At 55.0% G+C, this 68,419-nt stretch overlaps 3 protein-coding genes across 5 annotated transcripts; 1 reads left to right on the plus strand and 2 right to left on the minus strand.

Moving 5' to 3' along the window:
• The first annotated feature begins 8,251 nt into the window (after nt 1–8,251).
• Nucleotides 8,252–9,478, plus strand: GPR62 (G protein-coupled receptor 62). Its single transcript, XM_024205670.1, has one exon. The coding sequence runs from the start codon at nt 8,252–8,254 to the stop codon at nt 9,476–9,478; it is 1,227 nt and encodes a 408-aa protein (XP_024061438.1).
• Nucleotides 9,479–20,825: 11,347 nt separating this feature from the next.
• Nucleotides 20,826–53,935, minus strand: PCBP4 (poly(rC) binding protein 4). 2 transcript variants are annotated; one of them, XM_024205685.2, is made up of 13 exons: nt 53,839–53,935; nt 35,258–35,426; nt 33,526–33,549; nt 33,166–33,198; nt 30,732–30,848; nt 30,143–30,274; nt 28,814–28,942; nt 28,074–28,148; nt 27,635–27,679; nt 26,681–26,756; nt 25,937–25,989; nt 24,478–24,647; nt 20,826–23,076 (listed from the first exon to the last, which is right to left on the minus strand). In XM_024205685.2, the coding sequence occupies exons 2-13, from the start codon at nt 35,366–35,368 to the stop codon at nt 22,761–22,763; spliced, it is 1,281 nt and encodes a 426-aa protein (XP_024061453.1). In that variant the 5' UTR covers nt 35,369–35,426; nt 53,839–53,935; the 3' UTR covers nt 20,826–22,760. The 2 variants fall into 2 exon arrangements, with proteins under 2 accessions (XP_024061453.1, XP_024061454.1); XM_024205686.2 differs by lacking the exon at nt 27,635–27,679.
• Nucleotides 53,936–61,153: 7,218 nt separating this feature from the next.
• Nucleotides 61,154–65,897, minus strand: ABHD14B (abhydrolase domain containing 14B). 2 transcript variants are annotated; one of them, XM_024205675.2, is made up of 5 exons: nt 65,818–65,897; nt 64,572–64,808; nt 63,643–63,884; nt 62,004–62,099; nt 61,154–61,756 (listed from the first exon to the last, which is right to left on the minus strand). In XM_024205675.2, the coding sequence occupies exons 2-5, from the start codon at nt 64,777–64,779 to the stop codon at nt 61,574–61,576; spliced, it is 729 nt and encodes a 242-aa protein (XP_024061443.1). In that variant the 5' UTR covers nt 64,780–64,808; nt 65,818–65,897; the 3' UTR covers nt 61,154–61,573. The 2 variants fall into 2 exon arrangements, with proteins under 2 accessions (XP_024061443.1, XP_024061444.1); XM_024205676.2 differs by lacking the exon at nt 62,004–62,099.
• Nucleotides 65,898–68,419: the final 2,522 nt, after the last annotated feature.

A 68,419-nucleotide genomic window follows, 5' to 3' on the forward strand; every position in this document is an offset into this window, starting at 1 on the left:
TTCTCTGGTCTCTCCCACGGACGGAAAGGCAGGAACAGGGAGGAGGCCGGGCTGGGGGGCGGGGGCGTTAGAAACACTGGTGCTGGGAGAAGTGTGAGGGGGGGAAATGGGGCATGGGATCAGCGGGTGCTGAGAGGAACAGGAGGAGGAATTAGAGGCCAGAAATAAGAGCAGGGAAGTGGGGCGGGGCTGACACACTCATCGCAAATCTGAGTCCGGGTCTGAGGGGTTAATTTGTGCAAAGTAAACTAAAGAGACATATTTCCTTATCTAATCTGGCTACTTATATGGCTGCCATCACCATAGTATCCTGCACCGAGGCAGTAATTACTAGGCGAGAGAACAATAACGATCTATCTCGCTCTTCCTCGCTGGCCTGGTGGGGAAGGAGCTGGATTGGCTCAGAGCTCTGGGCGTCTGCGGGAAGATCTGACTGAGGGGAAGCCACGGGCTCATCTTCACTGCAAGTAACTCGAGTTGTTCCTTGAGGGTTGTTCCACAGCAAGTGCCATCCACACCCATGAACCTGGAACTCCGCTGGGATGGGATGTAGCTCGTGTTAGCCCCACTCGCAATCGCTCTGGGCATGGCTGCTCTCGCTCGAGCCAGGCTAACTCGAGAGGGCGTAGCTAACCCGGGTTAACTCTGCAGTGCTAGCATGGCCTCTGTCTCCGCTGTGCATTGAGTTCCGAGCCCAGGCCCAGTCTGATCTCGTACACAGGCAATTTCCAGAGTCTAGGGCCAGCCCCCAGGAAAGCTCCATCTGCACTGATGAGCTTCCCCTGGGTGGTGGAAGGTGGCTGGCCTGGCAGGTCCTGGAGGGTAAGGCCTGTCTCAGCCAGCCGGGGCCAGGCCCATCAAGGGCTTTGAACTACATACACAGGCTGTGAAGTGGACTCTGCTCAGTGGGAAGCTGTTGCAGAGGAGGGTGCTGGGGCTATGCAGTCAGGCTGCTGCACTTTGGGGGTGTATCTATCCCTGGGTCTAACCAGCTGCAGTAGCCCAGCCTCGGGCTCGCAGATGCCTGAAGTTCAGGGTCAGGGCTGAAGTCGCCAGGGTGGGGCTCAGCATGGGGGATTTGCCACTGTGGGTATCTGAGCACCCAAGAGCACTGAGGAGCCCCAGGATGAAATCTGGGCCCCTTGAAGTCAATAACAAACCTCCCTTTGAGCTGGGAGAGCCAGGATTTCACCCAGGCTCTGACGGCCTTGCCAGCCTCCAGCAGCTGCCCTGGCTGGAGGGGGTGTTCCAGCGTGAGGAGTTCTGTTCCAGGGAGACCTGTAGAGAGAGTCTGGGGCATCTGTACTTCACACACTTCTCCAGTGCCTCCCCTGGCCTGCCTGGAGCTGCTCTCACATCCTCCCCTGGCCTGCCCCTCTGGCTCTCCAGGGCTGGGTGGCTTCTGGGGGAAGCAGAGCTGGGGAGATACCAGAGGCTCTACCCTGCCCCAGCAAAGTGTAGGCGTGAGGGGCCTGCCATGATGTTTGCATAGTGCATTCCTGCTGCATTGTGTCTCTGCACAATCACACCTGTGGGTGCAAGGCTGTGTCTCTGTGCAGTTTCCCCTAGCAGCAAAGGGGCAGGTCCCCACTGACCGATCCACGCTCAGTCCAGTTTTTGTGCTCAGGATGTAGATGAGCACAGAAGCCAGCTCTGCTCTGCCAGTACCCCTCAATTCTGACCCTTTCCCTATTGGCCCCCCTGTAATTCTTTAATGAGAGCAAGTCCCTTTGGAGCAGTGGAATGAGATCATAATGCTAATTGCAGCTGGGCCCTAATTCAGATATAAGGACCCCCCCCCCCCCCCCCGCCCTCTCTTGTCAACATCAGTGCAGCGTATAAGGCTGCTGGCTGTTCTTTTGCTACAAGTGGTTTCTTGGGCCTGCTGCCATCAGTCGCTTTGTTCCCTCAATAGCGTGATAGCGCTTGACAATGGGAGCAAAAATCTAGTAAGCCGCACCACCCGCCACCTCCTTGTTCAGCTCGCCAGCAAATCCAATCTTGGCCTCCAGCTCCTCCAGGGCCATAAAATCCAGAGGTAAAACTCCCTGAGAATAATGGGTTCCCTTAAAAAAAAATCTTGTAAACAAGCTAATGGCTGCAATGTAAACTCGTACATAAGGAACCTCTCCCCAGCTCCCAGCGGTGTGGGGCTAAATGTGCCTTTTCCTCCATCATGGGCCCTGAGTCATGGGGGAGGAGGAACAGGTCTTGCTTCAACCATTAAAGCCTCTACTCTGTAGAGAAGGGCTGATCCTTCCGGATGGCTCTGGAAGTCATTTTTATTTAGACGTAATTGGGCCAGATCTTCAGCTGGTGGAAAAGGTGTAGTCTGAAGTCAGGGCATGGAGCTCCAGCAATCCGCAGCAACTGAGGATCTGGCCTGGTTATTCAGCTGATCCCAGGCTTCCTGCAGCTTCCCCCCACCCCCTTCATGGAAACTGCGATCTCTGTTCTGGACAGCAACTGTCCCCTCTTGCCACCACCATGAACGAGGACTGAACCTGGGACCTTCACCTAAAACACAAGCCTCTCCCACTCAAGCTGGGGTAGTAATTGTTAGCTGTGCGGCTGGTTGTTGGCTTGGCTGAGGGAATAGGAATAAGAATGGTTAAGATGGGGCAGGCAAAATGTCTCCAGCTGAAGCCCCCCTTCCCCCACATGAGCGAGGCTGCAGCTTTCACAGCCATCTTCTCCCCCTTCGACGTTCATCCGCGCTGGCCATGGGTTCTGCAAACCCAAATTGCTGTGTTACAAGAGAGGGAAGTGACTTGCTCAAGGTCATGTAATAGATCAGTGGCAGAACTGAGGCTCGACTCTCCCCCCCCCCCCCCCCCCGAGTCCTGCTGCACTAGTCACTAGCCACTCTTCCCCTTTTCCCACGACCCGTTAATAGCCATTGACATCTTTCTCCCTGTCTGGGCCAAGAGTTTCCAAAGTGACCCGTGATTCTGGGCACCTCTGGTTTTGGGGGCCCACCTGGAGACACCTGAAGGGGGCATGATTTTCAGAAGGTGGGTGCTCAGCACTTAGAGTCAGGCCCCTTGACGGCATCTCAAGCCAGGCCCCTAAAATCACTGGCCACGTAGGAAAACCTTGGCCCTGATCTGCACGTTGTGTGTACCCCATTCCTCTAGGGGGGCAGGACAGACAGATTAGCAAGTTCCCACCGCCTGCATGGGTCTCCCTGGGCTGGTCCCCTCAGTGGCAGAGCTTGTCCTATGATCTGACTGGGGAGGCCGTCTCTGGATGGCAGGGGTCCTGGGCCACATGCCCTGACTGGGTCAGGGAGCAGGGAACCCCTGGGCTGCTAGGCCCTGCCTAGCCAGAGTAGAAAGAGGGCTCCCCAACCCGGACACCTGGGACCCTCTGCCCAGGCTGGGATTAGAGGAGACCTGCTTGGATGCCTGGAACTCTCAAAATAACATAGCGCCCCCTACAGCTGGAATGAGGCATCTGGGCAGAATGCTCTAAGCTGGGGGACAGCAGGATTGTACTATCTGCAGCCAGAGCCCGGCTTCTCATCCCTTCCTGAGCCTCCATCCCCACAGCCCTAGACACCAGCCCCTCTCCACCTTGTCCCCAAGTGATGCATGGCCTGGCTGCTTGCAAGAGCTGGCCCTGATCCTCTCCCCTGCAGGGGCAGTGCCCCGGAGGTGAGGCCTTTGCTTTGCCCCCCATCCTGGCAGTGCAGTGAGGGGGCAGTCCGGGCCCAGGTGTGGTGCTGAAAGCTGAGGCTGCTTAGGACCCAGTAGAATTCTCTGTATGAATGACTGTGCTTTAAAAGGCCAGGCAAAGACCAGATGTGACAGCCTGTGCCATCCGCAGCACAGAGCGGCAGCAGTAGCCTCCCGGCACCCATCCAGAGTGGGGAGAGAGGGGACTGCTGCCAGGCAAATGTGCCCCCTGCTTCCCCAGAGGATGCTGTGAGGTCCTCCATCATCCCAGCTTCAGGGGCTGGGACAGTGGACACCCCCCCTCCCCACACACACACACTGGCACGGGGAGCCAGAGGGACTCTGATGCCATAAGCCAAGCAGGCGTGTGGAGGTGAGACACCGGCCGCCTTGCTTCGGGAGGGCTTTGCTCATTCATGTCCCCACCAGGAGTGGGGTCCGCTGTAGCATGGGACTGTGAAGCCCACCCTGATCCCAGGGGCAGGGAGAGAGCTGAAGCCATCACAGCGCATATCCGATCAGAGGGGTAAAAGTTGCTCACCTGATAGAGCCGAGATGAGGACCCCACTGGCCAGCGGGAGAAGCCAGCCTGGGTGCCAGCCTCCCAAGAGTCTCCAGGTGCATTCGAGTCTGGTGAGTTACCCACCTCCTGCCAGGAGAAGGGGGGGAAGGGGATTCATTCTCTTACTAAATGACAATGGCAGGGTGGGGCCCGATCTTGCCAGGCCCTTGGCACCCCCCGATCAAGGGATCTGGCTCTTCTTTGTAGACAGTTTTACATAATTTGTGTCCCAAATGCGCTCTGGGATTAGGAGCAGATTACCGGAGGGGCTGGTGGAGAGATCTGGAGGCAAACGAGGTGCATTTACCACTGGGATTTGGAAAGGGGGCCACTGAGCAGGCACGGACATGGGCTTTGCCTTAGGCCAGAGCTAGATGTGAAACTAGCTAGTAATGTTGGTTGGAGGGGTATTTTAGACATGTCTAGCCTGGCGAGAGCCCTAGTGTAGACACTGTTATACCAGCAAAACAATTGCTTTGGCCGGTATAGGCTACTTCATCCGGGGAACTGGTCTAAGCACTCTTGTTGTGGAAAGCTGCGTCTCCGCTGGGAGGGCTAGGTCTGTAGCTGGAGCCGTGTAGCTATACCCACAAACCCTTTCCAGTGTAGACTAGGCCCTTCAGAGTGAGACAGACTGCTCTTGCACCACTGTTTTGTGAGGGGAAGCTAGGTGCTCTCCTCTGGAGCTTTTCATCCAGAGATCTCAAAGCCCTTTTTAAGGACAGTAAAGGCTCAAATTCCCCACGTTACTGATGGGGAAACTGAGTCACAGAGTGACTTAGAATCATAGAAATGTAGGGCTGGAAGACACCTTGAGAGCTCATCAAGTCCAGCCCCCTAGTCAGTGGCAGTGCTGGGAATAGATCTCCTAAGGGCCAGGCAGGTTCCCTGTCCACTGGACTAGGTTGTGCCCAGGAGTGGTCATGGGGGGCATGGAAGGAGAGCAGAGAGAAAGGGATCTAATACTGAGCATGCTGTTTATAGAGCAGGGGGGTGGATTTTGAATGGCCCGGGCTTTGGCTGTGGTCACCCCCATTCTGTATTCTCTCTGCAGGGTGCATGGCGGGAGGGTCCTGCTGCCCAGCCTAGGGGAGCTGCTGGAGAATGCTCCCAGCAAGCCAGTTCTGAGCTGTGACCGGAGGATTGGCAGCAGCTCCTAAGCATCGCGCTGCTCCAGTCCAGAACCAGAACCTGCCACGTGCCTGGCTGGACCCAAGCCAAACAGCTGGCTTCGAAGGCCAGCCACCAGCTGCTCCCAAATGAGCTCTGGGTTAGCAATGGTTAATGGGGGCCAATGGGTGAAGGAGACTCTGTGCTCAAAGGCAGAAACTCCATCACCAGCCCAAGGGGAAGCTCCCTGAATCACTGATTTACCCGCCTCTCCATGGGCTGCATTTGCGTGTTTGTCCTTCCCCGGTTCCTGCAGCGAGGCCAGCGTTCAACACAGCCCTTCTGGGCCCCTCTGTCCCAGAGAGCTGGGCTGCCCTTAGCCCTGTTTTCAGTGCCCTGCCATGGCCCTCCAGTCCTGCAGCTTCGTGGAGCCCCCTGGAGCCCCCACACCAAATTCCTTGCCAGGCTCTGGCCCTGCTGGGCGCTGCCTCTGCTGCCGGAGCCCACAGGAGAGACACCACTCAGTGTGGGTGTGGGACTCAGATGGGCAACATCCGGACAACAGGGGCTTGATCTGCCCCCAGGCTCATGCTGGTGGAGAGTTTGCCAGCAGAGGAGGGGTCCCACAGGCAAGTGCTTCTGCGGGCACTGGCACCGTCCCTAACAAGGGGATGCTGTGGGAAGTGAGGCGCCAGGGGCTGCCACTCCCTTGGCTGGGCTCGGCTCGTGTGAGTAAACAAGGGGGGTCGCTCAGCAGGGCTGTCAGTGCAGCAGCTCCCCCAGCACTGAGTTTGCCCAGGGGGGAGGAGGCCCTGCTGCCTTTGCTCCAGTCCCCCCCCCGCCAGTGAAAGAGGGGTTCTTTGCTTTGCACAAAGGGCCGGCTCCCCCAGCGCTAGATGACCATTCGGGCCCAGGGAGCTGAGGGAGGAGCCAGGGCTTCCAAGCAGCCTGCTGCACACGACTGGTGGAGGGGGACAGAGTGCAGGGCCAAGGTCATGACCCGGCCTATCCAGTTTGGAGCCATCTGTGCCCCCTGGGGTAGAAGGAGCAGCCCATGGATTTTCCCCAGTTGTCTCCTACCCGCTGCTCATGGTACCAACTCCCCCCAAAGCCCGAGGAGTCATGGGCCCAAATGTCTAGCTGCCCTAGAAACAGAGCCATCCTATTCGGCACTGGCCAGTCACCACAAGCTTGGGGTTGTTAGAAGAAATCAAAACTGTGTGTGGGAAGAAACTACCAAATACAGGTATCAGAGGGGTAGCCGTGTTAGTCTGAATCTGTAAAAAGCAACAGAGGGTCCTGTGGCACCTTTAAGACTAACAGAAGTATTGGAGGCAGGCTTCCGTCTGATGAAGTGGGCATTCACCCACGAAAGCTTATGCTCCAATACTTCCGTTAGTCTTAAAGGTGCCACAGGACCCTCTGTTGCTTTTTATCAAATACAGCAGCATTAAAGCTGGAACAAGGCTGTGGGGAGAGCCATGCCCTGAATTCACCACCATAGGAGCATTGCAATTGTCAGATGAGATCCAAGCCATCTAGCTCAGTGTCCTGTCTCTACTAGAGGAAGGTGCAGGAAACCACCTCAGCCCGTGTATGACTGGCTTAAACCCTGAAGTATGAGGTTTAATAGCTGTGCAAAATGTATATTCTCATATCTGTGATATCTCTGGATCTGGTTATCCATGTAAGTGTCCAATCCCTTTTTTAGTATTGCTAAACTAGTGAAGCCCCCATGACTTCCTGTGGCAATGAGTTCCACTGGCTAATTGAATGCTGTGTGGAAAAGATTGATTGGTCCATTGATTGGTTTCGAATTTCCCACTTTTCAGTTTCATTGAACATTGCCTGGTTCTTGTGTAATGAGGCAGAGAGGACAGAAGCTCCCGATCTTCCTTCTCCATTCCAGTCATTATTTTATAGACATTTATCTTATCCCCTCTTATTTGTCTCCTTTCACTTCCAATGGAAAACCAGAGAAATGTCTCTGGGAATTGGGGCTTGTGGTCGAGGTCCCTGTTCCAATCCAGGTTGAGCGTTTACTGATGAGGAGCCTGAAGCAATGTTTAATTAGGCCCTAGCGGTGATACAATACTCGGTATGTGACTCAGATGTTGTGTGGTGGGTGGCAAAGGACCCAACATGGTCGCCTCTGAACACAATAGGCTGTGGCCCCATGTTATGACTGCCTGGCCGTCTGTGTAGGAGAAGCAGCTGGTTCCAGGACAGTTCTTAATGGACAGGTACCCACAGCACAAAGCAACGGGCACAATTTGCCCCCTCAATGGCAATCTCAGTGGAGAAGCCATGGGTAGGGATGGAGCCTGCTTTGTTCTCAAACTCCCTCCAGCTCCAGATTGAGGTGCTCGCTGCGGTGGGGGTTACCCATACCTGCACAGGACTGATCTGCTCCTGCTAGTGGCTGCTGGTTTCTGGCAGCCAGACATCCTCTCTGCCCTCCTTGCTGGTAGACAACCAGCCTGGAGCTCTGCACTGGGGCAGGAGAAGAGAGGGCTGTTGTAGCACTGAGAAGGCTCTCCTAGCTTGGCTTGTGATTCCTCCCCAAGCCTCACCCTGTAGCATGTCACCTCTAGCATCTCGCCTGTCTCTGTTGGCTTGAAAAACAGGAGTTGCCAAGTTGCTCCTAACCTTAGGACCCCGCACAAGCAGAAAGGTGAGGTGCTCGTGTCATCCCCAGGGTCATTCAGGGTTAGAGTCACTTGCAAGTGAGCAATGAGAATGTCTTGCAACGCTTCTCAATTTTGCTCCCCTCCCTTCTCCCCACAGGGAAGAAGATCCACCCGGGAAGAAGATGGGGGTGGTGACATTTCCTGCTAGGAGACACTGGCAACTTGTTCCTGCTTCCCAGGTGCTGGAGTTCTCAGAGTAGCCCTGAGGCACAATGGCAAACAGAACTGGGCTTAATGCTACTCAGGGGCTAGACACTTCCTCTCTACCAGAGGTGTTCCAATTCCAGGAGGCCGTTGGCCTTTTCTTCATGGTCCTGCTGAACCTCGTAGCCCTGGTTGCCAATGTGGCAGTGATGGTGGTCATCCTCAAGACCCCTCTGCTGAGGAAGTTCATCTTTGTCTGCCACCTCTGCTTGGTGGATCTGTTGTCCGCCATCTTCCTGATGCCGCTGGGGATCATTTCCAGTTCCTCTTGCTTCAACAGGGTGATCTACAGCATCGCAGAGTGCCAGACCTTAATCTTCTTGAACATCTGCTTCATCAGCGCCTCCATCCTCACCATCTCAGTCATCAGCGTGGAGAGATATTACTACATTGTTCACCCCATGCGGTACGAGGTCAAGATGACCGTTGGGCTGGCAGTCACAGTGGTGGTCTTCATCTGGATTAAGTCGATCCTGGTCACAATCTTGGCATTGGTGGGGTGGCCTCAAGACAACGGGGCCACAAGTGCCAGTAAGTGCACTGTGTCCTGGAGCCCTGGGGCCCACAAGAAGGTCTTTGTTATTGTTTTTAGCACCCTCTGCTTCTTCCTGCCTACCCTGGTCATCTTTGCTGTCTACTGCAGCATCTACAAAGTGGCCCGGATTGCCTCCTTGCAGCACGTGCCTGTCCCCTCTTGGACCGCTGCCCCGCGGCAGCGATCGGAGTCTATTAACAGCCAAGTCACTATTATTACTACCAGAAACCTGCCTCCCAGGCTGTCCCCAGAGCGGATGTTTGGAGGGGGAAAAGCTGCCATGACCGTGGTCCTCATTGTGGGTCAATTCTTGTGCTGCTGGTTGCCATTCTTCTCCTTCCATTTATACTGCTCCATTAACTCTGTCAGCCCGGGCAGAGGCCACGGGGAGACAGTCGTCACCTGGCTCGCCTACTCCTCCTTTGCTATCAACCCTTTTTTCTATGGGTTACTGAACCGCCAGATACGGGAAGAGCTGTCTAGGCTGGGGCGGAGCTGCCTCAACAGACCCTTGAGCCAGGAGCTCTGTCTCTCCAGCCCGGAGGGTTCCATACAGGAGAACTTCCTTCAGTTCCTGCAGAGGACCAGCTGCACGCTGGAGACCCGATCCAGCTATGTCAACTCTAGCCCCAGGAACACTTTGGACCAGACCATGATGGGCTTCAGAATTCCAGGCCAAATCCCAGAAGAAACCAACTGAGAAAGCACAGTTGGCTGGGGTCAACTTCATTTCCTTGTTCTCCATATCCTGGCCTCTGCTAGGAGAAGGCTTGAAGCAGGGTTTCAGCTAATCCGAAGGACTGACCAACCCTTTTTTGACCTGGCGGGAGGGTCGGGGTTATGGCTTTGGAAGAACTTGCCTTCAGCCAGAGTAAATCCAGTGAAAGGCTATTTCCGTGGCTTTACAATATTGGGCCAGCCTGGTTTCATGGGTAGGAGACAAAGAGGGAGAAAGCAAGAAGGCAGGGAGCTGGAAAAGGACAAAGGCGCTCACTAGAGCTAATTTTCTTCCTCTCCCAGCATTTTCCCTGACACTGACATGTCACGAGCACCAAACTCCAGCATCTGAGCCGTCAGGGAGGTTCTGCTTTTGCCTAGTCTTCTAGATTAATAGACCTTTCGATGGAGGTCCAGGGAGATCAAGTGACATGCCAGAGGTCATGTAGTGCATCAGTGCCTCAGTTGTGGGGGATGGAGGTAGGAGGACCTCAGGCCCCTTCTGTTTCTGCATCCTTTGCTCAGACCACTAGGCAGCACTGCCTCCCTCTGGTTTAGGGCTCAGCCATCCCAGGAGTGAGGGCTGGCTGAGCAGCAGTAAATTACCCTAGCTGTGAGGGACGGGCAGGGAGTCACTCATGATCGGGTCCTTTTAAGAAAGGGTTTGGGTTACTTCTCTGGACTCACCCTTATGCCAGCTCATGGGATCAGAGAACAGGCTATTGATAAGGAAACCAGACTGCAGGGTTTATCGACCCACTGAGGTATTTAGATAGCAGCCCCTCATTCTGCGGGAGCAGAGCTTTGCTCTGCAGCGATCACTCCCAAGCTATTGACCTCTGGGAAGGCAGGTGAAACTGACATGCAAAGCTGTGACAGGAGCCAAGTGACAGCAGCGGGTGGTAGGTGCCGGCCCGCCTTAAGGCTCCTGCAACGCCAGACGGCCTAATCCAAAGCGAAGGCAGCTCCTTCAGTGGCTGGCTGTGACAAATGCAGGTTGGCAGGGAGAGATGAAGAGAGCAAGGAGTTATTCCAGGGCATGCGGGCCAAATTAATCCATGGGGCAACACTGCTGATTTCAAGGACGGCAAAGGACCTAGCACACTTTAGGTGCTATAGAAACAATAGCAGGTGGTGATAACAATGGCAGTAATACCATGACTCCCCTGATTTCAATCACGTTACACACCAGCAGTTCATTGAGCTCCCTGTCTCAGGTGGGGACGTTGCACTTCAGGAGACCCTTCATGTGTTTCTCTGCAGAGACAGCCAGCAGTAAATGTGAAGGGCCAGATTCCCAAAGATATTTAGGCTCTTAACTTCGGTTGAAACCAATGGGATTTAGGAGCCTAAATACCCTTTGAGGCTCTGGGCCTAAAGTGTTCTTGACTGGATATTTTCCCCACCCCGGCTGGCTCCAGAGGCATTTGTAATTATTTTTTAATCGACCGCTAATGTCTTTTCAACAGATGTATTTTAACAACTGTCTATTAATAGAGGCAAAGGAAGTGCCAGGCTCAGAAGCTTTGTTTGTTTTGAAGAAGAGGCAGAGTCCCCTTTTCCTCTCCTCCTGGCACAGTGTGGGAAGGTGCCTCTTCCTTTAAAAGTCTCAGTGCAAACCTGTGGAGAATACTTGGTGGGGAGAATAGCTTCTGGTGGCTAGACACGGGGAATTGATGGCAGAAATGACTCACCAGGAGGCTCTAACATAAGGCCCAAACTCAGTTATGTGATTATGGGGGGAGGGATAGCTCAGTGGTTTGAGCATTGGCCTGCTAAACCCAGGGTTGTGAGTGAGGGGGCCACTTGGGGATCTGGGGCAAAATCAGTACTTGGTCCTGCTAGTGAAGGCAGGGGGCTGGACTTGATGACCTTTCAGGGTCCCTTCCAGTTCTATGAGATAGGTATATCTCCATATATTTTTTATTTTATTTTTACAGCTTTGTCTTGCTTGGAAATGGGAGACTCTAGGAAATAGAGCCGGGAAATGCCCATTATGGCATGTTGGTGTCAGTTACCCCTTGCTTAGTTATCAGATGTTCTAGGCCTGGTTCCCCCGTGTTATGAGTGCAAAGTCATTGTAAAGTGCCACCAGATCACGACGATACTGTCAGGGTTCCTTCCCCACTCTGAACTCTGGGGTACAGATGTGGGGACCCACATGAAAGACCCCCTAAGCTTATTTTTACCAGTTTAGGTTAAAACTTTTCCAAGGCACAAGTTCCACCTTGTCCTTGATTGCTGCCACCACCAAGTGATTTAAACAAACATTCAGGGAGGGCCACTTGGAGCCCTACCTCCCCCATAATATCCCTCCAAGCCCCCTTTCCTGTGTAGGCTTGAGAGTAATATCCTAACCAACTGGTTACAAAGTGAGCACAGATTAACCCCCCTGGGTCTTTAGGACACTGAAAAACAATCAGGTTCTTAAAAGAAGTTTATTTAAAAAAAAAGAAAAAAGAATCACCTCTGTAAAATCAGGATGGAAGATAACCTTACAGGGTAACAAAAAGATTCCAAACACAGAGGATTTCCCCTCTAGGCAAAACTTTAAAGTTACAAAAACAGGGATAAACCTCCCTCTTATCACAGGGAAAATTCACAAGCTAAAACAAAAGATAATCTAATGCATTTCTTTGCTATTACTTACTATTTCTGCAATACTAGATGCTTAGTCCAGATATGGCTTAGGGAGATGTATTTGCCCTGCCCTGGTTCCTTTGCTGACTCCCAGAGAACAAAACAAACACAAAAACCTTCCCCCACAGATTTGAAAGCATCTTCTCCCCTTATTGGTCCTTTTGGTCAGGTGCCAATCAGGTTATCTGAGCTTCTTAACCCTTTACAGGTAAAAGAGGAATTAACCCTTTACAAGGTAAAGAGGGATTTTATGCTACCCTTAGCTGTATGTTTATGACAGATACATTGACAGAAGCCCCTCTCCCCACCAAACCCATTTAAAAGTGTCCACGGGGGCGGGGGGGTTTGCACCAGTTTAACTGGCTTTAGCTAAACCACTGCCAGCTTTGAGTGTGGATAAGGCCTACGGATTGTAAAGTGCTTTAAGAACATGGATTAATGAGCCTCCCATGAAGTTGGTTAGTAGCACTGTGCTCCTCTTACCGAGGCTGAGGCCCTTGCACCACCAAGCCTATCAGGTCCCACCTTTCCCAGAGCATCTCAGACATCTCACAGCATCTCAGACACCCCCCAGTGGGGGGGCTGCCTTTCCCCCCAACTCTCACCCAGCAGGAGGCATCAGTTAGATCTGATCAGCAAAGCGCCTGTTAAACTGGCCCCGTGGCACTGCACAGCTGCGTTGAGTCATAGCCGCTGTGTTTACTGACACAAAGCCCGGAGCGCAAGAGGGAGGCTGATCTGCCTTGTGCATCCTTCGGGCAGTTGCCAGTGAAGCTCTCATTCCAGGAGCTTTCTGAGTAACGAGATGTATCAAACCAGGCAGGAAGGACAAGGCTTTGATTTCCAGGGAGCAGCTTGAACTGCCAGGGATGGGGTTAAAATAAAACCTTGCGAATGGAGCCGATTTGCTTATGGATGGGGAAAAAGCTCCAAACCACTCGGGCCGGGGGAAGGAATTCTAGGGGGAGTGGGTGGCTAATGCCCCCTTGGCAATCCCAGCCTCCCTGTGTTTTACAGAGTCCCTTTATTATTATTTCTCTTACCCTGACAACACAGGAGAGGGATGACTCATCCCCCTGCGTCATTCAGCCCTTTCTGTGATCACACCAGCCAGGCTGCAGCACTGGGCTGAAAGAAGCCAGCAGTCTTTCCATGCCTTTGACCTAGTACAGACGAGCAAAAGTTATCTTCACTTTCCTTTTGCAGCCCCCTGTGCTCTCTCCAAGCACTCCAGCCAGCTCCTTCTTCCCCTTCCATTTAGTGTCAGCGCAGTTGGCGTTTCTTGGTACAACATGGGAAAACGTGAAGGCGAGCCAGGTGCACACTTTCCTAGACAAGCACAACAGAAAGCATCCCCATGCTGACACCAAGCCTAGGGTCACAGTGCAAGGCTCCCTTATCTGGATCATTGTGGGAAAGCAGCTCTGTCTTCTCCCCACTTGGGGGAAATGCCGCTCATGCCTCAGCTCCACAGTGTCTGTGCAGTGTGTAGCCCCCACCCTTCAGCTACTGGTGTGGAGAGAGAGAAGCCTTTACACAAAATGCACATTTCCTTGTGGCCCATGTACAATTGCTGACAATCAGTGAATGACCTGCTCAGTTTCTGCCAATTCCTGCTTCTTTCTTCCTGTGATCTGACAATGTCCATTTCCAGCAGACCCTTTCCCAACCAGATTTTTCCCCCATGAAGTGTTGCGGTTCTACCCAGCATGTCTTGGGCCCATTGGCCTGGCCACTGTAAGGCTAATGACTGTACAGAACGCCTCTACAGGTAGGGTTTCATTACCATGCACATGGATTTAAGCCCTTTCCATACGACATAGCCCAAGACAAAGAACTACATCCCACTCTCCTTGTTATATGTTTGTAGAGTGGCCAGCACAACGGGGTCCTGGCCACTAGCTGCTGCTGTACTATAAATAATCACACACTAAGAATATGCAAAAAGAGCCCTGAGGTTGCAAAGTCAAGCACTCAGAAGCGAGGACACGCTAGAATGAAGCTTGGCTGTGCAACCTTAATGCAGCTCACTTGTGTGTATGTGTGATGCTACCATCGTCAATTCTATGCACACATGCTCCGAATTCCACTACCTCAGTCACTGCCCAGGATGGCTGGTGCTCGTTGAGTGAGCCGCACTTTGCTGTTTTGTTTGATCCTTGTTGAAAGTACGGCCCTCAGGTCGTATTTGCGGCATGCTGTTCAGACCCTGCGCTGGAGACAGAATTATTAATAGGCATATGGCTTTCCTAGGGCGCTGTCGCCGGGTGCCTGGCCTTTTAAGGGGAGAGGGGCCCAGCCCCACTAGTGAAACACACGGTTTGCCTCCCCAGGTGGAAAAAAATAGACAAAGTCCCAGGACAGGTAGGTCATTGGCTAAATCAGGCCTTCTGGGGTGCAGCGAGAAGACTGAAACCTGGAGAAAGCAAGAGCAAGCCGGGAAAAGGGAGGCTCCACGCCCGAAGCCGCCTTGCTAAAAAGACAAAGGAGCCCGGGAGGGGGTGAGGAGAGATCTCAGGGAGCAGGGACTGGGCTCAGCTTTCCACGGGGCATGGGAGACGTTTTATCTATACGCTGGAAGGGGTGGACTTTTTCTTTATGACTGAGCTGGAGGCTCAGGTCCCCGCAGCAACCAAACCAGGTTGGGAGTTCAGGAAACCCAATTTGAGCGAGGAAGAGCTGAGGCAGCGGCTAGCCTGAAAGCCGGACTGGGCAGGCGGCATTGCTACGGATGTTCATTGCCCTGGACCTGCATGCTTCTCACGCTTTTCCCCCCGGCCCCCTCCTGCTTCCCACTCTTCCCCCATGGCCTGGGCTAGGGCAGGACAGCCTGCGGCTGGGGACTCAGGGTGGCTGGGGGCAGTCACCCACCCGGCACTCTGGGGCCGGGGGTGCTGGGGCCGTGCTGCCTGCCTGGTGCTCTGGGGCTGGGGGTGCTCATGAGGGCTGGGGCACGGGAGGGGTGGCTGCGCAGGGGGGGGCTAGCCTCCCCTAATCGGCGGTTCACGCACTGCCCATGCTTTGCTTCATTCACGGCACACCTTCTGCAACAAACGCAGCTGAAGTTCTACAGACAGTGGCTGGCTGCCATACGCTACCCTGATTCATCCTCAGAATGGATCCATCCTGGGCACCGAATGAGGCAGTGTTTTGGGGAAAAACAGTACAGACTCGTGTCATTAAAGCCTGTCAGACAGTACACGCCCAAGGGGGCCAAATTGAGGTTGGATGGGCAGGCTTCATTCAGCATCCACTCCATTACCCCGGCAGCGTGTATATCCATAGTAACTCCCCTGCCTTACTCTGAGTTTACACCAGTGTAGCAGAGATCGGCGGCTGGCCCACTTAGTGTAATTGCTCAGGGAGCTGGAGGGCCCTGCAATTGCTAGCTAATTACCCAGCAGGCAGGATATTTACTAAACGCAGTCTGCATGGCTACCATGGCAGGAAAGAGGAGTTTCCATATGCTCCAGGAGGTAGCCCTACATCGGGACCCTCCTCAGCTTCACAGCCACACCTGCTATGGCATTTACATGGGATCTGCTTTCAGCCTCTAAGAGAGAATGGCTTCCAAAATCTATCTGGCTTCCTGCAGCCTTGGTTACTACTGCAGGGTGACCTCTGCATGCTCCCAGTCCCAGATTCCCCCTCCCGCCCCCAAAGCATACGTTCTGCCCTCTCCTGGACAGTCCATAGCCCCTCTAAGGGGATCAATATAGAATAGTCTGCTGCCTTCAGCAGAGTTACCCAAACACTTTACAACGTTGGCTTAGTTTTAATTAAAGAATAAAACAAGTTTATTAACCTCAAAGAGAGAGATTTTACGTGAGTACAAGTAAGGAGGCTTTAAAGGCAGAAACGGTCACAAGACAAATAAAGCTCAAACACTCTCTAAACTTGACAAACTGGACTCAGTTCAAGGTGAAGTCCCTTGCCATGTGTTTTCTGAACCAAGCACTCAGGCCAGGCTCTGCTTCCAAAGTCCATAGGCTCTTTCTTTTGTCTTCCTAGGTGGCAAAGAGAACTGCCTAGGGAGAGAGAACCTGGGGTGTTTTTGCCCTTCATGCGTCTGACGAAGTGGGTATTCACCCACGAAAGCTTATGCTCTAATACATCTGTTAATCTATAAGGTGCCACAGGACTCTTTGTCGCTTTTTGCCCTTCACTGTTACTCTTCAGTCCCCTTTGAAATTCATTTTCCCAAGAGTTACCCCTAGATAATGTTCATAGCCGCTGTGAGGACAGAGACAAGGCAGCTCGTGCGGAAAGCGGGTTCATGCTGTTTGCTAAGATGCAACTCTGTTTGTTCCTGCCGCCCTCCCTTGCCAAGGAATGGCTATGTGATGGCCCATCAGCTTTGATGACACCTGGCTAGAGGCGTCAGCTTTGTCCTTTGTCTTTGAGAAACAGGCTTGTCTAGCAAACACATGATTTCAGCGTACGTTTGTAACTTTACATGTAATGTCGCTACACACATTTCACCATGATATCACTGACCAGTAAGTTGTTGTTTTCAAATGATGCCTCACCTGGCGTATTTTGTACAAAGATTATTACAGTTGTGTGGCGGGTGTGAATACAGGGCTGTATTCTGGCTCCCCCACCTGCCACCAGTGGTCAGTGTACAGGTTTGATGCAAGGAGCATTTTCGGTGAGTCTCTTTAATAAGAGAGAGCTGACGAGCCGCGCGGTTCTTGTAACCACCATTCTCTCCCTCTGGTTGCAGCCTTCATCCTGGTTCCAGCTCCCGCTGGGGTCGCTGCCTTCAGAGCAGGAGGTGGGCCCTGCACAGCGTGGCAATGCTGCATGCCGGGATGGGGTGAGCGCCCGGGCAAACACCGTGGCTTCTGAAATCTGGCATGGGTTGGAACTGCTCAGTGAGGGGGTGCACAAGGGCGACTGTGCTGGGGAGTGAACTGGGGCCCTCCAGAGCCAAAAGCATCAGTGACAGGGCCCTACCAGACTCCTAGCCGCTGCGGCTTGGCCCAGAGGAAGCCTAGAACACACCCGGCCCAGTGGGGGGAAGGCCTGGAGGCAGGGCTGGCTTTAGGCCGATTCCCCTAAGAGAGCCCCGAGCACTCACCCCGGCGGTGGTCGTCTTCGGGGGCCCCGCTCCCCTGGCCAGAGCACCGGCCGGAGCACAGCAAGCCCTGCGGCCCCGCTCTCCCGGCTGGAGCTCCGACCGGAGCACGGCAGCCCCGTGGCCCTGCAACCCCGGCCGGAGCGCGGCAAGCCCCGCGGCCCTCCCTCCTCCAGCCGGCAATCCGAAGTGCCGCCCCAGGAATCGGGCCCCGCACTTGCTAAAGCCGGCCCTGCCTGGAGGGAGCTGCACTGCAGTGATTGAGACCCCCCCTCTCCCCTGAGGATGAAGGACTTCTCCCCTCATCTGAGGCTCCTGGGGTCGTCCCCCCACAATCCCCCGCCCTAACCTGCCCCAGCCCTGCCACCAGTTCTGGAAGGGGGAAGCAAGCTGCTCCACATGCTGGCAGTCAGACCCCGCCCCAGGCCCTGTTGTAACTAGGTGCCCCAGGCAGGAAGCAGAGCCGTTTCCCTGGCTGCACTCCTCAAACACGGGGCTGCCTGGCGGCCAGGCGAGGAGCCAGGCGCACCCCCCTAGCGTGCTGCACATGCTCCTGATAAGGCAGCTGCGTTCTCCCTCTTATCTGCTGGCTCGCTCGCCCCCCCACCCCCATCACACACAGGCATCTGCACAGTCCCAGCGCCTGGCCGTGCGCCAGCCCCCACCACCCAGGGAGGTTGAGCCCAGGCAATCACAGAGGGTGACCAGGAAGAGAACCTGTTCCCAAGAGGGTTGGGGCAGTAGGAACAGCCCCCTCCCCTTAGAGAGTGTGCAGTGTGTGTGTGTGGGGGGGGGGGGGGGGGGAGAGATGATGACCATAATGCCTCCCCGCACACAAAAGCCTCACACAGATGATGCCGCCAGCAGAGAAGGGTTTAAACTGAAACACCATCCCCTCCCTACCCCGAGCAATAGCAGTTGCACCAGGAAAAAAGGGAGCTGACCAGGACCACCCCCAAACCGCTCCAGCTCCCTATGGGCTCTGGGAAGCCAGGCCTAGATCCTCAGAGCTATTTAGGCACTGAACTCCCATTGATTTCAATGGGGATTTAGGGCCTAAATCCACGTGGGAGTTAGATTGGGGCCTAGATCCCTCTGAGGAGCAGGGCCTCGGTTTCCCCCCAGAGAGCAAAGAATGGCTGCTCCTTGCACAGTCCTTGTGCGGGGGCGTCGCACGCCATGGGGGTCCTGTCCTTTTGAGTGGTAATTCCGAGCAGAACAATGCAGCCCGACCGACTGCTCTCCAAGGCAGCATGGTGGCTGTGCCACTCCACCAGCCTTTTTACCCAGGTTGGCAGCCACTCCACTCCCGTCAAGTGCCCCCGTCCCCACAGCTGGGGGGTCGAGGCCCACTCCAGTCTAGAGCAGTGAGCAGCTGGCTTGGCAAGCCAGGTTGCTTTGGAAACCGGCCCCATGGGGCTTCACAACCTCTGGTGTGTTACTCTCCCCTCCCCTTCCCTTTGCATAATTTTGTTGCTATTTAATTAATTAAGGCAGCTGCAGTAGTGTGGGTCTGATTGCCTTAGAAAGCTCTTTGTCTGGCAGGTTTAAAGAGATTGGCTTCAAATGTGCTGCTGATAGGGTGCCCTTGAAGGGGGCCTTGGGGTATCCCAGCCAAGACTCCATGGGGGATTTGGAGAGTCCTGCCAATATTCTGCCAGGGGATTCCAGCTCATACCCTATAGAGAAGGGTCTCAAGGGGATGACAGCTGATTGGGTCTCTGGAGGGGCTTTCCAGGCCATCCTGATCAGGGGATCTCATCTTTGATTTGACACATGGGCTGACAGGTCTAAACTTCTGGATGCTGCCAGACTGAATGGGCAAAGGGACAGAGCCGTGAGTCTGCACTGCCCAGGCCAGCATCCTGCCTTGGCCTGGGCTTTGCAATGAGTCCAGTGTGTCTTGCTGGCTGGGATCGCTCCCTCAGACTCGCAGTCAGCCCCTTGAGTGGGCTTGCTGCTATTCCTTCTGAACTGAGCCCGTCTTCTCTCAGTGAGTCCATTCCTGCCCATCCATGTGTAAGGAGCCCACAGAACCTCATCCTAAGGAATGCTGAAGGAGCCGGTAATGGGGTGGCCTGTCTCTTTAAGGGTGGGAGGCCTGCAGCTGGTCAGCCCCATCAGTAGAACCAGCTGGGTAAGGAGGAGCTGCAACTATAAAGAGCAACAGGACCTTGCAGAGAGGGGAATGTACAGGGAGAAACAAGTAGAGGCTTCTGCAAAGGCAGGGGACAGTTGATGGGAGGGACTAGGCTACAGCCAGGAATCCTGTGTCTTTAGGGAAAAGGCTCTAGGCAGGGAAATTTACCTGGGAGGCCACAGTGGGATAGACTGGAAAGATGGACTTGGGGTAGAGTTGAGAACTTTATTTTGGGACTGATATGTAATGGTAATAAATTCAGCTCTGAGTAGAGATAGTGCTGACCCAAATAAGAGGAGTTATGATAGTCTGAACTGAAGACAGGGGAAACTGAGGCAGGCTGCCTGTAGGGGGACCTCAGGCTATGATGGGGTGCTACCCATTCACACCTCCAGCTCCCATCATCCTTCTGCACTACAATTCCCAGAGGGCTTTAGTTCTGAGTTGAACTGGTCCTGTACAAACAATCATGAGCCAGCCCTCAACAAACAAAAAACAAATGAACAAATATAGGATTGGCTTAAAAATCATGAATATTTTTGGTAAAGTTTGGGTTCATTCTTGTCCCTTTCTGGGTCAAGGTCTCAAGCTTTTCTCCATTATCAGAAAAGCCAGACACTTACTTTAATTTTTAAATGCGAAGGGAGAGTCTCCCAGAAGTGAAGGACTCCAGGAGTTGGAGCTTTAAGAAAAGCACCAAAAAGTGTGAGAGTTGCTGACTCGCTACGGCCTGCTTGGGAAAAACCCTTTGTGGCCGGATGGAAACCTTCCCAAATGGTGTGACGGCCACCTCAGAGCTGTTCACTGCATTTTGAGGGGACAGCTGCGCACGCAGCATGGTGCTAATTGAGCTGTTATGTTTGCGTCAATCTCTAGTCAGCACTTTAATGCAGGCAGGATACATCTCCCAGTGTGGACTTTCCCCTGCCCCATGCCAGCCTTTCCCTGGAGCTGTTCGTGTGAGTCATCCTTTAGCCTGCGAGGTCTCTCGCTAGAGAGTCACCGAACCATCCCCTTTTGCTAGGTCTGAATGGATGGTGGACCTTTCACTTTGGATCTGAAGGAGCCCACTAAACCCCACCAGAGTCCTGAGGTCACAAGCCTTGTCTCTTTATTAAACTGGTGATAAGTTACAAAGAAGGAAAAAATAGAGAATTCTATGTACAGCATTTTCCAAGACAGCTGGGCTAGGTGGGCGGGGAAAGCTTTTTGAGGGGCTGCTGGGGGAGATGTTCACCACCAAGTGGAGGATGGGGTGGAGACAGCTCATTGCACAGTTGGTGGATCTCTGTTGGGAGAGGCGGGGATAGGGGGTGATTCCTTTGTTGTGGAGGCCAGGGCCGTCTCTAGCGTTTTTGCTGCCCCAAGCAGGAGAGAGGGGGGAAAAAAAGATTCATTCTACGGCGGCAATGCGGCAAGTCCTTCGCTCCGAGAGGGAGTGATGGCCCCGCCGCCAAACGGCCGGATGTGCCGCCCCCTTCTTCATTGGCCGCCCTAGGCACCTGCTTGCTAGGCTGGAGCCTGGAGCCGGCCCTGGTGGAGGCAGAACTTCAGGACATACCAGGCCAGATCCTCTGTGGGTGTTTGACTTCAGTGGAGGGATACTAATGTATCCTGGCTGGGATCAGGCCCCTAGGCTCCTTTGCTCTCTGCTGTTGATCACCGGGATTTGGCAGTGGGGACTACAGGCTGTTTGGATCATGGTGTTTCTAAAGTGGGAACCAGGGTCTCAGACACCCAGGACAGCGCATGTTCAGTGCCGGGTGAACACAGCTGATTGCTAAGGAACAGTCTCCTGTGCAGTTACTTGACCCTATGCTCCCACTCCAGACTCAGCCAGTTTGTTAGCACCCTGTAATCCCTTGTTCGGAGTCACCAGTCTCTCTGCTGGTTCGATGCACACAGCCCGGCTGGATGCTTCATGATGCACCTGCTCCACCATGGAGTACGTCTAAGAATGAAACAGCCCAGCCCTGCCTCCTCCGATCCCCCTAGCAGGAAAGCATTTGAGCGAGGAAGGCCTGGCTCTCTCTCTCTCTCTCCCCCCTGGTTTGATCTATTAGGATAATTGGGGGAGGAGAGGGACTTTATTTAGGGCTGTTAGTCTGGTTTCCCTCTCCCAACCCCAGGCTCCACCCATGAGGGAGGCACTGGATGCACCTCCAAGGGTGTAACTTCCCATCAAGGAGGAGACTGTGGGTGTCTCCATCCATCCATCACGTGGTTTTGTGCAGTCTGGGTAAGAGCCCTAGTAATGGACCCTTGGGAGGGCAGAACCTGGGAGCTTCCTCCAAGGAGAAAGCAGAGCCAGGAGTTACTCCATGGAACCACTGGGGGAAGGGGCAAAATATAGGAAGCTTTGACTGGTATCTCCATCCAATCACGACTGACTCCAACAGCCAATGAGTCCTTGGAACAAATGAGCCCATGCGTTAGCTGCCAGAGCTGGGGTTCTGCCCCAGGGATAGGCCAGGAGCGTTCCTGATTAGTCACCATCAGTTTCCCAGAGCTGTAGTTACTGTAGCAGCAAATAAGCCACAAGGCTAGCCCAATATATACCCGACCATGCCCCTTCCCAGAGTCACAGGAACCTGTGTGTGTGTGTGGAGGGGGGGTGTCTCCCCTGTCCCGGCAGAGAAGAGGGGCAGGTGCTGTGATATTCTGAGCATTTGCCTTGAATTCCCTTCAGGCCAGGCACCTTTCTGCTGGAGGGTAGCCCTCCAAACCTGACCCAGCCCGTTGCCTGGTTCCCAGCAGGGCTCTGCGTGTGGAGGGGAGGGGAGGCCAGGGCTCGGGGCTGAGTTTCCAGCTTGGTACAAGTCTACGTACTTGGAGATCATAAAAGCGCTGACTCCTGGGCAGAGTGTGACCAATTCCAGTTCTGTCCTTTCCAGCAGCCCCCAGCCATCCGGCGGCAGTATGGCATGGGCCTTGAGCTATGCTCAAACTGGCCTCTAGCATCGCCCTGTTGCCTGCCCGCCCACCCAGGGTGAGCGCAGCCAGCACTATGCTGTCAGGTGAGGGTGCCCTCCAACTCCAAGGGCTGGGGGGGATGGGAACTTCCCCTAAAAGTTACAGCACTAAAGCTAACGGGGGCAGAGCCAGCCCCCCCAGGAGTGGAGAAGTGGGGGAGGAAGGGGGGGTGCAAGGCTGAGACAGCCCCCCCCCCATCGTCCAGAGGGGCCGCACCAGGGACGGCAGGGCTCCAGGCTGCCCTCCCTCTCCTCCACGTTCTCTACCTCTCCGTCCACCCCCGCATATAGCTCAGGATGCCCCAGCATGGGGTGGCGCTGGCTCAGGTGCCTGCTTTGGAGTGGCGCTGTTGGTGTCCCACAAACTGGGGGGGGGTGACATCCTGTGGTCTCCCCCTTCCTCTCTGGCCTGCCACCCTCCCACCCATCAGCCTCAGTACGGGGAGAACTTCTGCCGCTCTGCTTTCTTGGCGCCGTTGGCTGTGGAGATCTTGGTCGTGTAGGTGGTGAGGCTGCCGTTGTGCCCCGCGGCCGAGGAAGGGGGCAGCGTCAGGAAGGGGACGGGCTTGAGGCCGAAGAAGTTGGACAGGGAGATGGCATAAGGGCCACCCAGCAAGGTGGGAGGGGGCGCGGCTACCGCTGTCAGCGTGGGGCCCGGCGATGGATTGAGGGACTGGGAGAAGGTCATGCTGAGGTCAACGGGACTGGAGATGGGGGGCGTCTGGGAGGTAGATTTGGCTGTCTCTAAACTGGAGGAACAAGGAGGGAGAGAGGCAGTGAGACGCACACAGAGTGGGGCTAGAAAGCAGGGTGGGGTAATACCCTCATGCATGTAACACCAACCCCCTGCAATGGGGATTGAACCCTTCACCTCTGGCTAAACGAATGAGCTTCTGCCAACCCGAAAAACCAGGTCCCTGATCGTTCAGAGGCCATAGCTGACTCATAAACTCCTATACACCGGTTAGCCACTAGAGAGCGACAGAGAACCATGCCATGTAATGGTGGGTTACACACACACACAGCTACATGTGGAGTTTGCCAGATTGACTTAGGGATTTTAAACTGAGTTAGTTAAACCAGTGCCAAAATTTGTGCAGATGCTCTTAATGCAGTTTAATTTAAGCTGATTAGGAACTGATTTAAACTAAACCAAAATAAACTGCTTTTAAGCCAAACTAAGAGCATCCACAGAGGGGTTTGCACAAGCTTAACTAAACTGGTTTAATGAAACCAGTGCAAGCTTGTGTGGAGATAAAGCCATAGGCCCTTCTGTCCTGAAGGCTCCCAGCGCAGTTTGCATTACAGGGCTGTATCTGCACCTGAGGCTTTTTGCGAGATCTCTCACCAATGCAGACGCGGGACGTATAAGCGTAGACAGGGCACCAGTGTTTGTACCTGATCCAAGCAGGTCTAGAGGGATCCCTCGCCTTCCCTGAAAGGCAGCCGCTGCACAAGCAGTGCTATGCAGCAGTTTGTGCCTAGGAGTGGGAGTGCAGAGCAGTTTCTGCAGCTGGCTCTGCAGGGGAAGTGTTTGGGAGGCAGAAGGGAATGCCCATGTTGTGATTTGGCCAGATGTGGGATCTTCCAAGCGTCAGGGCTCAGTTTCACATCTCTTCTGAAAGGCGGCAAGAACTGGGGCTGGTCAGAAATTTTCCATCAAAATACCTACCGGGGAGGCTGTGGTGCATCATGGGAGATGTAGTCTGGCCAGGGAGCCTGGCCTAGAGAGGCGAACGGGAGCATGAGGCATGTGAACTACAGCTCCCTTGAGACACCGCTGCACATTTCTGAGTCAGTGAGGGGGGGAACCCATTTTCATCCCGCTCTAAGACGGGCTGGAGAAAGGTTGGGATGAAAGAACTGCTGGGCCCTAAGGCTCAGGGTGCGTTGGTCTTTGACACTCCAGTCTTTGTGCATGTGACAAACACCCTTGCCAGTCTGACTGGCAGACGCCCATTGTATAAGCAGGAAGAGCGTTGGGACACTGCATAGATTGTGGAAGAGGTGGCCACTCCCCGCCCCCCAGTCTCACTGAGATCCCAGCTCAAGGAGAAGGACTGACACAGAAATTTGCTTCTGCTGCCCTGCAGACCAGGGTCTGGGCTGCTCCTTCCTCTGGCCCCCCCAGTGGGGGTGCTGGTCCTTACCAGGCTGTGATGAGGTACTGGGCAAGAGTGATACTGACTGGGGTCCCCGTGATGGTCACATGGCGCTCGCTGGAGCCCTCGCTCTGGTTCCCGATTTTGATGTACGCGCCGGACATCTGCCGGATCTCGCTGATCTTGCTGCCCTGGCGGCCAATGATGCAGCCAATCAGCTGGGGAGGAGCAGAGAGGGGTTAATTCGGGGGGGGCTGGGGTGGAAGCAGCAGTGCTGGACAGAGCGGCACCAGGAGAAGGAGCTGGAGCGCCCTTCGATAGCATGACACAGGAGCTGCTCTGCTCGGCCATGTTGTTTGGAGTGTTTCAGGAGTAGGGGGAGTTGCTTTCTTAGCACCCCACCCACTCCCAACCTGCCCAGTAGCTGTGCCTGCCCCTCCCCATCGCAGGGCAGTGCCCAGTGAGGCCCCGCAGGCGTGGGCCTAATGAGAGGAGGAGGTACGGTCTCCCCCAAACCCAGAACCTAGCACTGAGCACTGGATGCTGCTCCCCCAGCAGCTAGGCCCCAATGCCCCTGATGGTGGAATAGGTTGCCCCTTGACTGCCCATCCCCCACGTCCACTCCGCACTGCCCCCGTGGGTGTAGTTCCATGTTCTCACCAACGTGGGTCAGCAGCAAGTCTTTGATGCTGCACTTTGTGTCTTTTTAAAAGGCCCCAGGCAGTGGCTGGGGTGTGATGACTTTAGGGGGTGGAGTGCAGAAAGGTCAGCACTGCCCTCGCGCCCCTCCTCCCGCTTCCTGCCAGCTGTAACAGAGGCAGCTCTGTGCTTGGCAGCCTGCGCTGGCGGCTGGAGAGCAGCCCTGGGGCACCGGTGCCTGGAATGAGGCCGCGAGGGTGGGCGTGGGTAGCTCTGGCACATTCCTCTCTGCTGGTGACGTTCCACCCCCAGCCCCAGCTCTGCTCTCTGGGCTGCACTCCCGAAGAGCAGGACCGTGGGCACAACTAAGGCTAGGTTGGCCAATGGGGAGGGGGCTCAGAGGTGGGTAGCCCTTTTGCTGCTGCTGCACCTTTGTGCCAGGGGGCGGGGCCTCTGTAGTGAGGGCTGAAGCCTGACTAGATGGGTGAGGTGGAGAGGCCCTGGTATCCAAAGCTGGGACACTGGCTCTTTAAGTTGAGATTTGATCACGAGGGTAAGGCAACGCTGGGGCTTTGCCATGGTCCCTGCCTCATGGAGCCCATGCCTTGATCCAGGTATCTCTGCTGCACGGAGCAGGGGGAAGCTGGATCCGGGATTTGCCTTTGCCCCACTCCAATGCCGGGGTCCAGCAGCAGAGTCTGATCTGATGTTCGGGGAAGGGGATTTTTGGGAGCTGGGGTGGGTTGGGGCCATTCCCCTCTGCGCTTTACTGCCAGAGGGGGCAAAGACTCCCTGCTGAGGCTCCAGGGCAGGCATTGCACTGGTGGGAATGGGAGGAGGCTCTCGCAGGAGACCAACGGCAACTTACGTCATTGGGCACCAGGAACTCCTGCGAGCTGCTCTGGGGGCTGGCGTCCAGGCCTGGCCGGAGAGGGAGAGAAAAGGCAGCATTGCTGGGGCTTTGCTAGTGATTCCCCTGCCTCCCTCCCTTCCATGCTCTGCTCCTGTTAAAAGCCATTGGGCTCCGGGCACAGGGAATATCTTTTCCTGGGGCTTGTCCATACCCAGCTGGGGGGGGGAGGGGGGGGACTGACCAAACATCCCAGACACCCCTCTCTGCTGCACCCTGCCCGGAGGGTGCCGGCCACCCCAGCACCAGGGATTGGGGGGGTTAGGGAGAGTCTAGTGGAGTTGGAGGGTTTCCCCGCAGGGCTCTGGGCTGCTGGCTGGCCCCCTCTTCCCTCCAGCTGTCTTGGGAGCAGCAAGCTGTGGTCAGATGAGGGCAGCAGCCATGGACCCTCTCCCAGCACACCCAACCCCCACCATCCTCCGGAGACACGGTCCCAGATCTCGCCATGCTGGGAGGTGTTGAGCCACTGCAGGTCTGGGGCTTTGACAAACAGACTTTGTTTCATGACGTCTATTTGGTTCTGTAGAATTGGGCCTCTCTCCTTGCCTGGGCCTGGCATAGCCCGTGTTCATCAATGCCACCCCCAGGGGTGGGCAGAGCGGATGCCCCTGCTCGCCAATAGAGGATTTTGATGATGTGCATGCCCTCCATGAGCAGATCACCTGCTGGGGAGGCAGGGTGAGGTGGGGCTGGTTTTCTTACCTGGGACCAGGGAGGGTGCCTGGCCCAGAGAGGTGAAGGCAACGGGATGCCCAGAGAGTTGCTGCAATTTCGTCACCTGCTCCCAGGGAAGAAATTAGGGAAATAAATGCAAGAGCTACGTCTAAAAAGTAGTCGGGTCACCCACCATCCAGCCCTTTGGCTGCCAGCTGGTTGGAACCACAATGGGTGGGTGGGACAGCAGAACCCCCCGGGACAGGGGCTTTTCATAGTAACAGCAGCCACCAGCCCTGTGTGACCATGGCCACAGCCCACCTCGTGTTCAGAGCTGCACGAGGTTCCACCGGCCAGCTCTGCCAGGCCTATGCGGGCTGGCCCTGAGCTGCAGGCTACGGAGACGTGCGCCCAGTGGTGGACGGGCCTAGCACAGCTGGCAACAGAAGCAGCAGGCCTCTGGCTCGTGGCAGGTGGAGTTGGCTGCATGGAGAGGAGGACACGGACATCTCCCTACAGGATGGCTCCGAGAGCGAGGGGCTCCCATGCTATGTCTGCTGCGTGGACCTGACCAGGGGAAGGAAGTGATGGGGGAGGGCCAGGCATGGAGACTCAACATGGAAACATGCCCCAGAGATGAGAGAGCTGTGCTGGGAAGACAAGGGAGATGGGAGAGATGGAGGGACACACAAAGGGCCAAACTTGCCCCTGGGACCAGCACACCAAGGCTGGATTTGGTGCACTGATGGCCAGGGGCGGGGTGGGGGTGGGGAGGCTTGCATCTCCCAGGTTATATTTCCTCCCTGACAAGGGTGTGGTGCATCCACGTTCAGCAGGGCCTTGCGAAGGCCGGCTCTTGCCACCCGCTCTGCTGCCGTGCAATAGGACAATGCTGAGGCTCAGTTCAAGGGCATATGGGAGGAGACGGGTCCCTTGGGATCTCCTGGCACTGCGGAACTGAGATTGAGCCCCGCCGTGCCGAGGAGGCAAAGCCGGACTCACCTCGGCTTGAGGCCCCCCGCTGTACTGGCCCTGCATGGAAAAGCCCTGGGGATGAAGGAAAGCGGAGGAACATCAGCGAGGCGGCTGGCCAGGATGGGAGCACCAGGGGTTGTTCTGTGGCCGCTAACAGTGTGGTATGAGAACGTTCCCCCTCCTCCAGCCCCCAAACTGGGGTGTTCCTTGCTAGCCAGCCCCAGCCCCGTTTAAAGGCTGGTGAGATCAGGAGCCCCCAGGTAACTAACGCTGCAGAGGGCTCACAAGGAGAGATGTCTGAGAAGGGCAGAGCATCAGGTAACGTGTCGCCTCCTTAATAATAAACAGGAAGAGAGGAAGGGGGTTGCCTGGGTGTGGGGGGATCTCCTTGGTGCAGAGCTGAGGGAATCCCGGGTGTTTTTGCTTGGGAAGTTCCTCCCTCCCTCCCTTCCAGCTGCCCCCTTACCTGGCTGGCCGAGAGGAGAGCCGTCCCCAGGGAGAGGGAGGGATGGTAGGGAATGGTGGCCCCTTTTGGCGGCGACTGAGGAGGGGAAAGCAGAGGAGAAATCAGCACGTTCTTCCAGGGAGACCCAACCCCCTTTCCCGACCCTATGCCCAGCCGGGCAGCTGGCTACATGCCGTAGCCGTGCCCGCTGCGGGGGCCCTGCCCTTGGGCTGAGAAACGGCCAGTGGCACTGAAGTCGGTGGAAGGCGAGAGGCTGGCTGGCTTGTGCGTTGGTGCAGTGTGGTGTGTGCCCATGGCCTTGTGTTCAGTGGCAGCTAGGGCCACATCGTCTCATGGCATCAGGGTGGTAACTGGGGAGAGAGAGACTACAAAGCAGAGTGACCAGCCTTTCAAGGGACAGTTCCAGCGGGGGCTGGGCTGTCACATCTCCCCCAGCCTCGGCTGGCAGGACATTAAAACCACCCCAAAACGTCTTGGCTCTGACCCAGCCTTGCCCTGGCAGATGGTAGACATGGGTGCAGTGGGGAGTGGCATTGCTGGGAGGTGGCAAAGCTAAGATATTGCACAGCAACTACCACGACATCCTCCCAGAGGGCAAACACAGCAACGGCTCCAGCCCCGAAGCACAGGGAAGGAGACTGCCAGGAAACCAGCCCCCTGGAGCCTGCCTCCCACTCTCCAGCATAGGGGCAGAGGGCCAAGTCCGTGTGTCTAGTCCCCCCCGAGCCCAACGCGGGTACCTCCAGGATGACTGCGCAGATCTGCCGCACACACTGGATGATGGCATCTGGCACGCCTGAGACCGTGACCGCCCGCTCCGTGGAATTGGGCAGCAGGTCTCCTGCCACCTGGACCTGTGCTCCTGTGGTCTGCAAGGAGAGATGCCCCCTTGGCAATGGCTGTGTGCGCTAAGCGGCTGCCCACGTTCCCTGGAACAACGTGGGACGGGCAGCTAGTGCTGGTACCGCCTGGGTGGAGGGCTCCCCCCACTCTGCACACCCACGCACTGGAATCAGGAAGGCAGCCACATGGCCAGTGCGGGCTACACCTTTTGCATGGCCACCGAAGGCATCTCACCGCTGAGTTTGCTGCATCCAACCTCCTTGCACTGGCATAACCTGCCCCTCCTCCACTGCTGGGGGATTCCCATGCTCGCCCCAACTGACCAGCAACACCCCGCTGGCTCTAACAGCTCAACCAGGGTGCTTAGCAAGAGGGTTTGTTTGGGGCTGAGGCGGTGGCAGGGTAATAGGGTGACCAGATGTCCCGATTTTATAGGGACAGTCCCGATTTTGGGGTCTTTTTCTTATATAGGTTCCTATTACCCCACCACCCCGTCCCGATTTTTCACATTTGCTGTCTGGTCACCCTACAGGTAATGCTGTCTCCCGCAGCAGCACCCCCATCAGGGGCAGTGCTTTCCCTGCCCCTGTCCTGTGATGCATCACAGGCACATCTACCTCAGTCCAAGGACGGGAGATTTCATGGGGCTTCCCCACAAATGGGTCTGCTTCAGATTTTTAAAGAGCCAATAGCTAGCGTGACAGCTGGGAATTGAATCAAGAGCCGAGGGTAAGTCTACAAGGGAGCTGGAGGGGCAATTGCTGGCTTGAGCAGGCTCGCCCGTGCGAGCAAGGGGCTAGCTACCCTGAATAGGATCCGGTCTGAAACCTCCAGCGCCAGTGTGGACGTACCCTAAAAGTGTGAGTGACTACAGTGAGTGGTAGAGCCCCGATTCCCTAGCTGGGCCTGGAACAAACTCACATCCTCTGTGGCTTGGTCACAGCAGGAGGGAGCTGTCACCCAAACTGCCCCGTGGGTTACACAGCATGTCTAGGACAGACATTCAGGCTTTCTCTTTAAAGGAAGGGGCTCGGGGAGCGTTTCACAGACTCTGTTGTGTACTGAACTAGGAACCAAAACACAGCAGCTGGACACTGGCATGAGAAACAGGAAGCGAAACTGACCAGCCTGGTTCCATCCCTCCAGGGAAGAGATGTGCAGAAAGTAAACAAACAGCCTCACTGGGGAGAAGCAAACAGGTTTTGCAAAGTGCCCCCAGCCCTTACCTCACGGATCTCCTTGATTTTGGTGCCAGCTTTGCCAATGAGAGAACCGCACTGGCTGGCCGGAATGACCAGCCGCAGTGTCACCAGCGGTTTGGACACAGCTCCTCCGTTGGTGGCTCCTGTCCCCAGGTCCTGAAATGAGAGAGGTACAGCATTGGAATAGAATGAATATCACCATCCTGGAGCCAAAGGCCACGGCATGGTGCTCTCAGTGGAGTCTGTTGAGGGTCAGGGTCAGCGCAGAGCGAGGGTGTCCCTGTTCCCCCTCCCAGAGCAATGAGGTCCTACTGCTCCTCAGGGACTATCTTCAGTGTTCAGGTTGGATCTGTATAAATACAAGCCCAGGCGAATGGCTGGCTCTGTAAAGATCAATTCCCCATACAATCAGCCTAAGTAACAGATCCCCGAGGGACCAGAATCTGATGCTCAGGGTTGAGGAGGAGCCATGGATTTCAGTTTAAAAGGGCTTGCATGTTCTGTTGTACCTCTGGGGGGCCCTCCAAATCACCCCCCTCCTTGGCCCTTCATTCTCAGTGGGCTGATGTGGTGCAGGGTGAATACAGCGTGGCGGCAGGGGCAAGTACCATACCTCCTCCAGTTTGAAGGCGATCATGGAGACGGCTCTGAAGACAGCATCCGTGGATCCTGTGATGGTGGTGATCCGCTCGGGACAAGTTCCCTCAGAGATGGTGATCCGGGCGCTGCTCTGAGAAAGCAAACCAGACATCAGGGTGAGAACTCTTCATAGGGCTATCTGGCCAAGTCTCTAATCATTTCCGTCTCTGCCAGCCCTCTATTTCTGCTGCATCCTGGTTGAGATGGGGTGACACAGATTGAACACAGTGTTCTAGTTAAGGGCTTTCCTTTGAGTTGTACAATAATTTCCCTATTATCCTCCAGCCCGTTCCTTAGGCACCCCTGTTGCACACTGAGTGGATGTTTTCACTGAGCCATCCAGGTCTTTTTCCTGACAGTTTATTTAGAAGCTTTCCACATGTGTTTGGACTGGAAGCATCTTTTTGATCTGTGTTTGTACAGTGCCTGGCACAATGAGGTCCCCATCCATGAGGCACTACCTGGGTGCTGGAGCTCCTAGGCATTACCACAATAATAATAATAATTAATTCATCATAATTAATGGATATTTCAGATTAATCCCTCCAATTTACATTACTTTGCATTTGCAGTGAAATTGAGTATTGGCAATCATGTTGCCTTGTTTCCCTTGCGTGGTTAGGTCTCAAGTTCCTCAGTCTCTTCCAGTCGTAATCTAAATAATTTGGTGTCATCTGCAAACTTTGCTCACCCCCGCTTTTCCAGATCATTGATAAATATAATAATCAACACAGATCCTAGTGAAGAACCATGGGGCCCCCTGCTGTTAATGTCTTGCCAAGATGAATGTTGGCTGATTATTCTTACTCTGTTCTCTCTGTCAAGTTCTGATCCATGACAATATTTTACCTCTCACACAAAGCCCTGTTTGTTTCCTTAATAGCCTCTTGTGAAGACCTTAGTCAAAGGCCATTTGAAAGTCCAAATAAACTATATCAACCAGTTCTCCTTTATTCATATGACCAGCTCAAACAATACCAGTAGATTAAAGGAGTGTCTTTGGTTACACTCCGCATAACATGATCATGGAGGTGCTTTAAATTATATTTCTGTTTCACATTTCAGCCAATTTACCTGGTACCAAAGCAAAGCTCCCTGCTCTGATTCCCAGAATCCCAGCTGTACCTCTGGTATAATAGATTTTAATGAAAACTTGCATATATTTGCTAGCTGCTCAGCAACTTCATTCTTAAATCCCATCAGAACTCTTGGGTATCTACCATCTGGGCAAGGTGACTTGCTGCTCTTTGATGTATCCATCTGTTCCAGCATCAATTCTTTAGACACCTCAGTCGCTGATAGTACCTTACCTTTCTCACCAGAAATGAGTAGGCCCATGGAAGGTATTTCCTCAGCATCCTTTGTGATGAAGACTGATGCAAAGAAATCATTTAGTTTCTCTGCAATCTTCTCATCATCCTTAATTGCTCCCTTTGCCCGTGGTGATCCAGCAACCCACTGAGGGTTTTTTGCAGGCTTCCTGCTTCTGATATATTTCATTCATTTCTTGTTATTTGTTGCTAAGACTGTGGCTATTTGCTTTTTCCTCTTAGTTCCTTTATTTTTATTTCCCTAACTTGGCAAGGTGCAATATATTCTTGCCCCTTCATCTGACACCAGTGTCCTGTTCTGACATCAGTGACGCCCTTGTGCTACTGAGCAGTAGCAGAAATCTGGGGCCTTGCAGGTCAGCTTCTAGTGGAGAATTCAGTGATGTGGAGTCTGGGTATACTCTAAGTGTAACTTGCTTTATTTACACCAGTCCTGAAATGGGATGGTCAAACAGCATGCAGGTAAATCTCTGCTTCCAATAATTTTATCCCAACACCAGTGCCAGGTTCCAGGGAGCAACTCTGCCTTGAGAATTGACTCCAGTCAGAGCCCAAGGCAGAGCACATACTCATCTGCCACTCATGCAGTGTCCTCTCTCCCAAAGCTGCCTCTGCACACAACCTTTCAAAACCAGCCCGTCTCCCTAAGAGTCAAAACTTGCTCGCGAGCTAAGGAAGAGAACCTGGAAGGCTATGTATAACGGCACCACCTAGTGGTATCATCCTTAACCATACATTTGAGGCTCCACCCCCTCGCTTTCCCTGAGTCGCCTGGGGCTGAGTGCTCTCGTGCTAGGCAGCAGGCTCACCTCTGGGAGTGTGTGCTGTGTGTATGTGGAGGGGAAGGCATCTTCCAGCCACTTCTGTAGTTGATTAAGCCTGGGCATAGGCACCATTGGGCTTGCCAGGTATTTGGGGCTCAGGGCTGGTGAGGGGTGGGGGTTATATGAGGAGGAGGAGGGAGGTTTGAAGCGTATTCATGAGCCAGAGCCAGCTTTGGTCAGTTGCACAGGATATAGCCTGGCCCCGTGAGAGAGCCCAGGAGTGCGAGAGGCGCCACCATCCCCCACCACTTACTTGTTCCCGTATCCTCTTAACGGTCTCGCCTTTCTGTGGGAATAAGAACAGGGAGGGCGGTTAGATTCCCACAGCTTCCGCGGGACCCCGAAGAAACGCCCCGGCTGTGGGGAACATCTGCCTCTTACCCAGGGCCGGCTCCAGGCACCAGCTTACCAAGCAGGTGCTTGGGGCGGCCACTTCGGAGAGGGGCGGCACGTCCAGCTGTTCGGCGGCAATTCGGCGGACGGTCCCTCACTCCTGCTTAGAGTGAAGGACCTCCCGCCGAATTGCCGCCGCAGATTGCGATCGCGGCTTTTTTGTTTTGTTTTGTTTGGCTGCTTGGGGCGGCCAAAACCCTGGAGCTGGCCCTGCTCTTACCTTGCCGATGATGCTGCCAACCTCCTGCGGAAACACAAAGAGAGAAGAGCAGCCCAGTTAGGAGGAGATTCCTGAGCACACAGGAGACCCGCCCGATCCACCCTAGGGAGTAGGCTTGCCCCTGAGGGGCAGCATGGCTTGTTCTGGAACTGCAGGTGGAGGGACACCCTGGACTCTCATTGCCATTGGCAGGCATTGCTGCAAGCAAACCCGAAGGTCACTGGGACAGACGTTAGCACCAGGGCAAAATGCCCGTCTCTTGTTTTCAGCTGGTTCCCAGCGTGCGTTTGCTGACACTTTGGCTGTGGAGTATTTCGCTGCTGGACTGATGCTCACCTGGGCTTTGTCCCAGGCCCTACAACGTTGCTCAAATGCGGCCACCAGGGGCTTTCATGTGGCCACCACAGCCTCCTGGGCAGTGATGGCTTGCTGAGAAAAGTGATATTAACAAACATGCAAGTATCACTTTTCCCAGCACACTTAGTAGCTAGCTGGGAGGCTGTGATAAGCCATACTTGTATGTTTGTTAATATCACTTATCACAGCCTCCCAGCTAGCTACTAAGTGTGCTATGAAAACTAAGTGATATTAACCAACATACAAATATCACTTTTCACAGCACTATTTTTACTATTAAGACTACCAAAAAAAAAATAATAATAATAAAAAACCCTACATAAATAAATGACAATGATTTGGACATGTAAGTGTGCATATTTATATGTTTTTCCTAAAGTTAATGAAGTATTTTAGGAAAAAGTATCAGTGGGGCCACCAGCAAGAGTTGGTGGCTGAACTCTGTGGCCACCAAAAAATGTGTTGTGAGAACTCCTACCCTAGCACAATGATCTCAATCACATGCACTTCTCTGGGTGAGTTCAGAGGCCCGTGCTACACCAGTCCCTAAGAGGATGTGTCCCGGGTGGAAGGGCAAAGGAAGGAAGGGTGGATTTTGTGGTTCTCCCAGAAGATCCATACAAGCATCAGCAGGGGAACAGAAAACTCTCATGTGTTTTAAAAATGGATTGAAAACAGAAAATTCAAGACATGCTATTGAAAACATTAGATTCCTTTTTTAAAAAGTTAAAAAAACAAGTTGACAGTGTCCCTTGAACTTAAATTCAGCTAGGTTTTTTTTTTTTTAAATCTAACTATCTAGCTCTCTGAACGTCTGCATCATTTAGGTAGGTAGATGGTGGTTGAAGCCCAGATTTTGGTGCACTTGTAATGGCTCCATGTTACACAGCCATGTGCAAAAATAGTAATTTCCCCTCTCAAAAGTTCCCAGCAAATCCTTGCTTCTTTCCCTGGGCAACTGCCCTGCCTTGAGTTTTGCTTTTTTCCAAAGCCTGATAAAACGAATCCTTTCTTGAACTGAAACTTGACGATTCTACAGTTTTGCTACAAAACGTGATCTCGGACTGACATTCCGATGAATGTTTCATGGTTCTGCTCTAAAATGGACCTCTGCTGGAGCACAGACAGCCGAGGGTCAGGCTTTGATTGTTGTTAAATGGGATTAGTTTTGGGAAAGCAAAATGAAACGTGAGCCCTGCAAATTCAACACCAGCTGTCTGTCTGAGCCCAGTGCAGACCCCAATCGCCCATGCTGCTCCTCTGGGCCAGCCCCAGGGATCCCAGCCTGAAGGAGCCCTCTGCCCCAGAGTAGAACTCCTAATGTTGCTTTCCCAGGAGAGCCCGGAGGGAATCCCAGCCAGAGAGGCACACTTACCTTCCCGTGCATGAGCATCCGGAGGGTGAGAGTAATGTTGAGCTCTGGCTCCTCCAGGCCGGTATCTGAGCCACTCATCCTGTCTGGTGACGCCATGGTATAGGAATGCATGAACCGGCTTCTGGGCAAACCAGCACCCGGGGTCTAGTAGGGACCCAAGCAGCTAAATCTGCAGAGAGAGGAACATCAATGGGTTCAGCAAGCCCCTGTGTGGACCTTGGCCGCTTGCTTGCCCATAGTACCGTCGTAACCCTGCTCTGCGGGAGGCCCACGGTCAATATTGCAGCAAAGCCCAGGCTGGCTGGGCAGGCTGTGGCTTCACCCCAGCTCTCCCAGAGCACCCTGCAGAGCCATGAGATAGATGCATGGGCAGAGCATGTGAGTAAATATGGCAGCTGGGCTGCACTTAGCACTGAACCCGCCCACGACCCTGAGCGTTAGAGGCTGCATGACTGAGCCAGGGCACTAGGCATTTGGCAAGATCTAGCCGGGATGGCAGAGGGGTTGAGGCGACTTCTCTGCTTGTCTGCCCAGCACCTTCTCTCTGCAGTGTTCAGTGATTGCCCTGTTCAGACCCTTTCTGGGAAACTCAGCCCTTAAAGGCACAACCTCCTCCTCCAACCTTCCCCCTTAACCTCCTTCTTTTAGGGATCCTTTCTATGGGGATCCCCTCCTCCCTAAGAATTTCCCACACCCTCCCTTCGCTGAGTTGTCGCCCTGTCTCTGGAGATCTGAGATCACTCGTGGCAGAGCCTGTCCTCGCTCTCTGTGCACCTGTGCAAGGGGATGGCCCTGGGTAAGTGATTTATAATAATGACCAGGACTGGAATACTGAACAGAGCCTGCATCACAGCAGTGGGGTGGCCAATAGTTGCTACCATCCGGTGGCTGGCGTGTGCTGAGCTGGTGGCATTGGCCCCGATCCTAGGCAACAAACATCCAGCTTTCAAAAGCAACGGGTACAGCTGGCAATATGGGGCCCACTCGACAGAGAGGCCAAGGGTTCGATGGGCCACACCCACTCCACATGGCACTCTGTCTCCATCTTATGGTGGCTGAGCCACAGAAAGAGGCTTAGGAGGCCTCAACAGTCGGAGCTAACTCAGGTGCGTCTTTTAGAGGCTCCTGCATTTTGAACCAGCTGGTCTCAGGTTTGATCCCTGCTGCTTGATGAGCCAGCGAGGAGCGTCATGTTACACATGGGACCGAGCCTATGCTCTGACCCCAGACGGGTGCAAACAGCTGTGTAACAAACTGTGTTAGCTAATGTATATTAAAGAACGGTAGAGAGGCAGCTGTTGTATATTTAGTTGTGTTATAAGAAAATGTCAGAGGGACTTTTCCTGCTTTCTGCTGGTGGCTTGTTGACACGGCTTTTCAAACACTGCTAAAACAATTGTAAAGGCTGTAAAAATCAGAAAGTTGGTCTGCGCCGAATCTATGGCGGATTCTTGGGCTGTGTAGCTAACAGGGCAAAGCAACCCAAACAAACGTGTGATTTACGAGCCAGGTGCAGATCTCCCTGGTGAGACAGACTAGGGAAGATGGATACTGTCTGGCCAAAACTAGCCAGTAACTCCAAGGGCCCAGGAAGCAAATAAGTAAGAATAGGACCGCTGTTGTAAGAAGCAATGGAACACAACGAAAAGCCACCTAGACTGTGTAAGGAGGAGGGTTGCAGTAGCTAAACAAAGATCACTAAGGAGGTACCAATTAAGAGTGCTAGCAGGAGAAGTAAAAATGTATCAGTTAAAAAGCTTGTGGGTTAGCATGTATGAAACGCTAGGCTAGACTAGACTGTTTAGAGCTGAGGTTGTTTAATAATCTGCCCCTGGGTGATGTCACGAGACAAGGTATAAAGGATGTGTGTTCACCAAAGGGAGGTTGGAGCAACACAGGAGCCAAACCAGGGACTGGCATAGAGCGAACGCTGACAGAAGCAGGCTCCCTGCGCCCCAGGATTGGGCCTTAGGTTCCTGCTTGGTCTCCTTCACTTCGGCGTTATGCTTGATTAAGCCAGTGCGATGTTGTGCTGAAATGTTCTTATTAGAGCTTTCAATAAATTAAGCTGAGCAATTGGCCTGGACTGTGCGTTCCACCCACTGGGGTGGCTTTCTCAGGGGGCTGAAGAAGGGGCAGGGCAAGCATGTGGCCAAGGCCTGTCCTGAACCTGGTCTGTGGCTAGAGGACTTTGGTCTCCAGGCCTGGCAGGCCAGACCCTTCCCCAGCACTACGCTCATTCAGTGATGTGGAAGAGACCAGATCCCCAGGGGTTAGCCGAGCAAAGGGGCTGGCATGAGTCCAGGGGGAGGCGGGCTGGTGAGCTGGGGAAGGCGGTGAGTTTGAGGGGGCTGCCATGAGGAGATGCTGCTGACTGAAGTTGTGCCAATATCGCATTAGGGGAAATGAGTGGGAGTCCTGGGCGGCGCGGCTGGGAGTGTTTGGAACCTGGGTTTTAGTCCAGCCTACGCAGAGGTGGAAGGCTCGGGCAGCTGCAAAGTTTGTTCTGAAATCTGGTTTGTATGCTGCCCCCTCGCTCTCTGCGCCCCCCCTCCCCTATCTGTTTCTCCAGTGCTGTCCCCTGGTGCAGTCCTGGGGGCATAAAGGGACAGCAAAGGCAGCTGATCTGGGGATAGGGGATGTAGCCAGGAGCAGAGGAGTGGCACGGGCTGTTGCAGCCAAGTGTAAGTTAGAGCAGCCCTGAGACAATCAATTTAAAACCAGGAAATCTTCCTGCTGCTCTGACTTGCACGAGGGACTGGGCCAAGGATCTGGGACGGTGGCTTAAAGCCTTCTCTGCCTCTCCCCTTCCCTCCTGTGCTGAGTGGAGCGTGGCCGAAATGGACGATGGGGCCTGCATCGGTCAGGGAGATTGGGTCTGGGTCTCTTCCTAGATCTGCTTGGTTCTGTCTGCACTGGGGAACCAATGTACCAGAACCCCGGGCCCCAGAACACGCAGGGTCCTGGGTGGGAGTGTTGCCCCTTTTGCAGATAAGCAGGGGCTGGCTCACGTTCTGCACAGCATAGCAGTAGCTATGACGGTGAAGGGAAGGACGCAAGGGGAATCCAGCCTCCTCTTCAAGGGCACAAGCTGATGGCCTGTTGCAGGGGCCTGGCAGGATTCCCCCTCCACCCCTACGGACAATCAGCGGGTGGATTAGCACATCGGGACTGCCAGGAGAGATGCTATCACTGAGGAGGAGAGACGGAGTATGGCATTCTGGTCACCTTCCTCTGAAGCATCAGCTATCGGCCTCTGGTGGAGTCAGGACACCAGACGGGATGGAGCATTGGATTGTCCAATCTACTGATACTTGTCGTCTCCTATTCGTATAGCTGGGACATTCATTCCGACTCCTCCAGCCTTATCCCCTACCCAGGCAGCAAACATTCCCAGGTGGATCCCTGCATCTTTCTCTGCGTGTTGCTGCCCCCAGCCTTTGAGCACTGTCCATGCCCTGCACTGTGCTGGCGGTGGGAGGATGCTCCAGTCCAGGGGAGAGGGTTTGTGTGTGGGTGTGTCTGAGATGCAGGGGATCCGAGTGACATCACTTAGGTGAGGAAGGTGAGGGAGAATGGCGGGGGGAATGGATGGGTGGATGGGAAAGGGCAATCCTCTGAATTATGGTTTGACTAAGCCCAAGGCCCCCAGCTACGTTATGGCTGGGTTCAGCTTCCCTTGTGGTGGGCAGAAGCCCTCTCTCAGCAGGGCTGTGGTTCACCACCATCAGAGTTATCCTTGCTTCACTGCAGGCTCTTTGCCGGCTACAGTCCCTCTGTAACCCCTCTCTTAGCTTCCCGGGGCTCAGATCCCTGTCGCCTCTGCTGTCCTGCTTTATTTTGGCCTTGTGAGCCTGCCTGGGAATCCAGCACCATGCCCTGGGAGCCATCCGGCTCGTCAGCGCTGTCAGCAAGGTGACATACATGGTCCTAGCACTGATTTTGCCTTGACCCAGCAAACAGTGGGGCTGGCCTGTGAGGGTCCCCAAGAAAGCATCCGAGATAGTGGATGGCAAGAGAACACAGGCAGCTTTGGGGGAGCGGTGACTGAGGCTCTGCATGGCCAGAGGGCAGTGGGGAGACCAAACGAACAGGCTGATCAGCTCAGAGGTTTGCTAATAAAGGGGCTAAAGAGAGAGCATGGAAACAAGGAGCACTATTAATGCCAGCGTTGGAATCGTGAGTCACCTGCAAGGGAACTTACTGGCTGCTGCTAAAGGTTTCACCAAACCTATCAGGCCAGCTCTTGCCCACACTGTGCAGTCGTGAAAAGTCTGAAATGCCAAGGAACAATCGCAGCTCCGCTGCGTGGGGAGGCCTCCTGGCCCATCCTCCATGCTAAGGAGAGACGCTGCTCGGAGGTGCATTATGGGAGCTGGTGTGCAAGGGAGGGGGTGTGACGCTGGCCATAAAGGAGGATCTGCTGGCCCCAAATCCTGTGTGTGTGAAACACGTGTACACGCACATGTGCTCTTTGCCCTGCTGTTGGCTTAAGGAGCAGAATTCCATCCCCTTGCTCCCAGTGTGCAAAGCCTGTTTTATGCAGGGTCTGTTGGAGGGCAGCAGGATTTAACACCATCAGAGCTGCAATGTTTGGGTGATTGTGGCACACACTGTGTATCTCTTACGGTTTTGTGTTCTATACTCTGTAGCTGTAATGTCTGAGGAGCCTGCCTGCTTGCCAGTGCCAGTTTGGAAGGCAGAGTTGATGCTGTACGTTACAGAGAAGACCTCCTCACCCTTCCCCTCCTACACTCCTGGAGACTTTACTTTATAGCTCAGTGGTTTGAGCATTGGCCTGCTAAACCCAGGATTGTGAGCTCAATCCTTGAGGGGGCCATTTAGGGATCTGGGGCAAAAAATCTGTCTGGGGATTGGTCCTGCTTTGAGCAGGGTGTTGGACTAGATGACCTCCCAAGGTCCCTTCCAGCCCTGATATTCTGTGAGGCTGCTCTACCTTACGCTGGCTAGCCCCAGAATCTAGGAGCTACACAGCCACTTTTCCCTACCCCCTCTTATCTGGGCCAACACCAGTGCAGCACAGAATAGGGAGCACTGTGGAGGGCAGTGAATGACTACACAGCATGACAGACCATGCAGTGTGGGTGGACTACAGCGTGTCTAAAAGATGCCTTACGAAATGAGCATATTAGATAAAGCTCTGGGTTGATCCCTTTTGTAACCGTGACCAACCAGTGAAACACCCAAAATAAAGACAGCCCTTGCGCAATCCAAGCCAGCGCTAACAGGACATGATAGGGGTGTCTGGTTACTCCCAAGCAGACCTCAGGCAAAGCTGGATGTGTTCAGTAAAACTGCAAGCTCTGTACCTTCCCCATCCACCCGAGTGTATTAATGACAGGCTCCCGGAGGCTGGGACACATCAGCTGACAGTTGTTTTTGTGCCACCAATGCTCAATTGCCAGTGTGTCCCTGGACACACATTGATTTCCCACAGACTGCACCTTGCACCCTGTGTGTCTGAGCACAGCGGCTGTTGTTTAATAACTTCAGTTTGTGCAGGGCTGTATCCTGCCAGGACATTTTTCCATCCCATGCTGCCAGCCCAGCTCCAGGGTCAGGGATTGCCAATCAGACAGCTGCTGCACACCCAGGACCTAGGAGAGCATATGGGTGGGCGTTCCCCACAACAAAATACTCCGTTTACTCCCAGTTAAAGTAAGTGTCTCCACCACAACCACAAATCCAGAGAATTGCCAGCTAAGACATCCACCAGTCACATGCCCTCTAGCCATAGGCACCAAAATAGCACGGGCCTTGATTTCCAGAAGTGCTGAACATCAAACCCTCCCCCTGATGGAACCTGGAGCAGTTCCGTACTTCTGACTATTGGGCTCAAGTGACCCAATCATGCACATGCTAGCTCACTTCCACACTCAGACTGGCATCATATCAGCAAGTGTAACCCGCCTGCTTTACACTGCAGCATTTGACTTTGTTTGGCCTAAGGCACAGGAGAGGAGCCATGGGGAGACGATGCGGATTGCAGCTGGCATACTCTGTATCTGCCCATCTGAGCAGGGCAACTCAGCACCAGGGGCCTAGAAACACCCTGAAGTAGAGCGTGGTCATTACCAAACATGTTCAGTAGCTGTTTCTGAAGCTGTAGAGGAAGTTTTCATTGTGGGCAAGCCACCTGACTGTCCACACCCAGTCACTTCTGAGAGCTCAGCCAATCAGAGCACAGTGGGGGATGGGGGAAAGGTATAAATAAGGAGTTAAAGCAGGGGTGGGCAAACTTTTGGGCTCAAGGGCCACAGCTGGGTATGGAAATTATATGGTGGGCCATGAATGCTCATGGAATTGGGGGTTGGGATGTGGAAGGGGGTGAGGGCTCCGGCTAGGGGTGCGGGCTCTGGGGTAGGGCCAAAAATGAGGAGTTCAGGCTGCGGGGGTGGATGAGGGCTCTGGTAGGGGGTGCGGGCTCTGGGGTGGGTCTGGGGATGAGGGGTTGGGGGTGCAGAGGGTGCTCCGGGCTGGGACCGAGGGATTCAGAGGGCGGGAGAGGGATCAGGGCTGGGGCAGGGGGTTGGGGTGCAGGCTCTGGGCAGCGCTTACCTCAAGCAGCTCCCGGCAGCAACGGCAATGTCCCACCTCTGGCTCCTAAGCGGAGGCATGGCCAGGCGGCTCTGCGCGCTGCCCCATCCGCACCCCCCCCCCCAGCTCCCATTGGTCGCAGTTCCCGGTCAATGGGAGCTGTGGAGCTGGTGCTTGGGGCGGGGGCAGCGCGCGGAGCCTCCTGGCTGCCCCTACATGAAGGAGCCGGAGGGGGGACATGCCACTGCTTCCGGGAGCTGTGCAGTACCACAGCACGTGCAGAGCAGGGCAAGCCCCCAAGCCTGCTCCCTGGCTGGAGTGCTGGAGCAGGGCAAGTCCTGGACCCTGCTCCCCGGCGGGAGCTCGAGGGCCGGATTAAAATGTCTGAAGGGCCGGATGTGGCCCCTGGGCTGTAGTTTGCCCATCCCTGAGTTAAAGGCAACCCTGATGAGGAGGTGCTTGCTGGCAGGTTCTAGTCCTTGTAACATGTTGGATACAGGTGAGTGCTATTCTGGCTTCTCCTACTAGAGAAGCTCTCCATTAAGATAAGGTTTGATCCATGAGGCAGTGTTTTATGGACCTGGAGGGAGAGCTATGGGGAAGCATCTCTCACCTAGAGAACTTCATGTAGCTATCAGCTAACTGTTCGAAGCAGGGATTCTGTCTCTGTTCAACAGATAATGGGGCAGATTTTACCTCACCTGGCTGGGCTTATGGGGTGCAGATAGTGTGAGTGCCTTATGGAGATCCAGGGACTGGCTATTTTATATGCGGATCCCAATCCATGTACCACTTTGGATACCGATGACAGGTTTCTGATTCACCAGCAAGTAAGGAGCAGTCAGCTATTAGCACGTGAGCTGGATCGGGGCTAGCTGTGGAGATCCCCAGATTGTCTGTTTGCTGGCAGGGTTCTGAAGTGTTTGAAAGGGCTGAGATGCTGCTATTCTCCCCGGGCTCGGACGAGTCCAGCTGACACACACACTACATAGTATGGTCACTCTGTAAAGACTGAGAACTCATCTCCTAGAGCAGCTCAGAGGGAATGGGTTTGTGTGCGTGTACTGACATAGAGAAGTGTAGCTGTTATGAGTATATGTAAGCATCAAATTTACTGCCTAACAACTTGAATTTAAAAGTCATTCTTAGTATTGGGCTATAACTTACAATGTTGTCTCGTTTCAGTGTGCATGGAGTGTTTGTTTACTAAGAAAGTGTAGCCTGTTGTCCCAGGATATCAGAGAGGCGAGGTGGGTGAGGTAATGTCTTTTATTGGACCAGCTGCTGTTGGTGAGAGAGACACCCTTTTGAGCTTACACAGAGCTCTGTGCAGATACAGCACACAGAACTCCGGCCTGAAGAAGAGCGCTGAGTAGCTCGAAACATCTCTTTCATTAACAGAAATGGGTCCAATAAAAGAGATTCCCTCACCCCCCTTGTCTCTCTAAGGCCTGGTCTACACTGCATACTTACTACGGTGCTCAGGAGAGTGAAAAATCCAAACCCCTGGGCAACGCATTTATACCGACCTTAACCCCCGTGTCGGCAGGAGAGCTTCTCCCACTGCCATAGCTACTGCGTCTTGCAGAGGTGGAGTTATTAAGCTGACGGAAGAGCTCTCTCCCGTCGGCTTAAGGCCTCTTTGCCAGGCACTGCTCTACATTTGTAGTGTAGACCTGCTCTAAGAAACTGCACGGCCGGCCGTCTCTCTGAAGTTGACTGGGAACTATTCATACCTACCGGGCAGGGTTTACAATAGCCCTGAGGTTTAACTGGGTCACATTGTGTGAAATGACAGCACTCTGGTCTGTGCACCCACAGAGAGGTAAGCTGAGGTGCAAGAAGAAGGGGACTGTAATAGTTATGGATAATATTGCCTCATCAGCTCCATTCCGCAAACAAACCCAATGCACACGCCACTACCTCTAACTCCCGTCCAGCCCCATGTCCCAGCGAGATGAATATGTATCCAGCTGGGCAAGCAGGTACAGCCTGTCGTATGCTCTGGGTTGCTAGATGTGCATGTGCAGGGACGAGGCTGGTGTGCAGGAGTGCGATGGAGAGCAATCCAGATGGGACTGCAGTCTCGGCCAAAGGTTCTGGTGGATATGGGCTGAGTCTGGGGCTGGCAGATTTTTCGGAAGCAGGGTCTGTTGCAGCTGGAGGGCCTGAGTGCAGATTTACTTTAGATGCTGTGAGCTGCCACACAGCTCCTTGTGCCAGCTCCCTAAAGAGTACCGCCAGCGTGGGACGCTCCTCCACCGGTGCACAGCTGGTTGTGCCAGTTCTCCATTTCTTCTGCAACAGCCTTGGCACAAGACATGCACAGAGCAGAGGCAAGGGGCAGGCCAGAAGAGGAAAGGGTAGTAAAGGTTAGACCCGCACCTCAGCCATCCTATGCCCTGCAAAGCCCCATTGATCCAGAGGCACAACCCTGAGGGCTGCCCTAGCTCGTACCTGGGTCCCCATTAAATCCCTGAATAGGGGGAGGCACAATCTTCCCTTTAGCCTCTGCACTGGTACCTTCACTAGAACCTGGGTGACTCTGCCCCATGTCCTACCAGCCCACCCCTAACCCTCGCCCTCCCTGTGCTCGGCCATCTCTACTCTTTGGAGCAGCAAGGTAACGAACACGACAAGGATTGGCCTTTCCCAAGGGCTCAACGACCAGCTAACACACTCGGGCCCAGGCGTTGCCTGGCACGCCCACAGTACATCATATTTTTTATCTCTGGGATGTTGCCATCTGTGTGAAGGTGCCTAGTTCTGGCCCTCCCTTGATGATCATGCCTCACCCTTATACAGCTCTTTCCATCAGTAGATCGCCAAGCGCTTCACCAAGGGGGTCAGCATCATTATCCCCATTTTACAGATGGAGAAACTGAGGCATGGGGCAGAAAAGTGACCAGGGTCGCCCAGCAGGCCAGTGGAAGAGCCACTGATTTATTTGTCCTTATTTACTTGGTTGTTAACTAGTCCAGCTATGCAAGATGCATCCCAGAGGCAGTGGTGTGCGGTGCAGCCCAGTGCTCTGGGTACGTGCTGGGGGAATGCCATGCTGGGATGCTCCCCAGCGGTCTGCAGGTGTTACTCCCCCTGGGTGAGGAGCGTCGGGGTGGCACCCACCTACGTTTCTGGCATACTCACCAGCTGCGCTGATGTCAATGGCATGTTACTGGATGAGGGCAGCACAGTGGCAGAGGCAGGGGTGGTTAAAAACTAAACAGGGCTGGATCCACCAAAACTGTGGGCTTCCCAGAACACATCAATTCCCCCTCCCACATTCCCCTTCTCCTCGGCCGCATGCTCCCAGGGCTCTGAGCTCTTGCTCCCTGTCCCTGTTCAAATGGATTCTTCCTTCTGTCCCTCCTCAGGCTCTTTGATCTTCCCCTTCACCTCTCCCTGAACAGGCCCTGAGTTTCTCGCTGTTCTGGGCTCTCCCAGACTGCCAGGCCTAGATACCTAGGACCTGGCCCTAATCCAGCTCCCTGTGTCCAGTGAGTGCTGCAACCGTGCCTAGGTTTCTGTTAGCACCAGCTCCCGCCCACACCCTTTGCATTCAGGCTGATGGCAAAGTTGCTGCCTGATAAATGTTGCAAGATCAACATGGGGCTTTGCTCCTTATATTTGGGAAATGTTGTTTGTCATTTAAAGAGTTCAATGTTAAAAGTGCCCAGACAGTAAGGTGATGGGTGCTATTGAAATGCCTATAATAAAAACAGCTGAGCAACACACAAACCTGGCCTTGTTAAAGGAAGCCAGCTAATCTTGCCTTTTCCTTGGTGAGATGTTTGCATATCCAGGGTCAGATGGACTGTACTGGCCGGGGCTTCCCAAATGTGACCTGAGGCTGTGTTTGCAGCCAGCCAGCCTTGCACCCAAGTTCTGTGCTGCCCATCCGAGTGAGAAGTTAGTCCGGAACTATTACGACAACTGGGCGCATGTATACGGTGAACTGTTCCTGTTGATCATTGGGCCAGAAGCATCTGGTGCTAGATTGTAGGTGGGGTTTAGGAGTATGGGCATGTTTTGCGACTGGTGGGGTGTGGGATTCTGGGCAGGGTTCTGGCTTGTGGGTGGGGTTTGGAATTGTAGGGGTGGCTTGTAATAGTGAGGTTTGGGTGTATGGATGGGGCTGAGAGTGTGGGCGCGTATTGGGTTTTAGCTTGTGGGCAAGATTGAGGTTCATGACTATATCTTGGTTTTATGGATGGGGCTTGGACTTGTGGGTGGGGCACATTAGAGCACCACCCACTTTTTCTCCCATGCTGCCCACTGATTGTGGGTCAGAGGGCCCCTAGTGTCTGGCTTGCTATATTTTGCTTTGCCTTTGTATATGACAGATCTGTCCTTGTAGCCAGCTCGCCCTCCTGTTCTGATCTCCTTTCTGGGGAGACTGATTCTCCAAGAGGCCAGCTTTTCTTCAAGGGCCCATCCCTGGGCTTCCGTGTGCATTTGTTTGTCCCCCACACCCACATGTAAGCCCGCATTGCCCTCTGTGCAACCTTTACCGAGCCCCCCACCCCTTCCCCGGCGCTCGGCACCACCGCTGCCAATAATCTGTGATGTCCTCGCCAAGTTTCAGGGGAAGCATCCATGGAATGCAAACCCACATGGGAGCCGGGGTGCTCGATCCAGCTCTCACCTGGGTCCCGCTGCTCTGAACCACCCTGACACGGCTGTACTCGGGGAGGGGGGGGCAGAGGGGGAGGGGCCTTTGGGTGGCTTAATATCCAGGGTCAAAATAGTTAAGCCCCTGGATTCCCTTCTGTGAATCCTAAAGAAAACCAGGCACAAAATGCTAGATTACCCAGCAAGAAGGCAACAGCTGTGTAAATGCAGACATGGTCAAGCCGCTCCTCTGATCTCGACCAGTTGTCCCAGGCGGCAACTATCCCATCAAAGGGTCTCGGGGGGTGTGGGGGCTTATTTGGACTCCAACTCAGGAGATGGCGTGCCAGGCTTGGTTGAAGAGGATGATAACGCAGGCTGGGAGAGGGGACAGGTCTCTTGCATGCAGCAGTGATTGTGTGGGGTGCTAAGGGGGTCTCTCCTTCAGCTCCCTTCCTGGGCAGCACTCCAGGGGCTGGATTCTCAGTGGAGCTGCACCAACTTCGATGGGGCGAAGCTGATGTATAGCAACCGAGAGCCAAGCCCCACAATGCATTCCTGCCAGGGCCTAGCAGTTCTGAACAGCTCCCCCATTACAGAGCCCCGGGCAGTCCAGGGTTGGTTGGCGTGGCTGCTGAAGAGGGTGAGGTCATCTTGCTTTCCTGAATTGTGTCTACAGCCATTCCACCCCACTAGAGCCAACCAGGTCAGTGGGCGGCTAGGAGACCTCAGACCTGCAGGAAGTGTATGTGTGGGGGGAGAGGGGAGCAGCTGCATGTGCCACAGTTCAGTGCCAGCGGTGCCCAGGAAGGCAATGGATGCCAGCGTAAGCGCACACTCCAGCAGGCATTGCTGAGCGGGTGTGGCAGTGCTGCAGGCATGGGCTGGCTGCTGAGTTCCCTTGTGGACAGGCACTGACCATGCACTCACGGGCTAGTGTTCGTAAAGGAATGCGGGTTTTCCATGGTCCAGGAGATGTCTATGGGGCTGAAATAACGTGATAGGGGTCTGCTGGGCCATGTAAGGGGTGGGGAAATGCAGCCACAAGATAAACACTGCTGCAGTCAGACCAAATGGGGATCAGCAATGGCAGCCCCTGCAGAAGCCAGCAGCACATGGGGCTGCCCTGGCCACACCCCTTCCTGCCTCCCCCTCCCAACTTGCAATAGCCCAGGACAGCCCTGGCCAGATGCCCTCCGTCTCCCCCAGATATGGGAGCTAATTCCTAGCTCTGCAGCTGGGCAGGTGCCCCCCAGGGTGCAACTTTGCATGCACTCTTCTCAGAAGCCCACCAGGAAACCAGTGGTGAGATACACCGTCTGATCCCAAGGGGCGGTCCCTGCTGGGGGACCCCCACCCCTCTCATGGCTCCTGTCCATAGGCTCTGTGGGAGTTCTTGCCTCTCTGTAGAGCAGATGATCTGGGTAACCCCCTGCATGTAAGTGACAGTCACCCTCCTCCAGCCTCTAGCCCCAGTTACCCCTCGAGACCCCGGTTGGTAGTTGGGCCCCGCTCTGAGCTCCCCTTACGCAGGGGTTGATCCAGAGTCAGGCCAGCGAAATCAGCGATGTTAGCGCTGGAGACCCATTACTCTGAATCTTAGCAAGGTGGGTTCTGCCCGCTCGGGCTGGGGATGGGAGGCGGAGCCCTTCCGTGGCTGGGGCCTTGTCTTAGCAGAAGATTTGGGGGGCACGTGGGTTCCCCTGGAAGTCAGCGGAGTGACGTCGGAGTGCATCTGGTGCACAACCACAGAAGGGGTCTGCTAAGACCCCTCCTGGTGCAGATCAGAGGCACCCCTACAGAGATGATCCCTCCCTCCCTCCTCGCTTGATCTGCTTCAGGTCGACTTAAGTAAGCTGGTGTCCAGCTCTTGGTTTTGTCCGCAGCAGTGGGTTTTGCAGAGGCATTCCTGCCTCCTAGCTGGGAGGGGAGAGGTAGTCCCCCTGTTCTGGTGGGTGCCCGGCTCCCCAGGGATGGGGAAGCAGTGTTTGCCGCTGCAGATAGTGGGCGCGACTGGCACCCTGGGAGCAGATGGCATGAGAGAGTAGGTCATGGGATGAAAAGGATCAGCAGCCCACGCCTCTTGTTGCTGCCTGATCCATTGGCAGGGCAGCGCTCTGTGCCTGGCCCGTGGAGCTCGGAGCCCTGATCAAAGTGCCCAGCTTACTGTCAGCAGGACAGCCAGGGGCCAATAGCTTCCCTTGGAGCTTGTATGATCCAGCTGGAGAGAGAGACAGACCTCTGCTTGCATACCCCAAAGCCCTGGGGAGCTGGCTGTGCTGCTGAGGGACGGGAACAGAGTGGATCTGCTAATGGTGCGACAAGCCTCTAAGGCAGTTCCGACTCCCTACAGCTCTCAGGCCGGGGAGCCCCTCAGCTCCCCCAGTGAGCAGGAGTTGGGGGTCTGCTGGCAGCAGCAGATGGCTAGACCTGAAGCAGGAGGGGTGGGCTGGACACAGGGTTCCGAGCCTACTGCACCCAGGGGCATTGGGAAGTGTTTTATTTTTAACATCCTTCCTGCCACCTCCTGATCCTGAGCTCTGGGGCATTTCTAGGGCAGGGGCTGTGGTCTCTGCAGAGAGCTGTGTCAGCTCCAGGCCTGCCAAGCCAGTAGGTTTGGGTCCCCCACAGATGTGGCATATTGACCAAGATGACCGGGTCGAGTGACAGGACGATTGGCTGCCCAGGAGAAGAGCATCTCTGGCCGTATCCCCCTGCTCCTGTGGCAAGGAAGAAGGGGTGGACGGAGGGGTCAGGTGACTGGATTTGCTACTGATGTGCTGTGCAGCTAAGGACAAGGCTCTGTGCCTCAGTTTCCCCATCTGTAATACAAGTGTTATGGAAAGAATGGATGGCCCAGTGGTTAGGTGCTAGCCTGTGACTAAGGAAACCTGGGTTCAATTCCCTGCTCTGTGTGACCTTGGGCAAGTCACATAGCCGCTCAGTGCCTCAGTTTCCCTATCTGTGAAATGGGGGTGATAGTACTTCCCTGCCCTGCTGAGGATGAATATGTTGGAGGCTGTTAGGTGCTCCTGTGTTATGGTAACAGGAGCCAGAGGAGCACCTTAGACAGTGCTGCTCCCCTCACTCAGGGCTTGTCTTCATGTACAGTGCCACAGCTGCAAGATGCTTTGGGAGAGCTTCTCCCGTTGGTGTAATTAATCCACCTCCCCAAGAGGCAGTAGCTATGCCGGCAGGAGAGGCTGCTCCCGGGGTAATGTTGGTATAACTGTGTCGCTCGGGGGCGTGGATTTTTCACACCCCTCAGCGACGCAGTTAGACCCATGTAGGTCTGTAGTGTAGACCTGAGGAGAGTTAACTTCGTGAGTGTTTGCAAAGTGCCCTGAGCTCGAGGGTGAACGCAGCATGACTATTCCTGCCATGTGGGTCAGCTGTTGGGACCTTATTGCATGGAAGCCACGGTGCTTGGGGCCCTGTGTCTGAAATATGGCCCTTGTCTTTTCCATATGAGCAGCTCGGTTGGGGGCAGGAGGGGAGCATGCCCGTCTTGGCTTCTTTATGGCACAAGCAGGACTGAGAGGTTTTATGTTCCCCCACCCCCATCTTGTTCAGCTTGTTTTCTATGCTAGACTATCCGCTCACATCTGCCTTTGTTTGCTGTTTGTCTTTGCTCCTGCGTACCGAACGGCAATGACTAATCTACACTGTGGAGAAAGGAAGCCTTTGTGAGAGATCCAGCCCTCTCCCGCCTCCGCCCCCCCTTCACTAAAGGGTTAGGACCTGGGGGGCACTGTAGCAAAACAGGGGTGACCTGGCTTGACAGTCCCAGTATCTCTAAAATATCCTTTGACTCCCCCCAACTCTGTCCTGCTCTTCCCAGCACACCACAGAGCCGCTACAAAGGCACCAGCCTAGTTTGCTAAGGATTGCTTGCAGGTTGCCTGCCAGGGGCCATTAGATCCAGTGGGAGTCAGCTGAGCCCAGCACATTCTTCCCGTTAGGAGGAGGAGCCCAGAGGCGAGCTGGAGAAGCAGCTCTCTGTGTGCGCGCCGCTTAGCGTGCGCTACTGTGCTAGGCATGCACCGGACCTAGTGGCATTCTGTCGTTTGATTGGATGTCTGTGCTGCCTCTCGAGTCAACCCCTCCCCTTCCACCTAGGGCCCTGGCAGCCCAGGCAGGACCAGGTGTAATGACCCGCTGCTCCAAGCGCATCAGTCTGGGGTAGCAGGGCTGACAATGAGCTGCCTTTCCCTGCAAAGTGCTTTGCAATCCTCATGGCTTCCCCAGGGATAGGTCACTATTGTCCCCACATTAGATGGGGAAACTGAGGCACTGATAGACAACATTGCAGGCCCAAGGCAACAGTGGCAGAGCCAAGATTAGAACTCAGGAGCCACTGGCCCCCTGTCCTATGCTCAGATCACTAGATCATTGGGTTTTAATCCTTACGTTTTGTGCACCCCTAAACTGAACTGGGATAATTGGTGTCCTAATAGCCAGCATAGAGAAATCAGGCCAGTCACTGGCCATCTGGGTACAGGGGCTTTCTGTGTGTGCATTTTGTCCTGAGGATCTGAGTTCTAATCTCACAGTTGCCACCAGGAAGTGCCGATTGGGGAAGCCCTTGATGGCTATGCAGTGTATACAGAACACCAAGTCTCTGTGCCCCTAACCCTCTCTGAGCCCCAATGTTCTCCAGCACACAAAGGGTAACACAGAGCTCCCCAGCTGCAGTGAAAGTTTGTGCGTGTGGGTAGCTTCCTCTTTAGCCCTCCCCATCCCGCCCCCAGCTTTCACAGGAAGGAGGGTGCTCTCGTCCTGGGGCCGAGAACAATTCCCCATGTGTTCCTAGCCCGGTGAGGAGGAGGGGGGGGGTCATTCGCAGGATCACTTTACAGATGCTCTGAAGGCTGGTCCCTGCTTCCCTTCTGACATGAACGAGGCAGGCTGGAGGATGTGGGGCTTTCAAAGGACAAAGGGGCAAATGATTGTGGCCAGAGGGGAATTAGAAACCCTTGGGCAGCTCAGGGCTGAGAGAGTCTGCTGGGGAGGAGAGTCCTTTGGTGAGGTGGGGAGGGGGTCTTGGGAGTGTCCCCCACACCTGGAAAGGGGATGGGGAGGAATGTTCCACTGGTGCTGGGAGAGGGGAATGGCCATGGAGCATCCCATTGGAGCTGATGGGGAGTCTCCTGGGAAGATGTCACGTGGTGGGAGGTGTCCCTTGGAAAGTTCTGTCTTGAGGTTAAGCGGTAGGGGGTTCTCTGCAGGATCTGGATTCTAGCTGGGGGAGGGGGGGGAAGGTCTGGTCCTTGAAGACTCATGTAGAGCAGAAATGTGGGGAGGGGGGTGAAACCTGCCAGAGATTTCCCCAGTTTGTCATGTCCATTGCAGGGAAAGGATGAAGTCACGGCTTGGGATGCACCCGTCTCATGCAAAGCTTAGCTGATGGCAGTGACGCTCTATCTCCACCATCTCTGGGACCCATCCCCTTACACACCCCTTTGGCTGATAATATTAGAGTGGGGCGGTAGCACTGCTCTAATTAAGGTTAAGACTCGCTTACTGTTTACCAGCTGATTTTTTTCTAAGTGCCCTAAAATCCTCATGCTGACTCAGATTGTCTTGAAAATCGATGAGCCTCATGGAGATGTGGGGTAGGGTCGGTGGTCCAAATTTGAGGGCCTTTGAGCGTGGGGTTCCCAAGATACAGCTCCCGCCGAAAGAATGTGGCATCAATCTTTGGTGGTCCTTATTAACCCTTCTCACGCACAGCTGGGCAAACCAATCTAAGCAGGCTGATCTAGTGGTGGCTCATCTTGCTCAACAGGAAACCTCACCTGGGAAGTGGAGGGGCTCAACTGCCTCTACACCCCTCCCTTTGTGCCAGCCAAATGGACACATGGGCCACGTTCACCTCATTGACTTCCCTGGAGATGCACCATAATATGGCTCTGTGGATCATCCAGAGGGAGTTTTATATAGGTGGGATTTTGGGGGGGCCCAACTGTGGGTAGGAGTGCCCTGCCAGACATGGCACCTCCCTTGTGGGCTCAGGCTGCCTGGCACAGTGCCCAGTGCTATGCACATTATTATTATTTTTATGTCATGTGAGTAGTGCTCGGGTCTGTGTGAGCAAGGTGCCCAGCAATGCCTGCAGCGAATGGCATTTGGGTGGCTAATGGGAACAAAGGACGGAGCGGGGTTGGAAGAATGAAAGCAATCTGCAGCTGTGGAGCGGCAGGTGGCGCATGCAGGCTCCCCCACAGGAGGCCAGGGCTGGGTAACCAGTGGAATGAATTGGACGGCCTCATCGCTGACTCCCCTGGATCTCTGTCCTCATTGACTCAGCAGAGTGGTGATCCCAGCTCAGGGGCACCAGGGGGTGGCAGGAAATAGGAATGAGGGGCACTGGCAGAGCTGTGGGGGGGCTCAGGCCCAGAGGAACAGGAGATGCAGTGAGGTCAGATTTAGGGCCACTGGATGGTGAGGCCAAGACAGGACTGAGAGGCACCAGCTGAGCTGGGTAGGAGGGACCCAGAGCTGGAATGAGACTGCAGGGCCGGGCCTGTGGCCCGCTAGCAGGAGCTGGGTGCAGGTCTCAGCAGCGGAGCAGAGCATGGGCCCCACTGAGCTGGAGCAAGGTGCTGGGAAAGGAGTAGCAGGGGTAGTGGGTTAGGACCGAGGAGCATTGGCAGAGCTGTGTGAGTGGGAAGCTTTCCGAATGCCTGGAGTGCTGTGTCCGGCTGCAGCCTGCGCTGCCAGCCCCTTCCTTGCTTGGACACTAAAATAATCCTCTTGCTGAGCCCTGTGCAGCCCCTGGCGATGGGAACAAATCTGTGCTGAGAGACAAAGGTCCTCTGGAGACCCTGTTGCTTCCTGGCATGTGAGTCTGCAAGTGCCCCCGGGTGCTGGGTACCTGCCACTTGGACCAGGGACTGGCCCTCTGGCACCTTATATGCTCCCTTCTCGGCTCCAACTAAGACAGGGCGGGGAGGTAACTTGGAGGCATCATCAGACCCTTCTGACTGGTTTCGGGGAGCAGCTCCCTTCTCCCAGCCCCCAGAGGCGGCTTTGGAGCTCCTTGCCAGGGAAACACATGGCTCCGAGAGGAGGAAAACTTTAGCTCTTTCTCCTCTCGAATCCCCGTGTCACTGAGCAGCCTGGGACAGGGCTGGAACATTGTGTCCCGCTCAGCGAGCCATGGGGCATGCAAAGCAAAGTCGCCTCATGTTCACCTCACGGAGCAGATGTTGGGGCTCGCATATCCTCCCCTCACCCCCAGTTCCATTGCCCAGTCACTATTTCACCCCCACCCTGGGCAAACTATATAGCTCCCTCGCTATCTCAATCAGTAACACCGTGCACCCTGCCTCTGCTGCGGTGCCACCGCTGGGGCTCCCTCTCTGCCATGCCGGCACCCCCAGAGTTACAGATCTCCCCCATTCGCTTACCTTTTCTGTCTGTCCCCAGGCTGGCTGCACCTCTTAGTCCCACATTGTCACCCGGAGAGGCGCTGGTAACAACTGGGAGTGACATCAGCCAAGAACAATGAAATGCTTGACAGGCGAGGCACAGGCCAAAGGCTCGGGAATATTCCCCCCCCCCCCATCCCGCCCAGCCTCTATCCCTCCCTCTAGGATCCAATTACAGCGGATAAAGGAGACACTAAAAGGAACAATGCATACTGGGTAAGGCCATCTGCCAAGGACAGGGACATTCCATCCCCCACCCCCACCGGCCCCCCCTCCGCTGGCATATGCTCGCCCTTTGTAATTGCATTCTTTCCTGGTAACCGAGCGGCCGGTGCGGCCGGCCCAGCGTCAAGGACACCGCCAGCGGGCCAGGCACGGGGTCCCTGGCACAGGGCGGGCTCTTCCCTTTCCCTCGCTCTCTCCCCTCCTCACTGCCTGTCATAGAGCAGGTGACTAGTGTGCCACCCAACCATCAACCCTCGGGTGCTTGCTGTTGCTAACCCAGGTGGAGGGGAATTCTAGGGATGAGGGCCTTGGGTAGGTGAGGGGCTGGATTGCATCCTGCACTGCACAGGCCTAGGGGGCGCTGTATCTCTGTTCTGGAGATTCCATGCAGGCTGCTACTGGCCAGGTCTGGCATGTGTGACTGGGCCCAGTGGCCGTTCACCAGGCTGTGATGGATAGGTCGCCAAGGGATGGAGTGGTCCATAGAATCAAAGCAGCATCGTGGGGCTTGGAGGGAGAGGTCCTACAGGAGTGCTTGGCAATTCTCTGGCCACCCGTAGCTCGCAAAGGAAGAGGGCTTTGATGACCAGGCGCAGCTCAGATCCCGGAGCTTCCCCCTTTACACTAGACACCCAGTGACAATAGGAAATGGCATTGCTGTAGCTCTTGAAGGCTTGCAGTGCAGACTGGAAAGGGCCCCAAGATGTCATGAGCCTGTCATGAGATGTGACCCACCGCTGTAACCATGTGGCTCTGCAGCCCCCCAGGTCCAGATCCACAAAGGTATTTAGGCTCCTAACTTTCACTGACACAAAGGGAGTTAGGAGCCTGAATACCAGCCCTTCAGATCCTGGCTGTCAGTGCTGTCATGTGGCATGACCACTTAGTGGCTGGTGCAGACATGTCTCCCCGAGAGCTGATCCCGTCGCGCCTTCCAGACAGCAGCTGCTCCCAGGCTGCCGCATGGCTCTGCTGAATGTTTCTAGTTTCCTGGCTGTCGCATTAGCTTGCTGGCAATACTCATCTTCGCAAAATAGGCCCTATTTCTTCCACTAATCCACTCGCTGGTGCAGCAGGGCTAGGGATCGGGCAGGGCTTGTACGAGTTCCTGCATGGTTCGGTTGGGGGTTTTCAGCCTGTCCAGGTGTTGCCTTTCCTATGTGTATAGATGCCATGGCGGGATGGTCCTGCACATGTGCCCCCCACCTGCTGGGGTCATGGCAGGCAGCGTGTCCTCATAAAATGGGCGCTTCTTGCAGAAAGGTGGCAGTCATGGCTTTGGTTGAGTTTTCCTCGTGAAGGCCCAGGCTAGGGGTAATGTTCCAGTGGCCCAGTATTTCCCAGTTTTGTAGGCACTGCTATTGGCTCCTGCTTTTGCATTTTAATGTGGCTCTCTGCCATGTTTCATTTCAACGCGCTTGTATTTCAGCCTCTGCCGGGGATGGTGGTTGGGCCCTACCCAGGTACGTATCCTCACCATTTGGTCTTCCCAGCCTGAGGCAGAACAACGATGTAATGAGGCTCAGACGAGCCCTGGCTGGGATGGAGACAGCACAGGGACTGTGAAGATGGGCTCTCACTCCCCGCATTATAGCAGAGGACCACCAACATCTCCCCACCATCTCCCCCCGGCTGGGGCTCAAGGAGCACGGATGCTGCACAGTGTCTCTGCCTCCAATGCTCAGCTGATGGCGGGCAGCGATGAGTTGTCACCCTCCAGTGAAGAGGATGGTGCGGAAGAAGGGCCAGGACCAGGAGGACACAGGGCTCCGACATGGACACCGTTACTGCTGAAGGCCCCATGGATTCACATCAGTTGAGGATCTGGCCCATTGGGTTTTTGTCATTGGGCAAAGGAATGATGAGAGGCGATGGGCTGCCCTGTGCTTGGGTGGGGTGATTTGGAAAGTGATCTCCCTGTGGTTGGCACAGGTACTGGTAATACCCAGCTGGACGTGCTGGGTACTGACCGGATGTGATCCCTGTGGTCATGTAGAGTTGGCTCCATGATTTGATTGCTGGTGGCTGGTTTTTGCAGGGTTTGAATGTTTCAAATGCAGTTCGGCAAGTGCCCTGATCGGGGAGAAGATGGGGTGAGCCGGCCCCACTTATTTCAATAGCAAAACTGCTGTTGACTTTAATAGGGCAAGGATTTAACCACATTAGTGACTGCCTCCACACTGTGCCCATAGCCTTGCTGCTAGCAGGGGGCATGGAGCCCCGCAGCGCTAGCCTTGGCTCTGCAACAGGGTTTCTGTCTGAACTGTGCTTGGGGCCCGCCCGCCATGTTGACTGGCCACTGTTAGCTTGAGGGCCTGCCTTTGCATTTGCCCTCATGCCTCCCCATGCAGCCTCCTCTAATACCTTGTCTTTTGCTGCCCCCACTTTTTAATCTCACTGCTCAGTTTGATGCTCCTGAGCAGCTGCCCTCGGCTGGGCTCCCAGCGATGCTCCAGGAGACAGGCTGGCCTGTGGGACTGTTATGGTGCCACTGTGCTTTCGGAGTGGATTGGAGAGAGAGCTCCTGTGGGGCTGGGTCACTCTGCCTACTGCCACCCTCTCCCCGGGATGTGACTAGGACAGAGGCTGCCCGGGCCCTCTCCTGGTCTGTCCGCTCTATCCCTCCATTTGGAGACCTTTCCTGATGGCTGCTTGTCTCTGTCCCTTCACATCATGTGTGGGAGGATAGGCCTGGGGGCTCCCTTGGTGAACACTGGGCATTGGCCTGGCTTCCTGAAGGCCTGAGGAGACCAGCTGTGTTGGAGTTGTCGCAATGTGGGCATGTCTCTGCCAGCTTAGCCACACACCTCAGTTTGCTGTTGCTTGCTCTGCAATGTCCGGCTGCTTTTCCCCCCCACCTGTGCCTTTCGAGTGCCCCTGGGGGTGAGCAGCGTGCCCTCAGCACCGTGATCTCCTAGCGCCGCCTTTTCTTCTGTGGTGTCGAGGATGCCTGGAGCCTCCCTGGAGTTTGGAAGTCACCCGTGCAATCGGTGGCTCCTGAGGGGTGGCTATTAAGTGTCTCGCAGTCGCTCCTCCAGGCCTCTGTGCCGCTCTCACCGTTCCCCGGTGGCCCAGCTGTGTCTTAGATGCCCCATTGCACAGGTGCCAGTTTCCTTCCCCAGCAGTGGCTTGCCATAGCACTGGCTGTCCTGAGCTGCCCGCTGGGCTGCTTTCCAGGCTGCTCTGCGAGGAGAATTAGCCTGGCACAGACCAGGCAGACCTGCGTGAGGGATGCTCTCTGACCCTGCCATGACCAGCTGGCATCCTGGCTGCAGGCACACATCTTAGAGCAGGATATGTCAAGGGATCAGCATACCCTACCGTGTAGTGCTTGCGGCACGCGCCTTCCAGCCGCGCTGTCACATCCCAGCATGCAGCTTCTGTTCTGGAGTTGGTTGGCCATGCGGACCCTAGCACTGCGCACAGTGGGGCCGTGGCTGTGGGGCAGTGAGGGGGGTTGGGGGGCTGGCGGACTAATAAATTCTGTGACAGGCCAGTGTATCTGTGCTTTGGGACAACCTTGGTATTGTTATTTGTATGCTAGAAGCCCATCAAGCCCGCACTAGGGCCCCATTGTGCTAGGTGCTGTTTCCATATGAGTCCCTGCCCCGAAGAGCTCACGCTCCAAGGACTAGGCCTTGTGATGCAAGCAGGGCGCTGTGTAGCTCTCTAGCATCAATGCACTGTGGGGAACCCATGCCACCTGCTAGGAGCCACGGATGTGGAGGAAGGAGTGGGCAGGGAGGGGAGGATGAGAAGGGAGGGATGGGTGGGGAGTCTAGAACCTGCAGGGAGGGGAAGTCTGGAGTTGAGTACGCAGAGGGAAGATGTGGAGTCTAGAACCTGCAGGGAGGGGAAGGCTGGAGTCGAGTAATGGAGGGGGCAGGCAGGGCGTGGAGATCGTGCAGTGTTGGACGAAGCTCTCCATCCTTGCTGCAAGCTAGCAGGACGCGCTGCGCCGGGAACACCACACTCCCGGGAGGAGAGCCTAGAAATGCTCCCTGGTAATTGGAGCGGCTGTTGGATGTAGGAACACAAGGGACGGGGCTCACAACAACACGGAGAGCAGAATGTAAGTGCAATACACAGGAACAACAACTGCTCCAAAGGGGTAGCCGTGCCCCTGCCAGCTCCCACATGGGGAGGGCCAGAGCTCTGTGTGCCAGGCCCCTGTCTCAATCTAAATGCACCAGCACATGGCACCGCCCTGGGCTACACAGAGCATTGGAGGTGCAAGGAGTCCTCCCCACTTCTGCACTGGGGCAGGGGTGTTCTAAAAGGGGATTGTGGGGGCACAGGCCCATCCCTCTCTGTATCAGCCAGCAGATCTGGGCCACCCCCAGGAACTGGCTCCAGAGGCATTTTAACCCCCGGGATCTGCAAGCCCAGCTCTCCTGGCAGCGCTGGAGACAGCAAGGCCAAGACCATGGTGATAGGATTGCTGCTTGCAAGGCTGGATGCAGGTGCCTCATGACGCCGCAGCCACAGATGCTGGGCAGAGAAATGAGAATGCGCCAAGTTCATCTTGGGCAGCAGAGGCCACAGCTCGGGCCAGCTCACACTAGGGCTGTAACCAAGTCTGCCAGCCCTGTGCCTGTCTCACCCGCTCCCCTCTGTGTGGCCTTAAAGGGGTAGCACCCTTCTCTGCCTTGCCTTTATTTAAAAAAAATCCAAAATCATTTTAAAAGGCTCAGAATGGAAATGGGAGGTCGGGGTTGGACCCTTAATGGAGGGTCACCCCCCAACAAACCCCCAAATCCATCTTTGCTCAGCTCTACATGAGAGCTCATCTGTGCAGCACCCCCCAGGCCTGACCCCTGGTGGGGGTCGCTGGGCACTGTTGGGATCCTAGAAGTATTACTTGCTGAGTGTTGGAGGTGCCTGGCCCTTCCAGACGGGCTTGCCCTGGCTGCCTACGCCGTAGTTCTGGGAACCACGCTGTCTGGGGGAGCATCTGCTCTTCTCCGATAGTGATGGGGACATTCACGCGGGCAAAAGGTGCTGGATGGGCAGTCTGCTAGCAACCCCAGTGCAGGGGCAGCCCCACTTTGCCCTTGTTCTTCAGAGCACCCTCTAGTGCTGCGAAGATGCATTTAATCTCCGTGGCCCATTCAGTCCTTGGCCAGCAAGAACGCTGTGGACAACCTCCCCCTAGAAGCAGATGGGGGCCTCCCAGCTCCTGTCTCTTGGGGCCAAGGCACAGCCACTGCTCTCCCAGGGCTGGATGTGCTTTAGTGCCATGGCACTTTAAGCCCTGAGACTCGCAAAGCTCGTGGCCCTTCCCCCACCTCCTCCATCCCAGGGCTTGGTGGCCACGTGGCTGTGACAGACGCCCATGGACTGGCCAGCAGCCGGCCTGGCTGAGCTGGGAGCAAATCCCCCGCAGGGCCTAAGAGGATCAAGCTCAGCATTATCTAGCCTCCTCCTCAGCCATTCAGGGTGCAAGCCAAGCATCAGAGCCCTCCTCTGTCTGGCTGCGCTGAGTGCTAAGGAACCAGGCCAGGTGGCTCTGGAGCAGCCATGTGGCTGGCGGCTTTAGCCTGTGCCCCATCTGTTCAGCTCGGCCCCTCACTCCATAATCCCCCGGACATTTAAAAGAAGCTATTTGCATTGTTATTCTGGGATGGGGGGCGGGGGAGTCACTTGCCATTTTCCTCTTAAGCCAGGGTGAACTAGATCAACCAGCTCCATTGTCCAGGGGCTGATGGGAGAGCAGGTCCTGTAGGAGCAGGGCTGATGCAAAGGGATGTGTACCTCAGAGGCCGCTGTTGCTGCTGGGGGCCACATGCTGCAGCCAGTTGGCTCCGGAAAGGGGCAGGGGATTCCCAGGGAACTTCCCTGGGGGAGTCGGTGAAAGACTGGGGCGTGGTGCTAATCAAGGAGCCTGTGCACGGCTTTGTTATCGTATGGCCCAGGACCTTGCCACGCCTGGCCCTGGATCATGCTTCCCGAGGGCTGTGTCTGTTTATCCCACGGAGCAGTGCTCCTCCTGTTCCATTATTCTGTGGACGTCTTCACAGGAGAGACTGCCTTTCGGGGACCCCCTCCTCCCTGTTTAATTCTACCAGGAAAGGCTCTGTGGCTCGCCAGTGGGCCTGGGACCTCAAGCAGAGAACCAGTGCTGGAGAGGGAATTGCTGTCATATCGAAGGCTCTGGCCATTGTAGAAACTGGGCTTTGCTTGCGGGTCAGGAAATAGGAGTTCTGAATCCCAACCTTTGGCTACAGCCACTAGACAGGCTTCCTTCCTAAAGCTTGGAAATCAGGCTCCTGGTCTATTCCCTAGACAATGCTCTTTCCCAGGGCTGGGAATAGAACCCAGGAGTCCTGACATCCAGTCCCTTACTCTAACCTTGTGACACGCTGCCTCTGAAATAATCAAACTGCCCTGCACCCTTCCAGCAGCTGACCCAAAGGACTGTTCTGCTCCAGCATACCGCAGACCCTGCTCCCTCTGTCTGCTCTTGCTGGAATTTGAGTCCTCTCCATGTACAACCCTATTCCTAACCGCCGTGGCCATGGGCTTCCTGGGAGAGGGGGCCAGGTGTCAGCGCCATGTGGGAAGGAGGAGGTGGGGACTGGAACAAGGGATGAAAGCTGCATGGAGACAGAGGCCCAGATCTGAGTTTTATTTGCTCGTGAAGGATTAGGTGCTGTCGCCCCAGTTTGGGGTTCAGGAGGAAGCTCCTTGAATGATCCCAGGCTGGCAGCGAGTTTGGCCTCCGTTTGGCTCCCAGGGGCTGGGTCTCTCCTCACAAGCCAAGCAGTGCTGGGGGCGGATGTCAGCGTGTGCTCCGGTGAAGCTCACAGCAGGATTAAGGCACATCAGTGGGGCTAGGGTAGGGCTGAAGTAGCGGGGGGTGCTACAGGCAGGATTGAGGTGTGCAGCAGAACTGGGTTGGTTGGGTTGGAATTGCAGGGAGGCTGCAGGGCAGGAGCGGGGGCACTGGCAGAGCTGAGTGGAGGCAGGGCTGGAGTAGCAGGGAGGCTGCAGGGCAGGAGCAGGGGCACTGGCAGAGCTGGGTGGGGGCAGGGCAGGATTGGGGGCACTGGCAGAGCTGGGTGGGGGCAGGGCTGGAGTCGCAGGGAGGCTGCAGGGTAGGAGCAGGGGCATTGGCAGAGCTGTGGAGCTAGGACTGGCAGGACAGGCTTGCACTGGGGAACCTGCCCTCAATACCCCCATCTCACCCCATGCTAGTGGCCAATCAGCTTCTACAGACCTTTCAATTTTAATCATTTTAAAAAGAAGGAAAAGGAGCAAGCACCTGGCTGCCAGGAGGGCGCCTCTGGCTGCGTGGCCGCCCTTTGCAAACCCCCCAGTGTGCTGCAATTGTCCGAGATTGGCAAGAAGCCATCGATTAAGTACCCGCTCTAGTGGGAGAGAGAAGCTGTGGTCCCCAGATCCTCCACAGGAGGTATGCACCAAAGAGCCAGCCGTGTGCCTGACAGATCGCGCACTGAAGGTTCTGGGGGAGAAGAGAGGCCGCTCGTCACTCCAGGCTCTTCAGGAAGTCCAGCAGGCCCAGGTGCCACTCCTCCGGCTTGTCCAGGTAACAGGCATGTCCCGCTCCTTTCAGCAGCAGCACCTTGTGATTGGGCAGGTTCTTGAGGTTGTTCAGGCTCACCTCCCCCAGCTCGGCGTCCTGGTCCCCATACACAATCAGCGTGGGGGTCTAGTGGGAGGGGACACAAGGCACAAGAGCTCAGACAGCGGGTATGGGCGCACTGCTCACTTTGATCACTGAGGCCAGGGGCACAAGAAGGAGGCTAGGGCCTGGAAGACTATCTCTGCCTGGGAGCATCACTGGTTCTGGGCACTGCTTTGTGCCCCCCGTGGGTTTGGGAATTTCCCCTCGAATGGAGTTGTTGGGAATGATCCCTTTCTAGGGCCCAGCGCCTCAAAGATAGTTCGGTGCTTACCCTGATTTCAGTGAGAGTTATCTGCTGACCCCCAGGATTCAGACCAGCACTGGAGATGGGGGGCTGGAGCCTTGAGGGGCTGCTGTCTGGAGTAGGCTGAGATGGCAAAAATGGCAAACCATGAAGCTAAAAACCAAGGTGTGTGTTGGAGGGGGATAGAACTGGAGGCTAAAAGCAGGGATGGGCAAAGGTCCAAAGGCTTGGAGCCTGGGCGAGGGTCATGTGATCTGGATGTGCCATGGATATTTTAGATCTGGAGGAATAGGACACATTTTCTTGGGACTATTTGTTGTATTCCTTCACCCTCATGCCCAGGCCCCAGACTGTCAGCTGGTGCAAATGGGCCATAACCATAGGCTACGTGACCCAGGGAATTCCCACAGGGTCGGGGAATCCTCCAGCCGTACAGGGTTGCCGTGACAGCTCTCCCACCATCCTGGCTCTCGGAGAAGGGGGTGAAAAGGAGGATTCCGGCGCTCAATCCCGAGTGCCAGAACTGCCCTGAGAGGCTGTGCACTGGCCCAGGTGCTGGCTAGCCCAGGATAAAGATGCAGGGGAGATGTAAAGATGGCATTGTCACTTTGACTCCCCTCTGCCTGCTTGGATGCTGCTTAGGATCTGGTCCCACTGCACAGAGCCCGAGAGACTAGAAACATTCAAACTAATAGACTGAAAAGCAGCAGCTAAAATGCCTTCTCTGTGCATAAAAATGTCCCTCCCAGCCCTGCACTTCCCAGAGCTGCACGCAAGGACTGGGTTTCCCAGGGGGGAGCTGGGAGCGCCCCATTGCCAGTGGGCTCAGGCTCCCTGCAGAATTCAGACCCTATCCCCGGATCACTGGTGCGGGGCTGAGGATGGCCCTTACAGCAGGGTTATTTTAGGAGGCGGGGATACAAGTTCCACACTGGGGGAGAAAGAAGGAACATTTTCTCCAGCAGGTTGATTTTAAAAAAATAAAGGGGGGGGGGGGCAGTTGGAAACTGGTGGGGGCTGGAGCATTAAAACAAGGGCAAATGAGAGGGATCAGAGAGCACAGGGTGGGGGAGGTGGTGTAAGGGGCATGAAAGCTTATGCTCAAATAAATTTGTTAGTCTCTAAGGTGCCACAAGTACTCCTGTTCTTTTTGCGGATACAGACTAACACGCTGCTACTCTGAAACCTGGGAAATGCAGTTTCTCCCACGGCTCTGCCAGCTAGCGGAGGAGCCCAGGTCACAAGGGTGTAACGCCACTGTGTGAGGTGGGGTTACACCAGGAATGGATGTGGCCCAGTGTAAATGTGTGGGCCAGCACCGAGGCCTTGAGTCGTAAGGCCGGGCTCCAGGTGCCTGTCTCTGTCCCTGACTGGGAAGAGGCCCCCTTGTGGTACACGGAGTGCTTTGCCCTGATGGAGCTTGAACATTACTGCTGGACGTTCCCTTCCATGGGGGCTTGGACTCGGATTCTCCGATTCCCCCGCTGCTGCAGGTCGGCTCTGCACACACCTGCAAGCTCGATTCCCTTCACCCACTTCCCGGTGTCTGCCCAGTGCCTTAGCTCTTCCACCCCATCCCCCAGCCTAGTGTTCTCTGCCCCCGCCCGGACACCGGGGTCCCCAACAAAGGAGACTTGCCCCTTCACTGCCAGCCCATGGGCTGTACCTTTATGCTGGCGTACTGCATGGCGGGGAACTTCTCGGTGCAGATGGGCGCCACTGGCACATAGGCCTGAACCAGCTGGCTGTGCTGGAAGAGGAATGGGAGCGAGTACATCCCGCTGAGGGATGGGCTGATCACAACCACCTGGCCCAACTGCAGGGCCTCACAGACAGCCTTCAGGAAACCCCCCGGGGCAGGCTGCCCAACAGGGGCCGGAGCTGTCGCCTCCTTGGAATGGCCGAACCCTGGACCACGTGAGACAAAACCCCTCTGTGTTACAGATGTTGCTGACAGGCCCCTCGCGAGAAATCTGCAGTCCTGGTGCACCACATTCACTGGGGCCCTACCCCTTCCCATTTCACCCCAGTTACAGACTTGGGGGGGGGCAGATTCTCCCCTTCCCGCCCCTCCCATCAGCCCTGGTCCCCGGACAGACAAAAACAGTATAGAAGGGGGCAGAGAGATGGCAACAGTCTGGCCCCCAGTGTCACAACAGGGTCATTCCTCAGCTTTCACTGGCAGTATGACTCAGGAGAGGTGCAGAGAGCTATGGAGGGGGCTGGGAGCCAGGACACCTGGGTTCTGCTCCACAGGCCGTGAGAGGATGGTGTCTGCTAGTTAAAGGAAGGCACTTGAGTCAGAACACCTGGGTTCTATTCTCAGTTATGCTGCTGACTCCTGGTATGTGTATGGGTCAGGCATGAAACCTCTCTGTGCCTCGGTTTCCCCCATCTGCTCCCATATCACAGGGAGTTACGGGGTGTAGGGAATGCTTGTGAAGGCTCTCCAGGGAAGGTACTAGAGCCATGCACAACATTAGTGCTCGCCCGAGGACCTTATCCCACCCTGCCACCTGAGGGCTGTTCTGCCGCCCGGCCCCACCCATGGGGCTGTGCATTGAAGGGATTCCCCCGGTGGCTGAGCAGCTGTACCTGGCAGATCAATGGCCACAGCGCGGTAGCCAGAATCCGCCAGCTTAGACAGCGTCTGCAGGTTGAGCCAGGTCTCGGATGAAAAGCGAATGCCGTGGAGCAGCAGGACAGACAGCTTGGGGGCCTGCTGGGCTGGATTGGCCTGCCGGTAGAACAGGGTTTGCCCATCCACCGTGATGGTGCCCACAGTCACCTGCAGGGCGGCCATGGCCTCCCTGCTCGTGCTTTCCAGCAGTCCTGAAAGAGAGGAAAACCTGGGCTGAGCCCTGTGCCGCCCCAGAATGGACTCTGGGCACAGTCCCTGATCTAGGCACAAAGGACCCTATTTACTTAGCTCTTCACTGTCTCACCTCAATGCTAGTGAGTGGACAGTATAACACTAGGGGTTGCTGTCCATTCACTGGGTTGGTCTCATCAGGTATGTGGGGGAGGGGAAGGGGGTACACTAGGAAACTTTGTTTTTGGAGGGGGGGATGAATAGGGGATCACAGGGGGAACAGGAGAGCAAGTAGCAGGGGGCCAGGCCAGTAGCAACCTAGGAACAGACTGGGCGTGTCTGAGCCAGATCGGGCAGATTTTTAGAGAGAAAACTTATTACCTGACCCAATACCAGTTGGCTAATGAAAGTGAGTGAGTGCCCTGTTCACCCTTCCACGACACTGTAATCAGTGGGGCTTCAATCAAATTGACAAATTAGGATATTCACAGCTGATTGATGGCAATACTTAGAAGATAGTTCACTGGTGGAACTCACTGCCCCAGGATCTCACTGGGGCCAGGAACCCAGCAGGGTTTCACAGAGGATCAGAAATGTACAATGACAGTAAGATCACACACTGTTCGGTTAAAGAGAGGGTTTTAAGGAACCTTCCTGAGCCAGGGCAAGACCTGCTCAGTGAGCAGGCTCAGGAAGAAACAGCCTCAGAGGGCAGGGTGCCCCGTGGCTAAGGCTGCAGGGGTTTTGGCCCCAGAGGGCGGGGTGCCCCGTGGCTAACGCTGCAGGGTTTGGCCCCCAGAGGGCGGGGTTTGAAGCAGCTGGTTCTGGCCTCTGTTGGAGCCAGGATGCTGGTCTGATGGCCCCGGTGCTCAGAGCCAGGCGGGCCCCCAGGTCCTGACACAGATGCAGTGTCCAGGTCTCTGCCCCAGCTCTAGTGCGTCCTGGGGCGGACAGGAGGTGTCCGAGAGCAGGGACCCTGGCAAAGCGGCCGCCCCAAGCCCTTCCCCAGCAGCGCGCGGGGGGCGATACCTGCCGAGAGGAGAGGGGCGACTCCCCAAAGGCCTGCGCTTCCCGGGGTCGAAGGTAGGACAGGAAGCCAGGGCGCGAGTCGTGACGCGAACCAGGGGCGGAGACAGGCATGCCACAGAGTGCGAGCGCTGGCCCATGGGCGCAGTGACCCCTAGTGGCTAGCAGCGCCCGTCTAGGAGAGAAGGGTAGGAGACGGGGGCAGGGAGGAAATATACCAGTGCAATGACCTGGCATCAGCCCCCCTCCAGTGCTAGCCCCGCTTCCCATCTGCACTGGGGCTTGCAGCACTTTAGCTACATCCCCACGACAGACAGGGCCTAGGAAGAGAAGAGAATGGAATAGGAATGGTGGGTTAAGGTGCAGCATGTTTATTATAAAGGAAGTTTCCTTTATGTGACTTTTGAGTGGTCAGCAGATTGGCTGCTTGCAGAGGGAGGTGTAACTGTTTCCAGCTTTGCATGGGGAGGGCAAATCTTAGTGTTGCCAACTCTTGTGATTTTATTGTGAATCTCACAATACACTGCTGTGTTATTTTTCAAGCCCCAGCTCCTACTCTCCTGTTGTTTCGGGAGAGTGCCAGCTTTCATTTTCCCTCCACATCCTCCCTCAAAGTTGCAGCCATGATAGGAAAATATTATTCCCATAGCAGGGTTCTGAAAAGTTATAATGAGCAATTGCAATGGAAAGAGCTGGTCTCGTGGGGTGCCCTCTTCAGGGACTGCTGGCCAGCTGTGTGTTGGGCTGACATACACAGGAATGATACATAGCCAGTTAGTTGTTATTTTGCCACTGGCTTTGCAGAGGCAAATAATCCAGCTGTGAAGAGAAAGAAGGGAGATAGCTCTAGGATCTCTGCAACTGTTCCAGTATTGTCCAGGAAATGCTGTGTGCAGTGCACAAATATTGCCCAGAAGGGTTAGTGTTTTGTTATTGTTGTACAGGGAGCAGGAAAGAATCCAAGTCCCCCAACCTGCACTTCCACATATGTGGTTCTCCTGTGCCACTTCTATGTGGTTAGCCACTGGTGTCCACCACGTACTAGAACCTCCCACACCACTTCTGCATGGCTAGCCATGGCTATTCCATGTGTCCATGTATCAGGGCCTCCCATGTTACTTCTGGAATGGGTAGCCATAGGTGCTCCAAGGCTGCTGGGCATTCCTTGCTACTCCGGCATGTCCAGCAGTATCTCTGTGTAGCTCATCTCAGTGGTAGCTCACTACAACTCTGATGCTCTCAGGAACGGGAACGGGACACTGCTGTGTGAAATTCAGGTGGGGTGTTGAGCCGTGAGAGCCAGACTCTGTTTGCAGTGAGGTTCGGATTGGATATTGCAGTTGGAGGAAGAGATCAGCTTGCTCCATGCTGCCTGTTTCATTTTAACGTGTCCTGCCGCCTTCTTCCCCACAGAGACGGGGGTGGCAGAGTTTGTGTCGGGTCATGGGGAACTGAGGAGCAAAAGAGTGAAATGTGCAAAATGAAGGTTGTACCCCCTCTGCCCTGTCATCTGAACCCTGGCAGTACTGGCACAGCTGCACCTAGGATGGTTTACATCCCAGCATTGGCAGGGCCTAAGAGTCCCCCATAGCATCGGGAGTGTGAAGAACAGAAGGAGGCTGAGGATAGTGGCTTTAGAGTAATTACAGTTTGCAGTGAAGCTGTCTTGCTAGGTAAATGAATATAAGCAAAAGTTGTTGGGTCCTTTCCCAGTTTGCAGTTGTTGCCAGCACCATATCAGGTATTTCTGCTCAGCACAGGCAGAGCTGGGTATTTTGTTACATAGCCCTTATTTCAAATGAGCTGTAAGGAAGTTGACACAAGATGGGTCCCTCTACTGCTGGATTCTCCTCCCTCCACTCCCAGGTTTTTGCTCTGAGGCCTGTTTACCAAGGGAGAGCTGCTGAAGGGGGCTGGGGACTTGGTCTGGGAGCCTAGTGGAGAAATGTAGCAGACTTGGTGGTAATTGTTTCATTGGTGTGAACAGCTGGTTGAATTCTGGGGTGGGGGTGGGGTGTCTACTACAGCTGAGCACTATGAGCCCCTGTTTGGAAGAAAGGAGGGAGCCGAGAGCAGCCAAAGGGGGAAAGGGAGGAAGCAATACAATAGCAGGGCTGGAGGGTGAGTGGAGCATACCTGGAATGTGTGGTAATAATTGACAAGGTGGGTTAAGGTGCAGCATGATGGACATGAGGAAGTCTTGAGTTCTAAACCTGATTTTGTTATCCTGAGTGCTAGTTAATCCGTGCCTCAGTTTCCCCCCGGAGATGACCATTGCTGCTTTGTGGTGGGATTGTGAGATTTGTTGTTTGCTGTACAGTAGCATTTGGGAACCCTGAGCAAAGCTCAGGGCAGGGCCCCATTGGGCCAGGGCCTGGAGGTTTTAGGTAGAGTGCTTTAAAACAGAGTAGGGGAGTGCAGGGCAGATTTTCCAAGGGTGTGTGTGATTGGCTGTGGGGCAGATCTCCAGGGTAAAGGGTTGTAAAGAATCACAAACAAAGGAGGGAGGAACAGGATCTAGGGATAAAACCAGGGACACGTTGAAGGGATGGCCAGAGAGGTGGGGCAGGCCTAGGGATACCCCCAAACCTCCCCACCCATTCTG

The sequence above is a fragment of the Terrapene carolina genome, unplaced genomic scaffold (genome assembly GCF_002925995.2).
Source record: "Terrapene carolina triunguis isolate 2854851 unplaced genomic scaffold, T_m_triunguis-2.0 Scaffold232, whole genome shotgun sequence".
In the NCBI taxonomy this organism is placed as follows: domain Eukaryota; kingdom Metazoa; phylum Chordata; order Testudines; family Emydidae; genus Terrapene; species Terrapene triunguis.

Bases quoted from the DNA above. Each gene is read 5' to 3' on its own strand.
- ABHD14B (XM_024205675.2), bottom strand. From the start codon at position 64,779: ATGGCCGCCCTGCAGGTGACTGTGGGCACCATCACGGTGGATGGGCAA. The intron at 62,100-63,642 runs GTACAGCCCATG...TTGCCATCTCAG, and splicing joins TGCAGTACGCCAGCATAAAG to CCTACTCCAGACAGCAGCCC. The intron at 61,757-62,003 runs GTAAGCACCGAA...CCCTCCCACTAG, and splicing joins TAACTCTCACTGAAATCAGG to ACCCCCACGCTGATTGTGTA.
- PCBP4 (XM_024205685.2), bottom strand. From the start codon at position 35,368: ATGCATTCCTATACCATGGCGTCACCAGACAGGATGAGTGGCTCAGAT. The intron at 30,275-30,731 runs GTATGGTACTTG...CTCTCATTTCAG, and splicing joins TCGCCTTCAAACTGGAGGAG to GACCTGGGGACAGGAGCCAC. The intron at 25,990-26,680 runs GTAAGAAAACCA...CTCTCCGGCCAG, and splicing joins GGCACCCTCCCTGGTCCCAG to GCCTGGACGCCAGCCCCCAG.
- GPR62 (XM_024205670.1), top strand. From the start codon at position 8,252: ATGGCAAACAGAACTGGGCTTAATGCTACTCAGGGGCTAGACACTTCC.